At 53.6% G+C, this 69,838-nt stretch overlaps 1 protein-coding gene, 1 long non-coding RNA gene and 5 pseudogenes across 7 annotated transcripts; 1 reads left to right on the forward strand and 6 right to left on the reverse strand.

Annotated features, from left to right (window-relative positions):
- The first annotated feature begins 11,653 nt into the window (after positions 1-11,653).
- On the forward strand, positions 11,654-23,951 carry LOC311530011. The gene is made up of 4 exons (XR_014713892.1): positions 11,654-11,755; positions 12,427-12,510; positions 22,693-22,784; positions 23,737-23,951. It is a non-coding gene; the product is annotated as an uncharacterized lncRNA (long non-coding RNA).
- Positions 23,952-28,297: 4,346 nt separating this feature from the next.
- Positions 28,298-29,327, reverse strand: LOC311529707 (ribonuclease pseudogene; annotated as a pseudogene). The gene is made up of 2 exons: positions 29,253-29,327; positions 28,298-28,756 (listed from the first exon to the last, which is right to left on the reverse strand). The product of its transcript is annotated as a ribonuclease pseudogene (transcript).
- Positions 29,328-35,654: 6,327 nt separating this feature from the next.
- LOC311529898 (ribonuclease) lies at positions 35,655-36,163 on the reverse strand. Its single transcript, XM_084646206.1, has one exon. It carries the CDS (start codon positions 36,111-36,113, stop codon positions 35,682-35,684), a length of 432 nt encoding a protein of 143 aa, XP_084502332.1. The 5' UTR covers positions 36,114-36,163; the 3' UTR covers positions 35,655-35,681.
- A 3,618-nt stretch (positions 36,164-39,781) lies between these two features.
- Positions 39,782-41,978, reverse strand: LOC311529594 (ribonuclease pseudogene; annotated as a pseudogene). Its single transcript, XR_014714739.1, has 2 exons — positions 41,826-41,978; positions 39,782-41,244 (listed from the first exon to the last, which is right to left on the reverse strand). The product of XR_014714739.1 is annotated as a ribonuclease pseudogene (transcript).
- A 3,980-nt stretch (positions 41,979-45,958) lies between these two features.
- Positions 45,959-48,181, reverse strand: LOC311529355 (ribonuclease pancreatic pseudogene; annotated as a pseudogene). Its single transcript, XR_014714740.1, has 2 exons — positions 48,092-48,181; positions 45,959-47,274 (listed from the first exon to the last, which is right to left on the reverse strand). The product of XR_014714740.1 is annotated as a ribonuclease pancreatic pseudogene (transcript).
- Positions 48,182-52,659: 4,478 nt separating this feature from the next.
- LOC311529601 (ribonuclease pseudogene) lies at positions 52,660-53,091 on the reverse strand (annotated as a pseudogene). Its single transcript has one exon. The product of its transcript is annotated as a ribonuclease pseudogene (transcript).
- Positions 53,092-56,855: 3,764 nt separating this feature from the next.
- On the reverse strand, positions 56,856-58,666 carry LOC311529987 (ribonuclease pseudogene; annotated as a pseudogene). The gene is made up of 2 exons (XR_014714741.1): positions 58,615-58,666; positions 56,856-57,403 (listed from the first exon to the last, which is right to left on the reverse strand). The product of XR_014714741.1 is annotated as a ribonuclease pseudogene (transcript).
- Between the last annotated feature and the right edge of the window lie 11,172 nt (positions 58,667-69,838).

The raw sequence follows: 69,838 nt of genomic DNA on the forward strand, positions 1-69,838 counted from the left end.
CTCATTCTCAAAATGTTGCCTCAAAGCCTCCCAGATTCGAACTGTCCCCCATAATAGCCCTTAAAATCAGCAGCCAGGTAATCTGCCTCAGCACTCCACCCTGAGCTAACCTTTCACCCTTAGCCTCGCAAAGATTATGGAGAGTGCAGCAGTCAGCTATGACCATTGGAATGTTTTCCTCACTTAGATCTAACCTGCCATAAAGGCAGCGCCAGTGCCCTTTTAAACTGCCAAACACACATTCAACAAAAAGAAAAGGAGGACTTGTGGCACCTTGGAGACTAACACATTTATTTGAGCATGAGCTTTCGTGAGCTACAGCTCATTTCATCAGATGCATTCCACATTCAACAGTAATTCTGCACCTATTCAGCCTATTGTTGAAGCACTCCTTACTGCTGTCCAGGTGTCCCATGTAAGGCTTCATGAGCCATGGGAGTAAGGAGTGCACTGGGCCCCCAAGGATCACTGTGGGCATTTCAGCATCCCCCACTGGAATCTTCTGGTCTGGAAAGAAAGTCCCTGCCTGCAACTTTCTATACAGGCCAATGTTCCTGAAGACACATGTGTCATGCACCACCCCGCATTGATGTCAGTGTAATGACCTTGGTGATCCAAAAGCCACCTGCAACACCATAGAGCAGTACCCCTTTCTACTGATGTACTCCGTCACAAGATGCTCCAGGGCCAAAACTGGGATATGTGCCATCTATCGCCCCGCCGCAGTTAGGGAATCCCATTTCTGCAAAGCCATCCACTATTTCATGCACACTGCTAAGAGTCACAGTCCTTCGTAGCAGGATGCAATTAATGGCCCTACTCACTTGCATTAATGCTGCCCCAGTGGTCAACTACCCAACTCCAAACTAATTAACCACTGACTGGTAGCAGTCTGGAGTTGCCAGCTTCCACACTGTGATTGCAATGCACTTCTCCACGAAGAGGGCAGCTCTCATTTTGGTGTCCTTGCGCCACAATGCTGGGGCGAGGTCCGCACACAGTTCCAGGAAGGTGACTTTCTGCAGCCACTGCTTATCATCCCAGACCTGCATAATGATGTGATCCCACCACTCAGGGCTTCTTTCCAGAGCCCCAAAGTGACAGTTCACCGTGTGCAGCTGCTCTGTGAATGCCAAAAATAATCTATGGTTTTCTTTTCATGGCACACAGCAGGTCAGGCAACTCCGATTCCTGTTCCGATTGGGCGCTCATGATGTATTACATGACCATCTGCCCTGTGTTAATGACAGTGACCACAAGAGTAGAGAGCAGTGCAGGGTCCATCCTTTCACACAGATGTCAGGTGCACAGTAAACTGGGGCCGTTAAAAATGCCATGAAAAGCAGTCAGAAAACCATTGAGTGCTGGGGCAGAAAATAATGCATCATGGGACATCAAGCCTGCATCCACGATGCACTGTGATACACTCTGCCTTTCCACATGTCCTAGCTGCCGAAGGTGGCGAGTAGCACAGTGGGATAGCTACCCAGAGTGCACTGCTCTCTGTCGATGCGAGAGCACCAAGTTTGGACATGCTCTGCCGACAGAGGGCGCATAGTGTGAAGATGCAATAGCGATGTAATTATAGTGCTTTTTAATCATCAATATGAGTTTTGTCGAGAAAAATCTGTTGTGTAGACAAGGCCTAAGACGTGTTCCGAGTCTGGAGAACAGCCACAAACCAGTTTCTTTGAGACAAAAGGAAAGCTGAAGCCCCAGCCAAGTGCCAACAAAGTCAAATGGACCATCACCTTGTTAAGTGGCCATTCTTTGGCGGGAAAGAGGGTGTGGGGGGAAAAATCTACATCTTGACAAAGAAACAGCTCGGGGTTCCTGTCCACACAGACTTTCTGTCTCCTGAACCTCAGCTGCAGATGGTTCTCAAAGACAAGAATAAACCATAAGAAGGGAGAGCAGACACCCAGATTAGTTCTCCCTTGTTCTTTACCCACAGCATCGACAACACCTGAAGAACAAAGGAAGTAGCATTGGACTGGGGAGAGATCCTGACTGAAACAAATTGAAACAGTAAGACAGTGGTAATGTGTGGTGAGGGAGACCTTTGCTTTGAATTCACTTAGCTTGTGAAGTTAGGCATTAGTTGTGTTTCACTTTTATTTTCTTGTAACCAAGTCTGACTTTTATGCATCATTACTTGTAATCACCTTGAGAGGTCAGCTAGTCCAATCCCTGCCCCCATGGCAGGACTAAGTATTATCTAGACCAGTGGTTTTCAAACTTTTTTCCTTGTGACCCAGTTGAAGAAAACTGTTGATGTCCGTGATCCAACATAACTATATCTTTTGAGTAGAGTTTTCATAAATTCATAATATTTCAATGCATTCCAGGTTAACCCACTTTACATAATTAACACTAGACACTAGCCTTAGTAAGCCTATGGTAAGGAGTGTGGGAGGTGGCCCAGAGTAGGGCAGAGAGTGGGTTGTGAGGATGAGGGCTCTGTCTAGGGGTGAGGGCTCTAGGGTGGAGCTGCTGATGAGGGGTTCAGAGTGCAGGAGGGGGCTCAGGGCTGGAGCAGAGGGTTGGGATGTGGGGGGTGAGGGCTCTGGCTGGGGGTATGGGCTCTGGGGTGGGGCCAGGGATGAGGAGTTTGGGCTGCAGGCAAGCTGCCCCAGGGCTGGGGCCAGAGGACTCCCCCCAGCCCTCTCCCCGCCGGCAGCAGTTAGCTTCAGGCTCTCTCCCTCTGCATGGAGCTCCAGGGAAGGGTCCCTCTCTCCCTGCTGGCAGCAGCGAGATCCGGGTGCGGGGGAGAGGCCCGCAGCAGTCCTGCAAGCCCCAACTTGCTCCCATCCCCAGTTCCTGCCCACCCCCTACCTCTCTCCTCTCCAGGTCCCTGCAGCGGCCCTTTAGAGCTGCTGCGTGGCAATATTTGTTATATTTTGAATCAGCAAGGTGACCCAGTGCCTGACATTCCCGTACTTTGAAAAACACTGACCTAGACCATCCCTGACAGGTTTTTGTCCAACCTGCTCTTAAAAACCTCCAATGACGGAGATTCCACAGCCTCCCTAGGCAATTTATTCCAGTGCTTAACCACCCTGACAGTTAGTAAGTTTTTCCTAATGTCCAAACTAAACCTCCCTTGCTGCAATTTAAGCCCATTGCTTCTTGTCCTGTCCTCAGAGGTTAAGAAGAACAATTCTTCTTCCTCCTCCTTGTAACAACCTTTTATGTACTTGAAAATTATTATCATGTCCCCACTCAGTCCTCTCTTCTCCAGACTAAACAAACTCAATTATTTCAATCTTCCCTCATAGCTCACATTTTCTAGACCTTTAATAATTTTTGTTGCTCTTCTCTGGACTTTCTCCAATTTGTCCGCATCTTTCCTGAAATGTGCCATCTAGAACAGGACACAATACTCCAGTTGAGGCTTAATCAGCGCAGAGTAGAGCAAAAGAATTACATCTCATGTCTTGCTTACAGCACTCCTGCTAATACATCCCAGAATGATGTTTGCTTTTTTACAATAGCATTACACTGTTGACTCATATTTTGTTTGTGGTCCCCCAGATCCCTTTCCACAGTACTCCTTCCTAGTCAGGCATTCCCATTTTCTATGTGTGCAACTGATTGTTCCTTCCTAAGTGGAGTACTTTGCATTTGTCCTTATTGAATTTCATCCTATTTACTTCAGACAATTTCTCCAGTTTGTCCAGATCATTTTTAATTTAGTCCTGTCCTCCAAAGCACTTACAACCCCTCCCAGCTTGTGTCTTTTTAAGTGTACTCTCTATAACATTATCTAAATGATTGATGAAGATATTGAACATCATCGGACTCAGAACTGATCCCTGTGGGACCCCACTCGTTAGGCCCTTCCAGCTTGACTGTGAACCATTGATAACTACTCTCTGGGAATTGTTTTCCAACCAGTTATGCACCCACTTTATAGTAGCTCTATCTAGGTTGCATTTTCCTAGTTTGTTTATGAGACGGTCATGCAAGGCAGTACCAAAAGCCTTACTAAAATCAAGATATACCACATCTACCGCTTCCCCACTATCCACAAGGCTTGTTACCCTGTGAATGAAAGCTATTAGGTTGGTTTGACATGATTTGTTCTTGACAAATCCATGCTGACTGTTACTTATCACCTTATTATTCTCTTGATGTTTGCAAACTGATTGCTTAATTATTTGCTCCATTATCTTTCCAGGTACTGAAGTTAAGCTGACTGGTCTGTAATTCCCTGGGTTGTCCTTATTTCCTTTTTTATAGATTGGCACTATATTTGCCCTTTTCCAGTCCCCTGGAATCTCTCTTGTCTTCCATGACTTTTCAAAGATCATCGCTCTTTGAAGATAATGGCTCAGATATCTCCTTAGTCAGCTCCTTCAGTATTCAAGGATGCATTTCATCAGGCCCTGGTGACTTGAAGAAATCTAACGTGTCTAAGTAATTTTTAACTTGTTCTTTCCCTAAAAATCTTTTCCCACTTACAGTCTATATTTTTATTGATAATAAATTTGTGGGATTTTTGTTTTAACTAAACAGTGTGTTTGGATTGAAGTGTTTGGGGAGCTCCATTTGGAGTAACAGGATTTGTTTATATCATTTTCTATTAATAAAATGACAGACTTTCTATGAATTTGTATTGCCCAGGGGGAACTGGGCAGTACAAGACACATATTTCTGGGAGAAAGTCTGGGACTGGGAGTTTGCAGGTGTCACCCTGTTGTGTAACTCATGTGTGGCTGCCTATAGCATTCATACAGTATAGATGGGAGTGATTTAGATGGGAAGCTGTGTATAGTATATACAATATATAGTATGTATCATATAGAGGGGAGGCTGTGTGTGAACAGACCAGGAGTGGTTGCTCTCACAGTGAAGCAGTGTAAAAGGCACCCCACATTGGAGAATTGAGGGGACACCTCTGTCCATCAGTCCAGATTGTACCCTGGACAACATCACAGGGCTATGCTGAGTCGGGAGTTAGTTTGTGTCCTGAGGAATTACCCAGATGCCCCCTGCTCAGATCCTTGTTTCTTGCTACACCCCCAATCCCCGGCCCCTGCTGGTTAATTTCACTCCCTGATTTGTAGCCCTGCCCTGAATAAAACCCAAGGTACAAAAATCTAAAACATCCCCTTGCTGGGAATCGACCGATGGCTGCCCTCTGGCTGAGGCCACAGCAGGGTACTGCTCCCTTCTCTGCTCTAACATGCAGGTGAGAGGAGGAAGAGAGCAGCCTGGCCAGAGAGCTGGGTCTGTGATGACTCAGTGTTAGCTACACTCGCACCCACCCATGCTGATGAAGCGGGGATGGGGGGGAGTCCCTGCAAGCTCCACCCAGAGCACAGCTCTGCTGCAGGTGTGCTGGCTCAAAGGGAGCCACTCCCAGCTGTGCACAGCTGCAGAGGGGAGACCTTTCCCCACAGGGAGCTCGTCTTATGTATGTTAGTTGGAGGAGTTGGGGGAGGGGGTTGGTTTGAAGACACCAGATCCACTCACCACAGGTCCAGGACACCCAAGGGCCCCTGCTTGACACCAGCTCCCCACACTGCCCCCCAGTGAGGTCTATAAACACCCTGGAGCTGCGTCAGGAGCAACCTCCCTGTCCCTAGGCAGACGCTGCTGCTGCTCCCCATGGCAGTTCTCCGGCCTCTCGGGGCTCCTGCTGGTGAGTTGGGGGGCGGGGGGCATCAGTCCACCGGGGAGCAGTTTGAACGCACCGAGCCAGGCCGAGCAGCTCAGTCACACGTGAGGGGCCCTTCCTAAGGACAGGAGGCTCAGATAGGGCACCAGCAGCTCCCCAGACCCAGCTGGGTGCCCTGAAGTGGGGAGGTCTGAGAGCAGCTGGTCCCAGCAGAAATCCCCTGAGACAGAGGCGCAGTAACAGCAAGGGATGGTTCCCCCTTAGCCACAGGCCAGCGGGTCCCACCACAGCCGTCGCTGAGGATACTGAGGCCGCAGCCGGCATCACCAAAAGGGTAGCTAACCTTGCTGTCTGCTAGACCCCTAACCTCCCGCAAGCCTAACTCTCTCAGGCGGGGGGTGTCTGCCAGGGGAGACCATCGGGGGACGGGAAGCTCAGTCCCACACCAAGCCCTACATGACCCTTTCAGGGGCACAGAATGGAATGGATTGGGGGTGGAGGGGCTGATCCCAGAGGACTTTGTGCCACCAGCCACCCACTCTGACTCTGGGTAAGTCCCTGCCCGTGGAGCCCTGCAGAGGGGGAGGTGTGCGACCTGGGCAGGGTAAGGGAGCTTCCAGCCCACAAACGTCTTGGCCATAATTGCCAAACTAGTCAAACTGACACTTAGTGGCAGGCTGGGGTTGAGGCCAAGGCTCTCCATTGGGGATTAGGGGACCTGGGTTTTGTTCTGTCTCTTAGGATTGGATTTTCAACGCCCCTAGAAGAGTCTCGAGGTCAAACCCCGGTGTATTCCCATGGGACTCGAGCATCTCCGTGGGAATTGAATAGCTCAGTGTGAATCTCTGTGCCTCGGTTTCCCCATCTGTAACAAGGGGATAAGAAACCTTTCTCCTTCTGCTTTGCCCATGTCGAGTGTAAGTGTTCCCCTCTGGATATGTGCAGCGCCCGGCACAACCTGGGCTGTGATCACAGTGGGGGTGATTAGTGGAGCAGGGCTTTAGGGGTAGAATGGGCTGGGAGGGGGAAGGGTTCAGGCCCAGGAGGTTCCATGGAGGAGACAGATCCCCACCCCGCGCTGTCTCCATCCATCAGCCCCTATCCCCACGGCAGGTGGATCCAGAGACAGACACGGTCTTTGTCACGCCGGCCAGTTCCTTCGCTGAGTTCATGGAGAAGCACGTTGACAACCCCAAGACCACCAATACCTACAGCCAGACCTATTGCAACTACATGATGAAAGAGCGCAATATGATCTGCAAACAAAAAATCACCTTCATCCCGCCCACCCACCTGACGTCAAAGACATCTGCGGCCACAGAGGGACACGCTACCGAGACAACTACTGCGACAGCAAGCAGCGCTTTAGCCTCACTGAATGCCATCGGCAGCCTCCAAACGGCCACTGGCACTGTGGCTACACGGAAACAGACCGGATCTCCGAGATCCGCCTGGCCTGCGTCCAGCTGCCCCTGCACCACAACAAAACCCTGAACGCAGCACCTACGCCTCGGCGCAGGATCCAAACCCAGCTGGCCCGCACCGCGGCTGGGCTGCCCCCCACCCACCGGGACGGAAGGGGGGAGCGGCTCTGAAGCCTCAGCTGGGGCCAAAGAGCTCAGCACAAGGGGTGACACACGGCGTAATAAACCCACACAGCCCCCACCAGTGCAAGTGACCTACCCCAACAGGGAACCCCTGCTGCCCGTAGTGCCCATTATACAATATAGTCACCCCTCCCCCCGCCCTCCGCTTCCCCTAGTGCCCGTTATACAGTATAGCCGCCCCTTCCCCGCCCCCACCCTCTGCTGCCCCCTAGTGCTCGTTATACAGTATAGCCGCCCGTTTCCCACCCCCACCCTCTGCTGCCCCCTAGTGCCCATTTTGCAGTATAGCCGCCCCTTCCCCACCCCCACCCTCTGCTGCCCCTAGTGCCCATTATACAGTATAGCCGCCCCTTCCCCATCCCCACCCTCTGCTGCCCCTAGTGCCCGTTATACAGTATAGCCGCTCCTTCCCCACCCCCACACTCTGCTGCCCCCTAGTGCCCATGATACAGTATAGCCGCCCCTTTCCCGCCCCCACCCTCTGCTGCCCCCTAGTGCCCATGATACAGCATAGCCGCCCCTTCCCCATCCCCACCCTCTGCTACCCCCACCCTCTGCTGCCCCCTAGTGCCCATGATACAGTATAGCCGCCCCTTCCCACCCCCACCCTCTGCTGCCCCCTAGTATCCATTATACAGCATAGCCGCCCCTTCCCCACCCCCACCCTCTGTTGCCCCCTAGTGTCCATTATACAGTATAGCCGCCCCTTCCCGCCCCCGCCCTCTGCTGAAGCTAGACAAATTCAGACTGGAAATAAGATGTAAACTTTTAACAGAGAGAGTAATTATCCATTTGAGCAAGTTATCAAGTGTCGGGGTGGATTGTCCGTCACAGGCAATTTTAAAATTGAGATTGGATGCTTTTCTGAAAGATCTGCTCTGGGTAGGGTGACTAGATTTCCTTAAGTAAAAACAGGACAGCTCAGGGCTCACCAGAGGCCCTCCCCGCCCCCACTCAGGGCCCACCAGAGTCACTGCCCAGGGCTGAGTGCCCAAGCCCCATGCCTTGGAATCTATCAGTCCGTAGATGCTGCAGGTAGGAGGACAGATGTTGGCCGTTGTCCTTTGGGGAAGGTATGCCAGCATTTCTGGAGCAGGCCCCACTGCATTATGGGCAATTCTCATGCCATAGTGCGATGCCAGGGAGGAGAAGGGGTTTCAAAGACCCTTAAGGTCCCTGGGATGTTCCCAAGATCTGGCGCCTTGTTCTAACTAAACTCAACTCTCCTTTGACAGGAGGAATCAGCGACAGGAAATCCAAGTATTTTCTTAGTGGAACTTGCTAATTTACATGGGACACCCCAGACCTGAAGCAGAGGGGACACGACAGCAGGCAGGACCACCCCCCACCTCTGGCTGGAAAGCCCAGCTCCGCCGTAAGCACTGACTCTGGTTAAAGAGATACAGGCAGACAGCAAACTCCCAGGTAGGGTGGGTCAAAACTTCTCCATCCCATCTTTCTTCAGGGCATTGAAAAAAAGTTTCAACTCATCAAAATTGAGGGGACGTGTCTGTATTTCCTCCAATAAATTCACTTTTCATCAGAAAATAGAAAGTTTCTGGCCGGACCCACTGAGCTATTTGGGGGGGGGATGGAAGGGGTATTTGGGGGGGATGGAAGGGGTTCAGTCTCTCCTGTTGACGCTGCTCCATTATGTAAAAATAATTACACAGTCACTGGGCCTAAACGAGCGAGAATTACTCTGCTGCCCAGTAGTTAGTGCACCCACCTGGGAGGGGGAAACTCAGGGTCCAGCCCCCTGCTCCACTAACCAGTTTCCTGTTTGAAGCCATTCCACTGTGGATAAGGTGAGATTCAGTGAGACCCCCACAGGCTGTCCCCTAGCTCCATGATGGGGGTGGGAGAGCCCTGCTCTGAATAACCGGGGACTGGCAGTCTCCCAAACACACCCCAGGGGAGAAACGTGCAGTCAGGTCCCTTAAAGCCTGGCCAGAAGGCGTCAGCCACCACGGGGATGTGCACAGCGTAAGAAGAGAATAGGGTATAGTGTGATGCCAAAAGACAGAGAGAGGATGGGCATGGAGCGGATGGAAAAGTGGGTGAAAGGCGGGGGCGAGACACCAATTCGCAGAGGCAATTGGCCATGCCCAGAGCATCCTGTAACTCAGTGGCTTTCAACCTTTCCCGAATACTGTACCCCTTTCAGGAGTCTGATTTGTCTTGCGTACTCCCAGGTTTCACCTCACTTCAAAACTGCTTGCTTACAAAATCAGACATAAAAATACAAAAGTGTCACAGCCCTCTATTATGGAAAAATTGCTGCCTTTCTCCTTTTACCATTCTATGTAAAGAACGACTATCTATCTGATGAAGTGGGTTTTAGCCCACGAAAGTTTATGCCCAAATAAATGTGCCACAAGGACTCCTTGTCATTTTACCATATAATTATAAAACAAATCAATTGGAATATGAATATGGTACTTGCATTTCAGTGTCTACTCTATACAGAAGTATAAACAAGTCATTGTCCATTTGAAATTTTAGTTTGTACTGACTCTGCTAGTGCTTTTTATGTAGCCTGTGATAAAACTGGGCAAATATCTAAATGAGTTGATATACCCCCTGCAAGACCTATGCGCAGGGGTCAAAGTAACATAAAAATCTTACTGGTACAGGGGCCTGGCGCTGGGCCCCAGAAGGGGCAGAGCCTCAGGTGGAAGGGGCGGGGCCTCGGGATCAAGGGGCGGGGCTGGGGGTCAGCTTCCCCCAGCCAGCCCTTCCATGCTGCCTGGCCCACGTGGCCCGGGGTTTGGCGGTGATTTAAAAGTCCCAGGGCTCTGCCCGCTGCTGCAGTGGTGCCAGCTGGGAGCCCTGGGCCCTTTCAAATTGCCAGGCCCCGGGGAAGCTGCCCCTTTTGCCCCCACTCTCAGCAGCTGAGGGTGGGGGAAGGGGCAGCGACGTTAAACCGCTGCCGCGGCAGCACTTTAACATCGGCTGTGTGCAGGCCCGTACTGGCAGCCATTTCTTACTGGTATGCCGTACCAGCCCTTACCAGCCCACTTTCACCTCTGCCTCTGCGTACCCCCAGAGGTATGTGTACCCTTGTGAGAACCACTGTTGTAGCTGAGCGTACGCCTGCCTGGATCAGCGCAGAGCCCCGGGGCGAGAATGGGACTGTGACAGGTTTCACTCACTGCAAGAGCGCCTCCTCCTGGCCAGGCTCAGAACTGCAGCTTTCTCTCATATGGTGCCCCCTCCCATCACTGCGGTGGTCTCTCTTCCCAGGTCAGCCCACCGGCTACGTCCCCCCTTCCACATGGTACCTCCAACCGTTCAGTGCTACATCCTGCCCACCCTCCATCCACACTGGGATCCAGCCCAGGGACCCTATAACCAGCAGCCAAGGTCTGCCCAGGCCTGCTCCTTGCTGCTGTTACCCTGGGCTTCTTCCTATCCTGCTTTCTCAGGCTTTCGTCCCATGCAACACCTCTGCGCTTGACCCTTCTCCCACAGCTCAAGCTCCTGCTCCCAGAGGGTCTGAGAACTTCCTCTCTTTATAATCCTGTCCCAGCTCCTCCCCCAGCAGGGCTTCACCAGCAATTAATGTTTATCAGTCCCTGGGACCCGCATCAGCAGCAGCTCTGCAGGTTAATTGTCCTCTTCTGGGCCCATCTTCACCCCTAAGTTCAGGGCTAGTGTGGGGCAAACACGCCCTCATGGGGAAGGGGGGCAGATGGGGGATGGGTAGCAGGGTGGGGAGAGGGCCTGGAATGGGGGGCTGTGCTCCCCTCCCACATGGCACCCCTACGAGTCTCTGCCCGGCATTCTCGGTTCCCGCAAGGCCGACCGGCAGGAATGGAGCTGCCCACAGATCCAAGGGCGTTGGGGGAGTCGCCATCCAGCCTGCACCCCTGAGCCACACGCCAATGACCTCCTGCTGCTGAAGGTAAGGGGTGTAGGGGGGACGCTGCATTGACAGCAGATGGGAATCGGAACCGGCCCCGATTCCATTGCAGTCAGGTGTGACTCTGGATTGGCCTTGAGGGAGCTGAGACCAGAATCCAGCCTGGATACCACTTTGCTCAGGTGTGACTCTGGATTGATCCTGTCCCTTAGCCTCCACCATTTCCTCCAGACCCATCCATGCTCCCCACCTGCCCCCTGTCCCCCCCACCTCACTCCTCCCTGCCCCCATTAACCCCATCTCTCCCCTGCCCCCTTCACTCTCCCTGTTCCAGCCCCAAACCCTGCCCACCAAACCCCCGGGCCCCACCCCCTGTCCCCCATCTCCCCACCCCAGCTCCCTCCCATCCCTGCCCCCCGAGCCCGTCCTCTGCACGGGCCCTGGGGCTCTGAGACTGGCCACTGGCCGCGAAGGGGTTAACCAGGGGCTTTGTCAATGTCCCGGGAATGGGGCGCGGGCCCTTTAAATCCCAGCCCCTCTCCTTTCCCCGCTTCCTTCCCGGCCTTGAAAACTGCGCATGCGTGTCTGGGCCTGGAGGGGTGCGGGCCGGAGAGTCCCACGTGTGTACGCGCCCATCCCTGGCCACGCGCGCGCTAGCGGGTGAGCGGAGCGCGCTGCAGGGGCCGAGTGCGGGGTGGCTGGGTGGCAGGGGACAGCAATTAAGCGAGGCGTTAACTGCAGGGCTAATGGGGCTGCGCGTGTTCCCCAGCGCCTGGGCTTGGATGTGCGTCCGGTTTGGGAGCTGAGCTCCGCCAGCCGCGGGGAGATGGGGCTGTGCCTTTCCCCTCCCATCTCCCGCGCACACACACACTGCGATGCAGAATCCAGGGCAGGAAAATACCTTGTTCTCCTCCGGCTGTGAAGACGGGGACGGGTGTTACCTTGGCCATCACCCCAGGGATCTCCACAGGTAAAAGGAGCTCGCTCCAGTTTGAGCCTAAGAGTCAGGCTCGCTCGCTGGGGCGGGGGCTGACTCTCGCCCCCTGTGCATTGGTGTAATGCACACTTCCCCAGTGGCCCCCACAAGCCTTCTGTGGCCACGGAGAGCCATTGATCTCTGGCCTCTTTATATGGCCAGTCATACCTTTGCAGTCTGCTCCCAAGTCCCCCATCAATCTTCCCTCCTCAAGAGGAAACCTGCTCAGTTTCTGTAACCTTTCCTTGCAGGTCAGGTTTTCTAAACCTTCCTCTCCTCTGGGCTCTCTCCTCTCCCGTCTTTCTGTCTGTCCCAATCTCCTTCCCCGCCCCCATCTCTGCCTTTCTCTCTCCAGAGCTCTCCACCACAGGACTGGCAAATGGATTCTGAAAAGGGCCGGGGGTATCTCACCGTCTCAGTTGGAAGGGCTGTCTCTGGGGTGAGACCAAATAGCCATTTTCCTTGTTCATCCCATACTACCTCACCTTGGCCTTCTCACCTCTGCTGCTCAACGCCCCTCCCTGAAGACTCAAACCACCCCATGGGGACTAGGTCCCCAGGCAGAGGTTCCTGAAGCTGTCTAGGGGATTTGGATGCCATTGGGTTATTTGCTCTTTACACAGTGACAACATGGAGAAGGCACATGGAGCCAGCTGGGTCCCAAACAACCGTCTTAACTAACTGCACACCAACATGCCAGGTTGGGGCACACACACACGTGCACACGCACAGACACACACATGCACACGGCTGCTCTGGTTGGGTTCTGACAGCTTCTCCAACACAGAACGCGGTGAGCGCCACTAAAGGGCTCACCGTCCATTTAAAGGGTCACCACCCGATTCCTGTACACTCCACACACCCTTTCCCAAGGGGAATTGGGCACCCAAATCGCTTTGGAAATCTCAGTCCGAGGCTCCAGCTGACCTGAGTCCTCGCACGTCCGCTGCTAGCGTCAGGGATGGATCCGGCTCTCTGCCCCGGGGACGGAGCATTTATAAGCGCTCAGCTAGGCAGCTCCGCGTGGGGCAGAAAGTGAAAGGGAAACTCCGGCCAGCTCTAGCTCCAACTGGTCCCTTCTGGCCTTGCACTCTGGCTCTGAGAGCTCTGCCCCGGTGAGGGCCCATTAGGAACCTGGGCTGGGATCCCCAAAAGGGTGTACTAGGGCACTCTGGATCCACCTCCCAGAGACCTGGGCACCTAATGCCCATAAGAACCTTTGGAAACAATCTACTACAGAGATTGTGTCCCTAGTCTATGCTTGCCAGAAGCTGGGAGTGGGCGATGAGATGAATCACTTGATTACCTGTTCTGTTCATTCCCTCTGGGGCACCTAGCATTGGACACTGTCGGAAGACAGGACAGGGGAGATGGACCTTTTGTCTGACCCAGTATGGCTGTGTGTTGAGTGAAGAAATACTTCCTTTTGTTTATTTTTAAACCCGTTGCCTATTAGTTTCATTTGGTGACCCCTAGTTCTTGTGTCATGAGAAGGAGTAAATAACACTTCCCTATTCACTTTCCCCTCACCATTCGTGACTGTAGAGACCTCTATCATATCGCCCCATAGTCTCCTCTTTTCTAAGCTGAACAGTCCCAGATTTTTAAATCATTGTTCTCCTGGAGTTAGCCAGGCCCCCTTGTCAGGGGTTCCTAAAATGATGGCAGGCTAGAGTCTCATTAGAAAACTCTCAGCCTAGCCTAGCTGGCACGTAGCCTCCCAGACCACACTCTTTTCATACATGTAAATACACTGTCCAGTTACTTCCAAAGTGCAGGATAAAATAGGATCTTTGGTCCTTCTACTTCCAAGTTCAGTGTCCGTACTCCGAGTCAGAATAACCCCCATGGCTTGTCTTCCTGGAGCTGCAGTGGCATCACCCCAACATGAGAACTCCCGTCACCATGGAGAAGTATATGGCCATCACCGTCTGGAAGCTCGCCAGCCCTGCTTGCTAGCGAGTCAGTAGTGAACTAGCTTGGTGTTGGTAGATCAGTGATCAGGGATGTTGTCTTGGAGGTTTGCATAGATTCGAAGGCCTGAAGGGACAATTGTGATTATCCAGTCTGACCTTCTGTATAACACAGGACAGAGAACTTCCCCAAAATAAATCATAGAGAAGATCTGTTAGAAAAACATCCAATCTTGATTTAATATTTGTCAGGGATGGAGAATCCACCACGACCTAGGTAAGTTGTTCCAATGATTAATTACTCTCACTGTTTAAAATGTATGCCTGATTTCCAGTCTGAGTTTGTCTCAGTTCAACTTCCAGCCATTGGATCGGGTTAGACGTTCCTCTGCTAGATTGAAGAGCCCATTATTAAATATTTGCTCCCCATGTAAGATACTTACAGACTGTGATCAAGACACCCCCCTTAAAAGATTGAGCTCCTTGAATCTCTCACTATCAGGCAATTTTCTAATTCTCTAATCATTCTTATGGCTCTTCTCTGACCCCTCTCCAATTTATCAGCAACCCTCTTGAATGGTGAGCACCAGAACTGGACACAGGATTCCAGCAGCCGTCGCACCAGTGCCAAATACGGAGGCCAAATAACCTCTCTACTCCTACTTGAGATTCCCCTGTTTATGTATCCCAAGGTTACATTAGCTCTTTGTGCAACGCTGTGGCCAAGGGATCTCATGTTCAGCTGATTCTCCACCACAACCCCCAAATGTTTTTCAGAGTCGCTGCTTCCCAGGAGAGAGTTCCCCATCCTGTAAGTACAGCCAACGATCTTTGGTCCCAGATGTATACATTTACATTTAGCCGTATTAAAGCACATATTGTTCACCTGCTCCCAGTTTACCCGATGATTGAGGTCACTCTGTATCAGTGACCGTCCTCGTCTTATTTACCCGTCCTCCTATTTTTGGGTCATCTGCCAACTTCACCAGGTCAAGAAGGTGCTGTTCCCCCATGTCCTAAAGCTTGCCAACATTCAGGAAGTTATTGATGTATTTGCCCATTTGGGGTTTGCAATTTATTTTGGGGCTACTGATGGGACACACATGCCCCCCACAGGCCTCAGACTTTATCAACAGGAAGGGGAATTTCCCCCTGGGGCTGGCAGACCTGGATGGTCTCCATGGAAGGTTCACCAGTATTAACGTGGGGTTGTCAGGAAAGAAACTTGGCCTGGTTTCTGAACCAGAAAGCACCCCTGTATTCACACCCAACATGCTAGTGCAGGAGGGCTTTGGATCCGGTCCACGGCATTGCCAGCTCTGTGGGGCTAAGGCAGGCTCCCTGCCTGCCCCGGCCCTGTGCTGTGACCCGCATCATGTCCCTGCGGCCCCTGGGGTTCCCCCTTCCCGGCCAATGGGAGCTGCGGGAGAGGTACCTGCAGGCGAGGGCAGCACATGGAGTCCTCTGCCCCCCTCCCCCAGGGGCCACAGGGACGTGGTGCCAGCCACTTCCCCGAGCGGCGCAGGGCCAGGGTAGGCAGGAAACCTGCCTTAGCCCCGCTGCACACTGCTGCCACCCCAGAGCCACTCGAGGTAAATGACACCGGGCCAGAGCCCGCACTCAACACCTCTCCTGCACCCCAACCCCCTGCCCTGATCCCCCCCACACTCCTCACCCCAACCCCCTACCTTAGCCCTACATTCATGCTCTGCATGCAATTTCCCCATCCAGATGTGGCCCTCGGGCCAAAAAGTTTGCCCACCCTTGCGCTAGAGTAACAATCTGTGTATAGAACGTGCCCTGGGAGGTATCATAGGAAAGCTAAGAACTCACTGGTCAATAATATCATGATGGACTGGATGTAGCAACATTACATGTAAAGTTATGAATTCTTCCTGTACAATGTTTAAAGAATCCTTATTGAGGTTACAGGGACAAACCATCCCAATGTGTAGAAAGAATAGTAAATATGGCAGGCGACCAGCTTGGCTTAACAGTGAAATCCTTGCTGCTCTTAAATACAAAAAAGAAGCTTACAAGAAGTGGAAGACTGGACAAATGACCAGGGATGAGTATAAAAATATTGCTCGGGCTTGCAGGAGTGAAATCGGGGAGGCCAAGTCACACCTGGAGTTGCAGCTAGCAAGAGATGTTAAGAGTAACAAGAAGAGTTTCTTCAGGTATGTTAATAACAAGAAGAAAGTCAAGGAAAGTGTGGGCCCCTTACTGAATGAGGGAGGCAACCTAGTGACAGAGGATGTGGAAAAAGCTAATGTACTCAATGGTTTTTTTTTGCCTCTGTCTTCACGAACAAGGTCAGGTCCCAGACTACTGCACTGGGCAGCACAGCATGGGGAGTAGGTGACCAGCCCTCTGTGGAGAAAGAAGTGGTTCCGGACTATTTAGAAAAGCTGGACGTGCACAAGTCCATGAGACCGGATGCGTTGCATCCGAGAGTGCTAAAGGAGTTGGTGGATGTGACTGCAGAGCCATTGGCTATTATCTTTGAAAACTTATGGCGATTGGGGGAGGTCCCACATGACTGGAAAAGGCTAATGTAGTGCCCATCTTGAAAAAAGGGACAAAGGAGTATCCTGGGAACTACCGGCCAGTCAGCCTCACCTCAGTCCCTGGAAAAATCATGGAGCAGGTCCTCAAGGAATCAATTCTGAAGCACTTAGAGGAGAGGAAAGTGATCAGGAACAGTCAGCATGCATTCACCAAGGGCAAGTCATGCCTGACTAATCTAATTGCCTTCTATGACGAGATAACTGGCTCTGTGGATAAAGGGAAAGCAGTGGACGTGTTGTTCCTTGACTTTAGCAAAGCTTTTGACACTGTCTCCCACAGTATTCTTGCCAGCAAGTTAACAAAGTATGGGCTGGATGAATGGACTATAAGGTGGATAGAAAGCTGGCTAGATTGTCAGGCTCAACGGGTAGTGATCAATGGCTCCATGTCTAGTTGGCAGCCGGTATCAAGTGGAGTGCCCCAAGGGTCGGTCCTGCTGCCGGTTTTGTTCAATATCTTCCTTAATGATCTGGAGGATGGTGTGGATTGCACCCTCAGCAAGTTTGCAGATGACACTAAACTGGGAGGAGTGGTAGATACGCTGGAGGGTAGGGATAGGATACAGAGGGACCTAGACAAATTGGAGGATTGGGCCAAAAGAAATCTGATGAGGTTCAACAAGGACAAGTGCAGAGTCCTGCACTTAGGACGGAAGAATACCGTGCACCGCTACAGACTAAGGACCGAATGGCTAGGCAGCAGTTCTGCAGAAAAGGACCTAGGGGTTACAGTGGACGAGAATTTGGATATGAGTCAACAGTGTGCCCTTGTTGCCAAGAAGGCCAGTGGCATTTTGGGATGTATAAGTAGGGGCATTGCCAGCAGATCGAGGGACGTGATCGTTCCCCTCTATTCAACATTGGTGAGGTCTCATCTGGAGTACTGTGTCCAGTTTTGGGCCCCACACTACAAGAAGGATGTGGAAAAATTGGAAAGAGTCCAGCGGAGGGCAACAAAAATGATTAGGGGACTGGAACACATGACTTATGAGGAGAGGCTGAGGGAACTGGGGATGTTTAGTCTATGGAAGAGAAGAATGAGGGGGGATTTGATAGCTGCTTTCAACTACCTGAAAGGGGGTTCCAAAGAGGATGTCTCTAGACTGTTCTCAGTGGTAGCAGATGACAGAACAAGGAGTAATGGTCTCAAGTTGCAGTGGGGGAGATTTAGGTTGCATATTAGGAAAAACTTTTTTACTATGAGGGTGGTGAAACACTGCAATTTGTTACCTAGGGAGGTGGTGGAATCTCCTTCCCTAGAAGTTTTCAAGGTCAGGCTTGACAAAGCCCTGGCTGGGATGATTTAATTGGGGATCGGTCCTGCTTTGAGCAGGGGGTTGGACTAGATGACCTCCTGAGGTCCCTTCCAAGCCTGATGTTCTATGATTCTATGAATGTTATTAGCCCATGGTCAAAACCAGACAGCCCCACCTAGGCAAGGTCTGTCCTAAACACAGGAATGTGGGTTTACCTTGATTTGCACATAAGTAGTTCATAAGGTCCTCAAAACAGCAGGGGAGGAGGTGGCAGGAAACAGAACAATTTGCATTTTAGCAAACACAAATGGAGGAAGAAAGAGCCCGGAGCCACCTTCACCAGCAGACTCCACATTGTCTTCCTCACTGTTTGGATGAACTTTGCTTGAAGGGGTAACCTTCCAAAGAATCCACTTCAAGGGTTGACTGGACTATAAAAGGAAAGGGCAGGGAACCCCACCTCTCTCTCTCTCTCTCTTTCCCCTCAGAAGACCAACGCCGGCACCTCTGGTAGATCCTGGGGGAGATCCTGACCGAGAAACGCATCAGTCACCATCTTGCTGGAAAACTTCCTTCCTTAGAAGTTTTTTCCTTCCTTAGAAGTTTTTAAGGTCAGGCTTGACAAAGCCCTGGCTGGGATGATTTAATTGGGGATGGGTCCTGCTTTTGAGCAGGGGGTTGGACTAGATGACCTCCTGAGGTCCCTTCCAACCCTGATATTCTATGATTCTATGGTGGGTGAGAGAGGCCATTTTGAACAATGCCTACAACCAAAACTTGCTAGATCACATTTTAGACGTTTAGCCTCATGTTTTCTCTTTGATTTGCTCCCAACCATTTCTAACTTTATCTCTTGTACCTGAATTCACTTAACATCCCATCTTCTTTTGTTAATAACTTGCTTTATTTTTAATCTAAAACAACTGCGCTGTGTGTAAACAGCTATTTGGTAACTCGAGTTAAAGTAACAAACTGTTGAATGTCAACTTCTTACAGGGGCATCGAACCTCAGCATCTGAACTGTCCAGGAGAGGGCTGGGCTGTGCACAACATGTGTTTTGGGGAACATTTGGGACTGGGAGTCTTTGGGGCCACCCTACAAGTAGTAACCAAGCCTGGGGGAAGCCAGAGTGGGGCTGCAGATAGGCTCCTGGGGTCAGCGTGGCTGAGCCAGGGCTGTCTAATGCATAGATGCTTAGGGTGTGATCTGCATGTTGGTGGCTGGTTGTGCGTGGCCCAGGTTGAGAGCTGCAACAGTAAAACTTTGTGAGACACCCAAGGTTACAGGCCAGGCGGTGACACAACCCCTCACTGGTGTGGATTGCACCCCAGAGTGTGACGGGGAAATCAGCAGCAGAGCTGTAAACCTCACTCACTAAATATTTGGAGTAGGAGAAGGGGAAGGAGGAGGGAGATGACCTAGGGTTGGGAAACCCGACAGACCTTACTTCCCCACTGGAGATGGCTGCGCAGGTAAAGCTGCCTAGATTGCGGCTCCGCAGAAACAAGGAGGCACCCGAGCACCGCCATGCAGATGGCAGAGCTCAGACTGCAAGAGAAGAAAACCTCTGGCCTGCGTGATCCCCAAAACGTCACAATCTGGTACCCAGTTAACCACATTTCTTTTCTTTGTTATCTCAGCCCCAACCTTAAAAATTAGTGATCTCTGGTATTTCAAGAAGCACTACACGTTTAACACAGAACACCTCTTCTTTCTCATGAAGGCCAAGACTATAACCGGATTCAAAAAAGAGCTAGATACATTCATGGAAGATAGGTTCACCAATGGCTGTTAGCCAGGATGGGCAGGTATGGAGTCCCTAGCCTCTGTTTGCCAGAAGCTGGGAATGGTCGACAAGGAATGGATCACTTGATGATTACTTGTTCTGTTCATTCATTCTAGGGCACCTGGCATTGGCCACTGTCGGAAGACAGGATACTGGGTTAGATGGACCCCTGCTCTGACCCAGTCGGGCAGTTCTTATGTTCTTATGATCTTTTTCAGTCACATGCTTTGGGCCTATCCTGCACGATAAGCTCCAAACTCAATTTCAAACCCAAAGCTCACCCAGGTCTACTGTAGCCCTCCTCCATACCCCCTGGGCCAATGCTGGTCGGGAAGTGGGGAGCAGTTAGTAAGTCCATGGGAATCTCTGCAGGCTGTCCCTATGTTGGAGGATGTCACCCTGAGGAGAGCCCTTCCCCCAAAAGCACAGGAGCATCTTGTTCGAAAAGACAACGGGCAAACAGGAAAGCTAGGCTGCTCTGCTATTTACCAGGAGGGTGGAGGAGTGGTCAGCAATCACGGTCTGTGTGGGCAGCGCCAGGAAGCGGCACTGCCTTGCACCGTGTGTGCCTAAAGAAGAGTCCTTTCCGTGCCTTACAGTTTCTTGTACAAGCCCTGCAGAGTGGCACAAAGTGTGCTGCCAAATAAACAGGCTTTTGCAGTAAATGGGCTGTACCAAGGGCTAATCACCTGGGCCGCTGTGGATCAAATATAGTTTGAAGAATTCATGTAAAAATGCAAAGGCAGCTGAAAGCTCAAGGGCATGGATCAAACAAGGAGCCAAAGAACTTGTTCTATTGCTTTGCCCCTCTCTGGAGCTGCCCTTACAATAAACACACCTGCCAGGGTGAGGCATTTGATTTTTTTCAACCCCTGGGGTGCTGCCATCTTGAAGGACGGAGTGGGGGGGTCCCCTCAATTGACCAGGAGTCAGACGGAACAATGAACAGGGCGGGGGCTGGGACAGGGGAGACGCATGTTTAGTTGATGGATGGGGGAGTTTATATTTCAGAGAAATAAATACTTTAGAGCTCAAATTCTCCAGCCCAGGTGCTGTTATGAGCACAATGGAAAGTGGTGATTATAGCCGAGCAGCTGGAGAGAAAGGGCCGTGATCCACTGCACAGGGCAGCACCCTGCTGGTCCCTGGAATAAAGTTGTTTCAATCCCCCTGTAAAGTTATATGGCAATTTACTGACAAAAAACTTCATCAACACTGAGTTAAGGTTGCCCGGGGGTATCTCCTGCCCTTCCATAATAGTGAGTTCAGCAAATCTGAAACCTCTGAAAAGCAGGAAATACTGAGTTAAGGCGAACTTCCACACAACCTTAACTCTGCCCTCCCTGGAGTTGACAATAGCCCCTGGGAATTAGGTGCATGCACTCTCAGTGCATTCCCTGGGTTTGGCATAGTGGTATTGAAAGGTGGAGAGATTACCTAGAGCTGCTTGGCAGAGCTGTGACTGTGCCATGATTTGGAGGGGTGTGATCAAAGGAGCGAGGTGCATGTGTCCCTTTAGAAATCCACTTTTGTCCAATGCATCATTGCCTTCTGTGGAAGTGTCCGTGTTCACTTAGATTTGCCTTTACTGTCCTAGTACCTCAGGACTTCCCCCTCCTCCCACCGTGCTGGGAAATCTACCTGACACTGCCCATCCCTGACTGCCAGGAAATCTTGGGCTCTGCCCCGACCCTGACAACTTCTGCCCCACTGCCAGGAAATCTCCTTAGATTCTGCCCCACCCTGTGCCTCCCATTGTGCCTGGTACTGCACAGACCCTGACTGAGATTGGGGATGTCAAATGTGATGGTGGGGATCAGGGCCCAGGTGTCTCAAGTTTAGCACCCCAAATTCTGGGATGCCCATTGCCCTTGGTGACTGACCTTTCTGGGGCGGCACCAGCTTCTTCCCGGTGAGGGGGCTTAACTGGGCTAGTCAGAAAAATGGAGAGGCATTTCCACCCTTACTTCTCTGCTGCTCTTGTTGGAGGTGCCTTCAGAGCTGAGTGGATGGACAGCAGCGGCTGCTGGCTGGGCACCCAGCTCTAAAGGCAATGACAGCACCAGCAGCAGCTCAGAAGTGAGGGTGACAATGCCATACCATGCTACCCTTGCGTCTGCATAACATTTGACATTTGTGCCAGGAGGGGAGGATACAGGGAGGGGCTGATGCAAATTTTAGATGCCTATAGCCCTCGCAAACTCCCCACAGTGCTGCCCCTGAACCTTCGCCAGGTAGATCATCCAGGGTGTAGCAGACATGCCCAGTGGGGGCTGCCTGGGCACCTAGCTGACTGATGCAGTGACTGAGCCCAGCCCTTGTAAAGTGCTCCTTGTAAATCAGCTGCTAGCTCAATCCGGGCACCTGGTTCCTTTTGCTTCCAGAGGCCCAGATGCTTACAGCTGACTCCTGCAAACAACAGTGGGCTCTGCGCCCATCACACAGCCAGGGCTAAGCTATATACAACCGATTACTGTCTGTCTCTATCCATCCAGTGTCATCCCACCCTCCATGCATCCATCCGTCCCTGCACGCACACACCTACCGATCTCTGCAGCAGATTGTTTCCAAAGGTTCCCAAGTGAGTTAGGTGCCCAGGTCTCTGGGAGTTGGGCCCATAACCCCCTAGTACGCCCCTTTGGGGATCCCAGCCCAGGTTCCTGCTGGTCCCTCACTGGGGAAGAGGTCACAGAGCCAGAGTGCAAGGCCAGAAGGGACCACTGTGATTGGCTAGTCTGACGTCCTGCTTAGCACGGGCCGGAGAACGCCCCCAAAATAATCCCAGTTGGACCTAGAGCTGGCTGGTTAGGGTCAGGGCCGGCCCCCAACATCCCACCTGGCCTCTGACTGTGAGTGCCTCTGTTTCCACATTGCCCAAGTCAAGACGCCTGGGCCTGATTTACAGTGGCATTGAGCATCACCTCACATGTAACCCCCGTCCCCCACCACCACCACACACACCAGTTTCCCAGAACATGCTCAACCCCTGTGACCCACAGTTATTAATGACACTTAGAATGTCTCCCTGGGATGAAGTTGCCCTGCCCAACCCATGTCCAGGCTTTCAGTTCCCTTTCGCTTTCCACCCCACCCAGAGCTGCGCAGCTAAGTGCTGAGAAATGCTCCCTCCCCGGGGCAGAAAGCCGGATCCATCTCTGATGGCAGCAGCAGACGCGCAAGGACTCAGGTGAGCTGGAGCCTTGGGCTGAGATTTCCAAAGGAATTGGGGTTCCCAGTTCCCCTGGTGAAAGGGGCGTGTGCAGTGTACAGGAATCGGGTGGTAGCCCTTTAAATGGCCAGCAAGCCCTCTAGGGGCGCTCTCCGCATCCTGTATTGGAGAAGCTGCAGAACCCAGCCAGAGCAGCCGTTTGTGTATGTGTGTGTGTGTGTGTGCACATGCGTGTGTGTGCCCCAACCGGGCGTATTTGTGTGCAGTTAGTTAAGACGGCTGTTTGGGACCCAGCTGGCCCCGTGTGTGTTCTCCATGTTGTTGCTGTGTAAAAAGCAAATGACCCAATGGTGTCCAAATCCCCTAGGCAACTTCAGGAACCTCGCCCGGGGGGCTAGTCTTTGTGGGGTGGTTTGAATCTTCAGGGAGTGGGTTTGAGCAGCTGGGAAAGCGGAGAAGATGAGTCCAGGGTGAGGTTAATAAGGGGAACAGCTAGGGTTAGAGGGAGCTATTATCTGTCCCTCGCTGGCTATTTGGTCCTATCCCTGAGCCTTGCATTGGGGCAGTTAGGTACCCCTGCCCTTAGAGTCCATTTGCCAGCAATGTGCTGGAGAGGTCCTGAGAGAGGGAGGGAGATGGGAAGAGACTAGGAGAGGCAGATGGATAGAAGGGGAGGGTGGAGAGAAGGGAGAAGGGGAAAAACAGGAGATGAAAGATAATTAAGAGTGGAGAGTGGAAGGGAGCTCAGGGAAGGGAAGGAAAGGAGGGGGAAGTGGAGGGGAGACAGAGAACTAAAGAGAGAGGAGGGGGACCCAGAGGCTATAACCCATGGGCCAGGTTCTTGAAGGGCTGGGGTGCAAGTGTCTGGGGTCCCTCCTGGAGAATCACCAAACTGGTCCAAGCCCCCTCCAGAATTCTGGGGAGGTGGGCAGGGAAAGACACAACCCTGTTTTTCTCTTCCCTCTTACAGGTTGGTTTCCCAACTTGTCCGTTGGGCCCCAGGGACCAGCTGAGCTGCTGGGAACATGAACACACATTGCATCCACCCCCAGACTGTGCCGAAAGGAACGTCAGGGCCTGATTTCATCTCCTCCTTAGCACCTTTGAAAGGCCCAGTCTGTAGTTGATCTGCATGGTGGTGTAGGATCATAAAGAAAGCTAGCTTCTGGAGCTGGCTAGGAAACATTTTGTTGTTGTTGTTTTTTCCTCCTATGGAAAATGTTGACCTTTCACCATAAAACATGAAACAGATCAAAATTTTGGCCAAAATAATCCCAAAAAAACCCAGAAATAATTTTCAGCTGAAACCAGAAAAAAACCTTTGGTTGAAAACAACAAAACCCAAAACAAAACAGTTGGCCCAAAAATGATAGCTATTGTCCATAAACAGTGAGAAACCAAAACGTATTCCGGTAGGGGCTACAATTTTTCAGTTTTGGGGACTGTCAGTGTCTCAACAAGAAGCTGGAAATGTTCTTGGGAAGCAGAAACTTGTGTGCTAATCATTTCAACAGCAGTGTAACCTGTCTGATGGTCCCGATGCAGGTGCTTCTTCTGGCCCTCGGGGGGGGACCTAGCCACTGGGGCTGTGAAGGCAGCGCTTGGACTGTACCCAGAGCCACTGCCCGGAGTCGGAGATGTTGCAGAAGAATGCCAGGAGAGGCTGGCCAGAATCAAACCAGATGGTGAGAGGTCCCCCGCAGCAGGCCCGGATCATCGAGTGCAGCCAGTCTGTGCATCTAAACAGCCAGGCCAGCCTATGAGATATTCAGAGGTTATTAAATAAGACAAACCTCAACGTTAAAAATAGTGATTTCCTGAATCAGGTGTTTGTGGGGGGAGGGGTGGACAGTGATGCTCAACATCATCCTGGTTATAACAGACAAGCAAGGGCCAAATCACCAGCTGGTGTCAAGAGCCGTCCACACCAACTCAGGGCTGGATCCACTGACATTCATGGAACCACTGTACATCTCCACCGACTGGGGACCTGACCCCTATCGTCTGTAGCGGCCATTCACCTGCTAGCTTTCTATGCAGGGCCGGATTTACATATCACTGGGCCCTAGGTGGCACTGCTCAGCTTTGGTCCGGCCGCCCCTCCATCATAACAGGGGCAACTGGGCCAAAGTTTAGTGAATGGCATCGCCCAGGGTTACCAGGTCTACCCAAGCGTTCCTGTGCGTTGATCTGTCCCCGTCCCCATGTGTGGATAATCTGCCTCGGTTCTTCAGTATCTCCTATTCCCCTGCACACCCTGAAGGCTGCTCAGTGAAAGTCATTAGATTTAATCCAAGAGTGTAGGGGCCACAGCCACCATATTTAGAGGAAATACAGCCCACTGTGTTTGCTTCGCCATTTAAATACTTGTTGCTCTCTAGACATGGGATGAATTATGTGGCGAGAGAAGAAATATGGAGAGGTATGAACAGTGACTAGGACACAGGATTGGAACTCAGGACCCCAAATTCTATTCCTGGCTTTTCCACTGTCCTGCTGGGTGACTTGAATCAGTCACATTCCCGCTCTGTGCCTCAGTTTCCTGACCTGTAACTTGTTACTGACTTCCTTTGGAAAGCGCTTTGTGCTCTATTGATGTGAAGCGCTAGAGAAGAGCTGGGGATTGTTATTCTATTAACATGATTAGTTTTGAAATGTTAAAAGAAATTGCTTGAAAGGGGGAAACCTATCAACAGTCCCAGCTAATCCAGAAGCAACTACAACTGAAATGAATAACGCATTAATAATCCCACTAGGCAAACGATCAAATGCAACATGGCTTTCACCGTCGCCATCTCTCGGCTATCGGTGGAAGTAGCTGGTAAGCAGAGGAAGCAGGTATCTCAGAGTCCATCGGCAAGTGTCCAGTAGGGTGTAGATCCCCGTTTGCTGTCCAAGAAGCTGCAGAACTGGCAAAGTGCTGCTGGGCCCTCAGACAAGCCTCTTCCTCCCCAGGCCTTCGAAGAAGTGGGGAGGCTTCATAGCGGAGTGTGCATGTCTCTTTTGTTTGATTTGATCTGAGTGGTCCCTTGCTGAGTCTGCAGGCTTCCTAGGGAGACCTGGAGGGACCGGACCGAGTGATGCTGGGTGCGAGTTTCTCCTCCGTCAGCCCAAGCACACTGGTCTGAGAGAACCTCAGCAAATGACTTGTAAGCAATTTCTTCTGATGCTTTAAACCAGTGGCTTTCAAAGCAAACACTAGCAATAACAGGGGCTGCCTTGTGAGAGGCCCTCAGACACAGCACAGGATCACTACTTAGGGAGCGGCCTGGCCCGTGAGAATGGGGTTAGGGATACAGGACTGGTGACCAATGATTATAATAAATGGAATGAGAAATCATGGGGATCTGTTGCTCTGGGGTATAGCCACTTGATGTTAATTGCTGGCCATTGCTGTGCCTGGTTCATGCCTACAAACTTTGGTGCCCACAAACTAGATCTGCAAATCTCTTGATTCTCAAACTTTGTGACTCTTGATGAATGAATAAACCTTATGGATCAGATCAGAATCACTCTGTGTCTGGGCTCAAGCTGTGGTGAAAGGGCCCAGTCCAACTGACCCCCAACACCGTGCAGGCCTGGGCTCTCTCCTGCACCTCCAAACCCATCTCCTGAGCTCTCTACTGAACCAGGAGCACTCTCCAAATTCCCCCCTCCCACGACGCCTCCTTCTTCTCTCATGCAACCTCACCATCTCCCATCACCCTTTCTTGCATCCCCCCTTTCTCTGGCACCATCCAACTGGCCTCCTGCACCCCCAGGTGTGTTCCCAACTCCCCTGGGAGACAGGAGAGGTGACTAAGTGTGGGGGGAGCCTGTGGGGGGGGTTTACGTTGCTGAAGTTGATTTAGGACAAACTGATGAGAGATTTACCTGCAAATTCCCACAGTCTGATTTTTTTTTGTCCACCCAACCTGCCTTCTACAAAGTACATTTTACCCACTCCCACTATGATGGCAACAGGTCCTGTGGGACGCACGGGATCCCAGTCCCACTGCAGGGCTCTCCACTGGGCTCCCACCTCCAGCTTTCAAGGCCCCAGCTCCCCTGAGTTAGGCTATTATAGGGGGCTTAGGAGCCTGCAGGGATTGAAAGGGGCTGGCTGGTGCTTGCAGGGGGGCTGGGCTAGGGGGAAATGCAGGAGAGGGGAGCCAGCAGGCATTGAGATGGTGGGGGGATTGTGGGCACAGCAGAGGATAGAGACAAAGAACAGGGGAGACTGACAGTCCCCCAGACTGTGTGGGGAGGGGGTTGAGGGAGTCTGGATCTCAGCTGTAGGCTCCCCAGTCTGAAAAACAAGGGATTGCCCCAGTCACCCCTAGAGAAATGAAGCCAGCAGCGAGGCAGGCAGGGAAGTAGCCCCTGCTTCATCGGATTGGCAGTGAACTGGTCCCTGGCGGAGCACTCAGAGGTGGTGATTGGCTAGCTCAGCAGCTGACCCACTGGCCTGACACGCCATTGAGAGCTGGAAGCTCACTAAAATCTTGTGATTTTTAACAGTGGGGAGAAAGCCAGCTAATTCTTCTGCACACCACCTCCCCAAACACAGGGGCCAGGCTGCATGGGCAGGAAGTGATTTATTGCGAGAAACAGCAAGAGAATGTGAGCCCAGTAACAGCACCCAGGGCTAAGCCTGAGACACACTTCTCCCAACATCAACCCCACCACCGCATGGGTAAGGGATGGGGAGGGGCGGCTATACTGTATACTGGGCACTAGGGGGCAGCAGAGGGTGGGGGTGGGGAAGGGGCGGCTATACTGTACACTGGGCACTAGGGGGCAGCAGAGTGTGGGGGTGGGGAAGGGGCGGCTATACTGTATAATGGGCACTAGGGGGCAGCAGAGGGTGGGGGCGGGGAAGGGGCGGCTATACTGTATAATGCGCACCGGGTGGCTGCAGAGGGTGGGGGTGGGGAAGGGGCGGCTATACTGTATCATGGGCACTAGGGGGCAGCAGAGGGTGGGGGCGGGGAAGGGGCGGCTATAGTGTATAATGGGCATGAGGGGCAGCAGAGGGCGGAGGTGGGGAAGGGGCGGCTATACTGTATCATGGGCACTAGGGGGCAGCAGAGGGTGGGGGTGGGGAAGGGGCAGCTATACTGTATAATGGGTACTGGGGGGCAGCAGAGGGCGGGGGTGGGGAAGGGGCGGTTGTTCTATAATGGGCACAAGGGGCGGCAGAGGGTGGGGTGATTACCCTGAGTAGCTGCAGAAGGATCAATGGGGATTACAGTTGATCCTGGGGCACTAGACATCCAGGAGGTTTTTTTTTGCACTGGGGACTCAGTGGAAGTCGTGCTAGCCGAGCGCTCGCCATGGTAGGTCACTCTGCTGTCAGGGTCCTCACCGTGGACTCGGACGCCTGGCTTGAGCCCCCCCCGGTTCCTGGATCTCATGCTGGGTGCCTTGTGCGGAGGGCGGATCCAGGAGGGGGCAGGGACAGAGCCGGGGAGCCCCAGCTATGGAAGTGTTCGTGGAGAGTGAAAGCAGCAGGACGCCCTGGCTCCCGCCCCAGGCCTGGCCACCCCGCTCTAGAGGGTCCTGTCGTAGTGCACGGGCAGCCTCCTGACACAAGCCACACGGATCCGACGGGTGCTGCTGCCCCCTCGGTAGTTGCAGGGCGGGCGGGTTGACCCCCTAGCCAGTCGGCAGGTGGTGATGCGATAGCGGTTGTTGCTGTTGTGCAGGTTGCGGCCGGCGTGCCGACCCGCCCGGCCACAGATGCCTTGGAGCTGTCTGGCGGGGGCATGGACGAAGGTGTTGGTGCGTTTGCAGGGGCTGGCCATGCCCCGGCGCCGCATCATCATGTTGCAGTAGGTCCGGTCATCCCGAGCCCTGGTCTTGGGGTTGTCAACGTGCTGCCTCAGGAACTGCGGGTAGCTGGCTCCTTGGCCGAGCCGGGCCAGCCAGCCAGCCAGCAGCACCAGGGTCAGCAGCAGCACTGGGTGGGGTCCCTTCACAGCCATCGCTGCACCTGGCCCGGCGTCTACCTGCAGAGGAGAGGGAGGGGGACATAGGCAGGTGGGACTCGAAAGGACAGCCGGGGTCTCTGTCGCAGGCTACCCACTGTACCATCCTCGTCGTAATGGATCAAGTGCCCTCTCCAAACCAGTTAGGTCATTCGCCCCCGGGCTGTCCCTTAACCCCCTCCCCTGCTGCTTAGAACCCGTCTCACTTCCAGCCAATGGTGCTTCATGGCCAGTTTCTACCCATTTGCTCTCGTGCCAGCATTGTCCTTTAGCTGCAATAGCTCCTCTCCCTGCCTGGTATTCTCTGCCCCCTGCCCCCAATGTATTCTAGTTTCCTCTCAGAAGATTGGCCCTCTGCTCTGCTGAGCATCCTAGCAGCCCCTGCTCTTGCTACAGTCTGAAGTCTTCTCTCTTGAACAAGGGTGACCAGAATTGTCAGTGGGATTCCAGACGAGGTCTCACTGGTGCCATGTACAATGGCATTAATACTTCCCTACCTTTCCTGGAAATGCCTCACCGGATACGTCCTGGGATCGCGTTTGCCTTGCTCGCAGCTGCATCACACTGGTGGCTCATAGTCCTGTTGTGATCAACCTGTGCACCCGGGACTTTCTCCTCCTCTCTCATTTCCAAGTGATGAGCCCCCCGCTTACGGCAGAAATTCTTGTTAGTCCCTACATGCATGACCGTGCACTTTGTACCATTGAACTTCATCCCCTTTCCGTCACTCCATTCCTCCAGGTCATCCAGGTCTTCCATTAGGATATTCCAGTCTTCTCTTCGCTGACTTTGTGTCATCAGCCAATTTCAGTAGCACACCCCGGCTTTTTGTGCCAATGAAAATATTAACTAAGATTGGTCCCAAGGCCAATCCTTGAGGCGCTCCTCCAACCTAATCTTTCCCCTTTCAGCACAGCCCTTGTCATCTCCCCTTCAGCCTGTTCCTTACCCACCCTACAGTTTTGAACTGAGCCCCAACTTTGCTAGTTTAGTTAATAATTTCCCAGGTGACACCATGTCAAATGCTTTACTGATGTCCAGACAGATTGGATCTGCCGCATTTCCCTGGTCTAGTGAATCAGTTTTCTTCTCAAAGAAAGACATCAAGCTAGTCTGGACCGAGCTACATTTGATAAACCCATGTTGTGTTACGTCCCCTTTTCCTTTCACCTCCGTGTCTTTAATGATTGTTTCCTTCAAAATTTGTTCTAAAGCCTTCCATGCTCCTGAGGTCAGACTAATGGGCTGGGAGCTGCCTGGATCACTTTTCTCCCTTTCTTAAATACGGGTGGCACATTTACTGATCTCCAGTCATACAGCATCACCCCAGATTTGGTAGATTTATTAAAATCTTTGCTACTGGACTTGTAATCTCACGTACCAGTGTTCTGGGATGGAAATTACCCAGTCCCCCCAACCTGAGTGTCTTAAACTCTATGAGTTTTGCTTCCACAGGAGATACACTCATACACTCATTCCCATTAGCCATCCTGGCTGCGTCCGCATCATCATCCTTACTGAAAACTGAGGCAAAGTATTCCTTTGGTTTGGGGCCATCCCTGGACTGTTCCTAACCTTGACATCCTCATCTTCGTCCACCCTCCCTGCAGAGCAGTCCCACATCTTCTCTTCTCGTTCTCTTTTTATGGATGTGGCTGAAGAACCGGCCACTAGCTGTTTTCATTGCGAGTGTAACTCATCCAGCCTTTTGGCAATTCTCTCTATCCCTGCATCCCCTTAAATACCAGTGTTCCAGCTATTCCGCCGTGGTTCTGTTACTCCTCGAGTGTCCGGTCTCATCTCCTGCACCATTTGGTCCAGTGCTTCCCCCCAGGCCCCTCCCATTCACATTGCGGCTGTTTCTCTCTGCCCTTGCCCGGGGTTCTAGCCAGATTGGGCACTGTCCCTCGGTTGCCTGTGTTCCTGCCCTCTGGGGTTCTTTACTAGAGCCTCATCTGCCTGATTTTCCTCTCCCTGTGTAATAAAACCGGGAGACGTGTCTCTATGTCCTAGTTTAACACTCGCTATCGATCAAGACGAGAGGACATGGAGACAACGTGAGCTGGGAACCTGCTTCCACCATTCATGGTACCAAAGCTGCTCCAATTCCCATCACCCCGTCATGCACCCCTGTGCCCCTCTTTGGCCCCATCCCCCGTCCACTCCACATGGCTCCAACCCCATCCCCCTGTCACTCTGACCTTCTCATCAACTCTGCTCTCCCGGTGTCTTCACCCCCAGCTGGGGAGATGAACCCAGCCGCTGATGGAGCAGAGAGTCCCCTGAATCTCCTGCTGCTCCTGGCTCCATTATATTGGCCCCAGCAGGGCAGGGCAGAGTGGGGTGGAGTAGGGGCAGCTGACTGGGCAGCACATGCGTCTACATGGCAGCAAGGAGCTATCAGGAGGGGTGTTAAACAATCCCCTGCCTTCACTGACTGGTCTTATTGTCCTGGCCCAGGAGCCAGAACAGGCTGCAAGTACTCCAAGGTCTTGTAACCTGCCCCGAACACCTGGGTTCTCTCCACGCAGCTTGGCAGCTCCAGGTGGGACTGGAGCCAGCTTGATCTGTGTTGTCTGGCCAGGGAACAGCGGCTCAGGGTTTATGGGCAGCAGGACTGGGTGAATTGCACTGAGCAGGGAAGGCCTGGCTGGGTCAGAAGGGCCTTTGATGGGGGAACATGAAAGCGACGGGGCTGGGGCATTTATGGGGGCAGAGAGGAATAGGCTGTTGGCTGAGCACCTGATAGGTGTGGGGGCATCTTGGACACTTGAAATCCAGCTCCTGAGGATGAGCCATCCAGCCTCCCACCGACAGGGAACGTTCACAGTGTGGCTAATGTTAGCCCAGCTACAGTCAGTCTTGAAAGAGAGACCATTGCCTAACAGTGAGGGGAGTTCAATGCTGGTACAGCGTCCCCGGGGACACACCAGCTGGGGGAGTCTTTATGACACAAGATGATATCTTTCGAACAGATCCAGCTGCTGGAAGAAATTTGCCAGGGGTCAGGCTGGGTGATTGTGGGGTCCCGTCTGGCTCTGAAATCTGAGAACCTCAGTCTCTCTGTTCAGCCCCTTCTGTTATGGGCCATGGGGAGAACAGCACCTCTGCATTGCCCACAACATCCTCACTCACAGCACAGCATCCTCACTCACAGCACATAACATTCACAGCACTGCTGTAGGATCACGACTATCATCCAATCTCAGACTTCAGGGCTTCAGCTTGCAGGGGTCAGGAAGGCTTGGTGTATTCTGGGGATTTGAGTGCGTGTGTTGGGGGGGATGGGGAGGGCGGCCCATCTTCTTCTGAAGCATCAGGGATTGGCCATAGCTGGAGAAAGGACCTCGGACGGTGTGGTCCAGAGACTTCTGACTGGCTGGTGGGTTTTGCTCCCATGCACAGGGTCCGACTGATGGCCAGCTTTGGGTTAGGGAAGGAATCTCCCCCCTGTGGGGGATGACATCTGGGCATGTCTCAGTTAATCAATTCCCTGCCACGCGGGGTCCCCTTGGTCTCCTCCTGGTTCACAACACTTCAGTCTCCCAAGGACGAGAATGTTTTCCTCTCATTAAAGTCTTTAGCTTCAATGCAAGGGCACCTGGCTGGCGTTTAACAGCCTGTGCTGTACAGGAGGTCAGACGAGGTGATCTAATGGCCTCCCCTGGATTTAAACCCTGCAGAACTGTGAATCTCTGCCAGTCTAACTCTCCATGTGGGCAATCTTATTCCCAAATGAGTCTGCCTTTTTCTGGCTTCTCAGGCCCCATCTGGGCTTGGACGAGCACAGAGGTGGAAGCGTACAGGGGCTTAAAGCAAAACAGCATGATACCGGGCGCAAGCTACCAACATGTGCTTTAGTTAGGCTTGAGAAAACACTATATTTATTTGTCTGTAATGTTGACAGATAATCTCAATGTTTATTTGTTAGCAAATTTTCTATATTTATTTAAATTTTCACAGTTGCTTAAAATTATGGATTTTATTTTTATCCATTTCCATTTCTCCAGTTGTGGGAAATTAGATGGGGTCAGACATTCAGTTTGGGGGTGGGGGTGGGGGTCAGACAATAATTGTTTAATGCCAGAAGTCACTGCGATTCAAAAAGCTCAAATTTATCACCATTAAAACACAAATTGGCAGAATCACATGTGAAAATGTACAGAGTAAATCTCCTTAAATCAAACACCCAATAAGGTCTCAAGCTGCATTTTTCTTACTTTTACCTGTTTGTACATTTTGATTGTTGTTGATGGCTGGAAGTTGGAGCTAGACAAATTCAGCCTGGAAATAAGGGGTACATTTTTAGCGGGGTGGGGGGGGGGAATTAATCAATGGAACGATTTACCCAGGGTCCTGGTGGATTCTCCATTGCTGACGATTTTTCAATCAAGATGGGATGTTTTTCTCAAAGCTCTGCTGTAGGGATTATTGTGAGGCAGTTCTCTGGGTCACAGTGGTCCCTTCCGGCCTTGGGATCAACACCTGCCCCCAGTCTTCTGGTGTGTCTCTCTTCCATGGGGAAACAGCCACTTTGCTCCTTGAGACATTCTGTCTCCAGTCTGTAGGGGTGGGATTAGACACCCCCCCAACCCTAGAGAGACGGGTATGTTAAGCTCCTGCCTTAGCCCACTCCGCCAGCTGCAGCAGGTTCTCAGGGCTACCTCCTGGTGGTCTCTCCTTCCCCAGCCCCTCTCCCTGGCACATCCAGCTGCAGCACCGACCCCAGAGGAGTTTGCTACTGGGGGAGCCCAGTTCCTGCTCTCCATTTCAATGGGCATGCCCCCCCCCACAGCAGGGGATCCCTGAGACACCACGGGGTGGGAGTGCAAAGAGGGCTCAGCCGAAACACAGGCGGCTGTGGTTGTAAGGGGGACAGCAGGAGATAAGGGCGGTGCTTGCGACTCCTCCCAGTTTCCAGTACCGGGTTTACAATGCCAAGGGGGCCGTGGCACCAGGCCCACACTCAAAAGGGGCCCCGCCACCCAGACTGGGGCCCACCCTCCTGCTCCACCCCAAAGCCCTGTTTCTGCTCGGCTTCTTCCCCCAAGACCACACCCACTGCTTGGTCCTCTCTGCCCCTTCCCCCCCCTCACCCCCTGCACACTCCTCTCCATCCCCTCCCTTCATGCAGGGCCTCAGGGGAAGAAGCCGAGTGGGGGCAGGGCCTTGGGGCAGATGACGGGCAGGGCCTCGGGGGGAAGAGGCCAAGTGGGGGAAGGGCCTCGGGGCAGATGACGGGCAGGGCCTCAGGGGGAAGAGGCCAAGGAAGGGTGGAGTCGTGGGGCGTAGTGTGGGGCAGGGCCATGCCAGCTTGGCATCATCCATAAATGTTATCAGCACACTCTCCGCTCCATTACCCCAGTCATTAATGAAAATATTGCCTAGCACCGGACCCAGGACTGAGCCCTGCTGGATATGCCCTCCCAATTGGACAGTGACCCATTGATAACTGCCCTTTCAGCCAGGTCTTCCCACCAGATGTGCACTCACTTTATAGGAATTAAATCTAGACCCAATTTCCCTTGTTTGCTTGGGAAAACGTCATGTGCGACTGTGTCCCAAGCCTGACTTAAATACTTATTAAAAGCAGGTGTGGGGGGTCCCTTCTAGCCCTATGGAGACTTGAAGTGGAAGCAGAGGTGCCATAAATCTCAGACAATCTCATTCCCAGAGCGCCTTCCCTGACACATACCCCTGGAACCAGCTTAGCTGGGACCAGATGACACTTGGCGTTCCAGAGCCAGAAGGAACTGAACCCTTTCCCCCAACCCCACTGGTGCCCTCTAAGGGGAAAAGGCCCCCTAACTCATTCTTTGGCCCCCTGAACCACACGTCCAACAGAGAAGGGGTTGGACCGGAACCAGAGCCCAATAGAGAGCCAAACACCTGTATCTGATGCCCCAACACCTCCTAGCCCTGCTGTCTGCAGAACTTGGAGGAGACTAGACAGGTGAGGATGGAGGAAGAGACACAGAGAGCGAGACAGAGGGCAGACTAATTACGCTGCATCACCTTCCAAGCCAGGCTGCGTTTGCTGTGCTTTATTGCAGGAAATAGCAAGAAAATCCAGGTTGTAACAGCACCCAGGGGACATCTGGAAGCAATCATCTCCCCACAGCATGTTCACAGGACAAAGACTGAAAAAGCACTGTAATGCACTATGCCTGAGAGTGGGGGCAGGTTATGGGCAGCTATACTGTATAATGGGCAGTAGGGGGCAGCAGAGGGTGGGGGTGGGGAAGGGGCAGCTATACTGTATAATGGGCACTAGGGGGCAGCAGAGGGTGGGGGTAGGGAAGGGGCGGCTATACTGTATAATGGGCACTAGGGGGCAGCAGAGGGTGGGGATGGGGAAGGGGCAGCTATACTGTATCATGGGCACTAGGGGGCAGCAGAGGGTGGGGATGGGGAAGGGGCAGCTATACTGTATCATGGGCACTAGGGGGCAGCAGAGGGTGGAGGTGGGGAAGGGGGGCTATACTGTATAATGGACACTAGGGGGCAGCAGAGGGCGGGGGCGGGAAGGGGCGGCTATACAGTATCATGGGCACTAGGGGGCAGCACAGGGCAGGGGCGGGAAGGGGCGGCTATACTGTATGATGGGCACTAGGGGCAGCAGAGGGCGGGGGCAGGAAGGGGCGGCTATACTGTATCATGGGCACTAGGGGCAGCAGAGGGCGGGGGCGGGAAGGGGCGGCTATGCTGTATCATGGGCACTAGGGGGCAGCAGAGGGTGGGGGCGGGAAGGGGCGGCTATGCTGTATCATGGGCACTAGGGGACAGCAGAGGGCAGGGGCGGGAAGGGGCGGCTATACTGTATAATGGACACTAGGGGGCAGCAGAGGGTGGGGGCGGGAAGGGGCGGCTATACTGTATAATGGGCACCAGGGCAGCAGCGGAACAGGGTCTGGGGGGACTGACAGTGCTGTGCAATGGGCCCGAGCTATATCGCTCTGTCGTAGTGCACAGGGAGCCCCCCATCACAGGCGATGCGGATGCGTTGGGTGCTGGTGCCCCCGTTGTAGTTGCAGGGCGGTCTCTGTGATCCCCCCTGCAGCCGGCAGGTGGTGAGGGCAAAGGAGGCTTTGCTGTCTCGCAGGTTCCCACCTGCCGGGGTCCCCCCAGAGCCGCAGATGGTGGTGATGCTGGCAGCGCTGTCATGGATGAAGGTGTTGGTGAACTTGCAGACTGGCGAGGTCATGCCCCTGCGCTGCATCATCTGGTTGCAGTAGGTCCTGGTGTCCGGGGCGGCAGTCTTTGGGTAATCGACGTGCTGCCTCAAGAACTTGTCATAGCGCGTCTCCCCCCTGGCCAGAGCCAGGCACGCGGCCAGCAAGACCAGCAGCAGTGTTGGGTGGGGTCCCCTCTGGGCCATGATACCTCTGCTGCTGGCTCGCCCTGCAGTAGGGAGGAAATGGAGGAATGGACAAGGGGGAGGGGACCTGTTTGCACCATGGGACCTGCACCCACTCATCCCCTCCAGGCCCCCCGCACCGCCGGGGAGCTCCTTGCAGATTGCAGGCTAAGGCTGCCAGGCAGGCAGTCGCTTCGTGCCAAACTCCAGAACTTTATTTGCAGAGCATTAAAGTTACCCAGAATTGCCTCAGCCTCTGCCAGAACGTCAAATGCTCCTGAAACCACTAATTAAAGAATTAAGTGGAGCACAGCAGCTCCGCCCCACAACCATCACTCAAAGAGGGCAGAGTTAAGGGTACAGGGCTGGGCTGCATTTACTAGGTTCCAGAAATTTGAGGGCTTTCTTTCTTTCTTTCTTTCTTTCTTTCTTTCTTTCTTTCTTTCTTTCTTTCTTTCTTTCTTTCTTTCTTTCTTTCTTTTCCCATATCTATCTATCTATATATCTATCTAGCTGAAGACACCCTTCCCAGCAGCCTGGTTCTGTGATACTGCCCTTCTCCATGGATTAAGGCAGCTCTCTCTTTTTGCCACGTGGATTCTGATTGGCTAGTGGCCAGTGGAGAATAAGAGAAGAGGGATTCCCACATTAGACCAGCTTGAGGGTCCAGCTAGCTCAGTATCTCCTCTCAACCTGTGGCCAATACCACCTGCTTCAGAGGAAGACCTCTGCCCTCTCCTCTCTCTTCTCCCCCACCTCTCATAGACTTTACAGCCAGAAGGGACCATCATGATCTCTGCACATTGCAGTCTGACCTGCAGGCCACAGAACCTCACCCACCCACCCCTGTGATAGACCCCAAATTTCCAACTGAGTTACTGACGTCCTCAAATCATGGTTTAAAAACTTCAGATTCTAGAGAATCCTCCATTTACACTAGTTTAACCCCTCAAGTGACCCATGCCCCATCCCCCTGCGGTTCTGACCTTGTCACAGACTCTCTGACCTTCTCAGCTCCCAGTGCCTTCGCCCGAGCCTGAGAGATGGACCCAGTCGCTCACAGAGCTGAGAGTTCCCTGAGCCTGCAGCTATCCAGGTTCTGTTATACAGCTGCGGCCAGGTGGGGTTGGAGGAGCAGCACCTCTGGCTACGTGGCGGCACGGACCCAAGGCATCCGGGAGCAACAGGAAGAACCAGCTGGGTTGCAAACAATCTCATTCTTCCTGGCTTGGTCTCCGTGCCCTGACCCATGAGCTGGAACAAGTTGGAACTTCTCCAAGGTCCATGTGTGGATAAGGTCGTGGTCACACTGGACTCCCAGCTCCTCTGATCAACCCATGACACCTGGGTTCGTTCCATACAGCCTGGCAGCACCAGGTGTGCTTGGAGCTAGCTCAAGCCTTGCTATTCAGGGAGGAATGATTTGAGTATAAAAATATTTATCTTAAACAGGGAAATAATTAAGTTATCTGGCAGCTTTCAAGCCACTTCCTTAACAAATTCAGAAAGCCAGGAGTGACCTCTCCAAAGATTGTTGAGAAAACTCCATATGTTTACAGCCTGTCCAAGTATCATTTAAGTTTTAAAAGTCTTTAAAAAAAAAAAGCTGAAATACTTTTAAATGGAAAAGAGGAAACTGAGTTTCAACTCCTGGTAAAAATGGCAGGGTAGCTCAGGTGATGAAATGAATACAAGACAGAGTTACAACTTTCACTTGAAAGAAGTTCTGAACATTTCCTGCTCCAGAGACAAAAGCCACATAGCCGTCAAGTTGGAGAAGATGGACTGTTGCTAACATATTAGCAGGTTTAATAGATTCATAGATTCCCATGCCAGAAGGGACCATTGTGATCATCTAGTCTGTGACAGGGTGTGCATACCCCGCACTAGGCAGGAGAGGGTTAATCCCACACTTTGGGCAGACGAAGTCCCACCCCTCTGACCATGCTGGGCATGCTCCAACAGCTGTGCTAGTATAAAGGAGAGCAGCCCAGCTCAGTCTGGACTGACTGCTGAGGAGGAAGGATGCTTGGTGGAGGCTCTAGCCCAGGAGCCATTACAGCTCTTACATGCGCGAGCTGGAGATCATGAGATTTAGACGGGAGACCTGTTGCCTACAGATGATTGGCAGGTGTTGGAATCCCAGGGAGTAACCTGCATCAAGGAACACTGACACCACATGGATGAGAGCTACAGGAAGCATAGCAGGAAGTAGTCCAGGGAAGTGGAGTGAGTAGTATTTCCTGCCCATGGAAGGTCAGCGTGTTGCAGTTGAATTCCCCACTGATCCAGTGGTGGACCACTCTGCCACTATTAGGGCCCTAGGTCAAGAAGTGGTGGAGTCAGGTGGGCCCAGGTCCTGCTATCCTGCCTGCCACACCCATTCTGGTAGAAGCCCCCCAGATCTGGCCACTAGGCCATGCTGCCCTGCACTCGAGGGCTGCTGTGTTGACTCTGGCCCCTAGGCCACGCTGCCCTGTACTCGAGGGCTGCTGTATTGTCTCTGGACATTGGGCCGCACTGTTGTGAGGCCCAGAACAGTCTGATAGACTGTAACCATGGTGTCACCACACCCACGATACACCCCACAGGGGGACGGGGTGTGCAAACACAGCCATGTAGTCTGCCCTCTTGTAGAACATATGCCAGAGGACTTCCCCAAATAGTTCGTAGAGCAGATCTTATACAAAAACATCCAGGCTTGATTTAACAATTGTCAGTAATGGAGAATCCACCACGACCCTCGGTGAATTGTTCCAATGACTAAATACACCTCCTTTGCCTCTGCATCACCATCTCAGAACTGCCCCTGGAACCCCTGGAGATTCACAGGTCTGTAGGGAAAACCCAAAGTTTGGCACTTGGACCCCCATCCCTGAAGAGAGTGGAACCTAAATCCACACTCCCCGCTGCTGCAAAGTCTCTTTGAATCATAGAATCATAGAATATCAGGGTTGGAAGGGACCTCAGGAGGTCATCTAGTTCAACCCTCCGCTCAAAAGCGGGACCAATCCCCAATTAAATCATCCCAGCCAGGGCTTTGTCAAGCCTGACCTTAAAAACTTCTAAGGAAGGAGATTCCACCACCTCCCTAGGCAACGTATTCCAGTGTTTCACCACCCTCCTAGTGAAAAAGTTTTTCCTAATATCCAACCTAAACCTCCCCCACTGCAACCTGAGACCATTACTCCTTGTCCTGTCCTCTTCTACCACTGAGAATAGTCTAGATTCTAGTCTAGAATCCCGGCTGCTCAGCCCTTTCCCCTCCCAGACGCCAGCGGAATTCTCCACTGGCTCAACCAACCTGGCTCACTGTCCAGTTTTTTATCCCATGTGGAAGGATCTGGGTGCAACAGGGTGTGGGAGCATGTCCAGGACTGTGGGGGAGAGCTGAGCTGGGAGTCCCAGCTCCCTGAGTCAATGAGTACCCCAAGGGCTTACTCTCCACTGATTCCCGAGTAGACCAAATGGATCCTGCTGGTCTTGGCACAGACAATATTTCCCCACATGCCAGGAGATGATAGCAAACAGCTGCTCCTGTAGCTTGGAGACTAGATTGCTAAACAAAGGGCTGTGGGTTGAAATCTCACTGCAGGATTTCCCCAAGGCATTTCATGCTGAGTGCTCTTGTTACACTTCCTGACTTTCCCCTAGGACACACAGATCCCCATAAACACAGACCACAGCCCTTTCTAGCAAAGTGCTTTATTGGAGGAAGCAGCAAGAGACTGAAACTCAGGAAAGGAAATTCCAGGATTCAGATCGATACATCTCTCTGATTATTTATTAATTGTAGTGGGTTAGTTCCTAGACGACCTGGTCACTGACCATGGCCCAAGTTCTGAACAAGCACAGAACAAAAAAGATGCGCCCACCCCCAAATAACTGATACGATTTGAATGACAGTACCACTTAGAGACCTCAACTGAAACAGAGGCATGTTTGTGTTCTAGTTATGGTACAGACACAAGATGAGAGCCAATCCGTGCCACAAGGAGCTTCCATGCTAAAGAGACTTGATGGACAACATATGGGGAAACTGAGGCACAGAGACTTCAAGTGATTTGTGCAGGGTCACAGAATTGGGTCAGAGGAAGAATAAAAAATAAGACTCAGGTATCCTGAGTCCCAGGTTTGTCCTTGAGCCACTGTACCAGCAGCACATAAAGGATGGGGAAGGGGCGGCTATACTGTATAATGAGCACTAGGGGGCAGCAGAGCGTGGGGGTGGGGAAGGGGTGGCTATACTGTATAATGAGCACTAGGGGGCAGCAGAGCGTTGGGGTGGGGAATGGGTGGCTATACTGTATAATGAGCACTAGGGGGCAGCAGAGTGTGGGGGTGGGGAAGGGGTGGCTATACTGTATAATGGGCACTGGGGGCAGCAGAGCGTGGGGGTGGGGAAGGGGTGGCTATACTGTATAATGGGCACTAGGGGGCAGCAGAGCGTTGGGGTGGGGAAGGGGTGGCTATACTGTATAATGAGCACTAGGGGGCAGCAGAGCGTTGGGGTGGGGAAGGGGTGGCTATAGTGTCGAGTGGGCAGTGGGGCAGAAGAGGGTGCGGGTGGGGTAGGGATCTAAGGGATTTAAGCTGCTGAACTCCCAGTCGCACCAGCGAGGGACCTGGCCCCATTGGGTCCTAATTTCTTTAAACTCAGATGAAATTGCCAACCTCACTGTCCCTCCCCCCTCTCGCCTCCTTGCCCCTAGAGCTGTGTTTTATAGTGCACGGGCAGCCCTCCCACGCATGCCACGCGGATCCGCTGGGTGCTGGTTCTCCCGCGGTAGTTGCAGGGGGGTCTCTGAGCGCCCCCTGCCACCCGGCAGGTGGTGATCTCAAAGGGCGCGTTGCTGTCATAGTAATTCTCGGTGCTGGGGGTGCCCCCTGAGCTACAGACGCCGTCCACCTCGGCTGGCCCCGCGTGGATGAAGGTGTTGGTGGGTTTGCAGGCATCAGCTGTCAGGTTCCTCCGCGGCATCAGGAGGTTGCAGTAGCGCCGGGCGTCCGGGGCGCTGGTCTTCGGGAAGTCCACGTGCTGCCGGTGGAATTTCTCGTGGCGCGTCTCCCTCCGGCCCAGAGCCAGCCAGGCGGGCAGCAAAACCAGCAGCAGCAGCAATGCTGGGCGGGGTTCCTTCAGAGCCATGGCTGTCTGGGGGGGGAAGCATGGGCAGAGGTGGAGGTCTAGTGGATGAGAGCAGGGCGGGCTGGGAGCCAGGACTCCTGGGTTCTCTCCCCAGCTCTGCGAGGAGAGTGGGGGCTGGTGGGTTAGATCGGAGGGACTCCGGGGTTGTATGCCTGCCTTGGGGAGGAGAGGGGTCTACTGGTTAGAGCAGGGGGAGCTGGGAGCCAGGACTCCTGGGTTCTCTCCCTAGCTTTGGGAAGGGAGTGAGTTCTAGTCAGATTGCAGGGCAAGGCGGGGAGTTAGGAGCCCTGGATCTGGGGCGACTGCTCTCTTTCACCCCTAGTTTCCTCAGGTGTACAATGGAGCTAAACCCATTGACCCCAGCTGGGGATCTGCCCCCACCAATTTTAAACTTCAACTCATGGAGCTGTTTCTTCTCCACACAGTGAATATTACGTGACAGGCCTTTTGGATCCGTGTTTCACTCTTTAGACCTGTTCCATATTACTCTATTTAGCACACTTCCTACGGATCATCTACAATACGAGGTTCCCTGAGCCTTCTTGCCTAAATACACTGGTCAGCTTAGGCCCCGATCTTCAACTCACCCCAGTCCTGATGCCTCGGTTTCCCTTGGAGTATGGATCAGCTGCCTGCAAAGTGTCTGGGGCTCCGTACTTTCTGGGTGGGTGTTATATACCGAGCCCGGCTGGAGAGAAAGACACTGCGGGGGCAGCTGCACTCAGAGAAATATCCTGCTGGCCAGCGTTGCACAATCCGTGACCCTGGGAAACACTGAGGCACCAGCCCAGGGGGAAGCTGAATAAACAATGCTGCTAATGAGGGTCAAATTCTTCTGTCTGTTACATGGGAATCTGGCTTTGGCGCTGTGTAATGGTCTCCTACTGCAGCCACCTCTGGGGTGGAGCCTGGAAAATGGGGAACAGCTGCTCAGGTCAGGGCTGGAGGTGAAGATATCCTCTTGACAACACGGCAGGAATTTGGGGAGGGGTAATGTTCTGCCCTGAGCTGGGAGCTAGCCAGGACACTGGGCTTTGTCTAGGGGATTTGGGAGCCCCAATCTCATTCATTTTAATAGGAATTGGGGCTCCAAATCCCTGTAGCAGCTTTGGAAATAGCCTGAATCACCGTTCTTCAGTTTCCCCACTGGCCAAATCCCATGGCAAGGATACTCTCAGCTTGAATGGCCACAAACAGAGATGAAGGCCTACCGGAAATGCAGCATAGCACCTCTCCGGGGCATTGAGGTCAGTGCTGATTGTGCAGGGAGAGCTCCCCCTACTGAGTCACTTGCACCATACAGTCCAATATTTGGTTGTCCCATCATGACACGGATCCAGACTGCACCTGGCCTGTCGTAAAAACCAACTCAGCAGAGGAGAGATCATCAGCCCGCTCTGAACCCCTGGGAAAAGTTCACAGGGAAGAAATGTTGCTATTTGCGAGGCCCTCTGGCAACATGGGCTCGTCCCCCGGCCAAGTGAGGCCCCACCGGGAAATCAGTGTTTTGAGAAAGCAGAGATAATTAATTCCAAACTTCCCAGAGCTGGGACTTGCTTTCTGCGGAGAATCCTGGGAAACGGAAGGAACACAGTCCAGCCGCCAGTGGGGCGATTAATGGTGGGGTCATAGCAGGACTCTGAGTCCCTCCTAAGACACTAGATCTGGGGGGGTTGGTCTGTGTGGGGAGTGTGGGTCCCACTTGGGAGGTGAAGGGATCCGGGGTGGGCCGGCCCGGTGACATAGAACAGCTGTGCCTAGAGAATGGAGGGGGACAACGGGTCTCTAGCAGCTGAGACATAGCTGGCCATGCGGCAGAGCTGTGTCCAACTGGGGCTTTGTCTGGTTGCTTATAACAGGGCTACCCATTCCCCTGAGTCCCCGAGCCAGTCACGGGCAGAGGATTGGCGAAGGGGGGAGTGGGTGCCAGAGGGGAAGGGCAGGGGTTCACTCCAGTGCCATGAGGCTGTATTGTCACAGTGAGGTGCTGTGTAGTTAATGCTGCTCAGGGGTCTGTCCGACATGGGTACGGGGCCCCAAGGGAGGGATCAGGGCAGTACCAGGGTGGCGGGACAGCTCCTGAAAAAAAGGGCCAGGCCGGTGGTCCAGAGTGTCCTGGCACCACATGAGCACTGGTAGGGATACATGCTGTGTATGGGGGCTCTAATCAGTAGGGGGCAGTCTCCTCTGGCAGTCAGTGCTGACCCCCATGCCCCAGCATGGCATTAGTGGGTGCTGTGCTGCAGGGAGCGGGGAGGGAGATCATTAGAAGGCGCTCTCCCCTGGCGGTCAGTCCTGGCCCAAATGCAGGGTTAGGGGGCACTGTGCTGCAGGGATTAGGGCAGGGGGCTCAGTAGGGGGTGCTGTCCCCTGGCAGTCAGTGCTGGCCCCAGTGCAGTGTTAGGGGCCTGTGCTGCAGGGAGTGGGCAGGGGGGATCAGTGGGGGGTGCTGTCCCCTGGCAGTCACTGCTGGCCCCAATGCCCCAGCATGGCACTAGGGGGAGCTGTGCTGCAGGGATTAGGGCAGGGGGCTCAGTAGGGGGTGCTGTCCCCTGGCAGTCAGTGCTGGCCCCAGTGCAGTGTTAGGGGCCTGTGCTGCAGGGAGTGGGCAGGGGGGATCAGTAGGGGGTGCTGTCCCCTGACAGTCAGATCTGGCCCCAATGCCCCAGCATGGCACTAGGGGGAGCTGTGCTGCAGGGAGTGGGCAGGGGGATCAGTGGGGGGTGCTGTCCCCTGGCAGTCAGATCTGGCCCCAATGCCCCAGCATGGCACTAGGGGGAGCTGTGCTGCAGGGAGTGGGCAGGGGGGATCAGTGGGGGGTGCTGTCCCCTGGCAGTCACTGCTGGCCCCAGTGCAGTGTTAGGGGCCTGTGCTGCAGGGAGTGGGCAGGGGGGATCAGTGGGAGGTGCTGTCCCCTGGCAGGCAGATCTGGCCCCAGTGCCCCAGCATGGCACTAAGGGGTGCTTGTGCTACAGGCAGTGGGGCAGGGCCTCAGTAGGGAGCGTTCTCCTGTGGCAATCAGTGCTGGCCCCAATGCACTAGGGGGTGCTATGTTGCAGGGAGCGGGGTTGGGGGCTCAGTAGGGGGAGCTCCCCACTCACATTCACTGCTGGCATTACTGACCAGGTCCACTTGCCATCCCCCTCCACTCTAACCAGGTGGCATATCCCTCCGTGGCACATGCCAACTCCCAGGGGTGGGCACAATCCCCCCCCCCCCCGGTGCCTTATATAATTCCTCATCCTTTGTCTCCCACTTCGCTGTGACTTGGCTATAGCGGGCGGGTTCTCCTCTGCCTGGCTCCTTGGGCTGGGGTACCAGCCACATGTGTGTCCGCGATGCAGAATTGCTTTAGGGTGTGATGGCACCCAGCATGGGGGGTGCTGTGGGGGCAGTGGGTGCAGAAGGGGAGTCGCAGGAGCAGGAGGGGCTGAAATGGGGGGAATGTGGCAGAGAACCACAGGAGAAGGGCTTGGGGGGGGGGGTGTGAGGGACTCCAGGGTGGGGGGAATGTGGATAAATGGAGGATGTGGATAAATTGGAGAGAGTCCAGCGAAGGGCAACAAAAATGATTAGGGGACTGGAACACATGAGTTATGAGGAGAGGCTGAGGGAGCTGGGATTGTTTAGCCTGCAGAAGAGAAGAATGAGGGGGGATTTGATAGCTGCTTTCAACTACCTGAAAGGGGATTCCAAAGAGGATGGCTCTAGACTGTTCTCAATGGTAGCAGATGACAGAACGAGGAGTAATGGTCTCAAGTTGCAGTGGGGGAGGTTTAGATTGGATATTAGGAAAAACTTTTTCACTAAGAGGGTGGTGAAACACTGGAATGCGTTACCTAGGGAGGTGGTAGAATCTCCTTCCTTAGAGGTTTTTAAGGTCAGGCTTGACAAAGCCCTGGCTGGGATGATTTAACTGGGAATTGGTCCTGCTTTGAGCAGGGGGTTGGACTAGATGACCTTCTGGGGTCCCTTCCAACCCTGATATTCTATGATTCTATGAACTGAGTCTGATGTCTCAGCACGTTGGTATCTTCAATGAAATCCGTGAAATCTCCAAGAGTTTCCTCTGCCCATGGCCCAGAGTCGAGTGTGCATGGTGGGGCAGTACCCGGCTGGGGAGGGGTGAATGACCCTAGGAGCCGTGGCTCTGTGCTCATGGGTTAACAGCCAGGGCTGCTAAGCCAGGGGTTGGAAATTCAACTCTCCAAGGAGCCCTGTGTCGCCCTTCAGTGAATTTGTCTAGTCCATGTTGCCCTCCACCCAGAACTGGCAACAATCCCAGCCATGCCCGTGCCCTTGGCACCATGCTTTGCAGATACAGAGCATGTGACATTGCAGATCACGCTTCCAGGGTCTCCCTCTGTAAGTGGCCTCCCCACTGGGAGAGGGAAATATAGGCTGAGCTGGGGTGGGGGTGGAAATAGCTCCCCAGCCTTCAAAGGGTGATCTCAAGCCAATCCCCCGCTGTGGGGCTGGATTGTAGCTGGTGCCCCCTGAGCCAGCCAGTGCCCCCTGATCTGGGGCTGGATTGGAGCCAGCGCCCCCTAGAAAGGAAAGACCCTGTGTCCCATTCCCTGCCAGCCAGTCCCCTGTCCTGTGGCCAGATCAGAGGTTGGGCCCCCTAAATAACCCCACGACAATCCAGCCGTGCTCTCTGAAGGTCATTGGGGCAGCTGTTCACCCCGTGCCAAGTGCCCCACAAACAGGCGCCAGGCCGTTCTGCATTGGCAGCATTGTATTGCTAGTGGCAGCCAGAGAATCGAACTCCCCAACAGCATCACCCAATGCCACCGCAGAAATAACCTCCCCTTCCGCTTTCCCCTTCAGCTCAGGTCACAGCCTCATCTTATACCCACATGAGAGATGTCAGAGCCAGGGACGAGACCCCAAGCGCCTCCCAGTTCTGCCCTTGCTCCGGCCTAGCAAATCTCATTGCCTGGGGAGCTCTGGGGGGAAGGGGGGACGACGGAACAGGTGTTAACCTCTCCCACAGTGCCCCCCATTTCTACCCGGACCAGCAGCCCCCTTCCCATCTTAGTCTTGTGGTGTCTGGCCACACAAGGCTCAGCTGGTTCCACATCCCCCAGTGACAGGGCCAGATCCAGTCATGCAGATTTAGACAAATCCAAGGGGGTTGTGGGAATTTTGATCAGATTTGGGGGGCTAAAACTGGCCTCTCAATGAAATGGGTCTGAGGTTTCAGAGCTGCTCGGCCTCTTCCACTCCTGGTGGGTTCGCGGCAGCTCCAGCCCAAGTCCAGGCCAGTTGTGTTTGGATCCTGCCCAGTGAGGTGGGTCCTGGGCTCAGACTGAGGGTCTCTGTGCCAGCTGAGGGGGCTGGCACCCGGATCTTCATTTGTGTGGATGGAGACTGGGCACCCAGCGTGGGAAATCCCCCCCGCAGGCCCCAAGCTGAGGCACTGAATGTCCCTGTGGAGACCCACGGCGGGCATTGCCCAGGAGGGGCAGGTAAGGGCAGGTATGGGGACAGGAAGCCCCCAGCAACAGAGGGCTGCTCAGGATCAAAGCGGGGGTGGGGGGAAGAAGGGGGATCCCTGCTCCCCGCTCATGGCAGGTACGTTGGCTGTAAGTGCACAGGCAGCCCCTTGGCACAGGCCACGCGGATCTTGGTGTTGCCGATTGCAGCCCTGTATCTACAGTGCCCCGGACGGGAGCGGGGCAGCGCCCGGCACGTGGTGACGTTGAAGGACTCCAGGCTGTCGTAGAGGTTTAGGCGAACGTGTGTCCCTCCCTGGGCACAGATGGCCTGGAGCTGGCCAGCGGGGGCATGGATGAAGGTGTTGCGGCGTTTACAGAAGACGCGGGTCAGGCCCCGGCTCTGCATCATGCGATTGCAGTAGAGCCGGTCGTTGGCAGCCCTGGTCTTGGGGCTGTCGAAGTGTCGGATCACGAACTGCCGGTAGCTGGCACCTTTGCTGAGCTGGGCAAGGCTGGCAGCCAGCAGGACCAGGGTCAGGAAGAGCAAGGGGCGGGGTCCCTTCAGGGCCATGGCCGTGTCTGTCACTGGATCGACCTGCAGTAGGTAGTGGAGGGAGATAGATGGAGAGAGCGCTGGGTGGGGATCTGCCTCCTCCATGGAACCACCTGGGCCGAAACCTCACCCCCTGCCAGTCCATTCTACCCTTAAAGCCTCATTAACCTGACCAAGATCAGGGCCCACATTGTGCCAAGCACTGCACATATCCAGAGAAAAACTCTTACAGTCTAAATGGGCAAAGCACACCGAGAAAGGGTTGTTCTTCCCATGTTACAGATGGGGAAACCGAGGCACAGAATGGTTAAGGCTCAGCTTTGCAGCTCTAATTTGGTGGCTTGGGTCCCAGGGGTGTACATGAGGGTTTGGCCTCAAGACTCCTTTAAGGGGTTTGAAAATCCCATCCTAAGACACAGAGAATGAAACCCAGGTCCCCTAAACCCCAGTGGGGAGCCTTGGCCACAACCCCAGCCTGCCACTAACTCTCTGCTTTACCTGTTTGTCCACAGTGCATCCTTCGTCCGCACTCCCAGCTCTCCCACTTCTGCGACCCCAGATCCTACTCCTCTCCCAGAGTGGGAGAGAGAACCCAGGAGTCCTGGCTCCCAGCCTCCCACTTCTAACCACTAGACCCCACTGCCCCAGGAGAGATCCCAGGAGTGCTGACTCTGGATCTCACCTCCTCATTCTTTTACCGTCTTGCCAAGATTGTGATCTCAGCTGCCTGGGGGTCAATCCAGAGTCACCCCTGCGTACAGTGAGATCAAGGCCGGATTCTGTGCCCAGCCCCTCTGGGGTCAATCTGCAATGACCCTCCCTCTGCATTTCCCCCCGGCTGGGTCTGTTCTCAGCTCACCCAATTCCTGGGGCTCCCGTCAGAGATGGATCCAGCTGCCAGCAGAGCTGAGAGTCTCTGAGTCTCCTTCCCCTTCGGGTGTCATTATATAGAGCACGGCCAGGCAGCTGTGGGTGGGATGGGGCAGCTCCTCCCACCCAGGGCCCCAGAGATTCTGGGTGTGGCAGGGAGTTAGGGGAGAAGTGGGCACAGGGCAGGGTCCTGAGACACTGTGAACCCCACAGCCACAGTGCCTGGTGCATCTCCCCCTGTTATCCTCAGCCCAACTCCAAGCTGTGGAGAGAACCCAGGAGTCCTGACTCCCAAACCCCCTGTTCTAACCCACTAGCTGCCACTTCCCTCCCCGAGCCAAGTTAGAACCCAGGATTCCTGGCTCCCAGCCTCTCTAACCACACAGTCCTGGTGCCCTGTTACAGGTTTTGCCCCTAATTGGGTGCCCTGGATACCCCATAACCACAACCCCCAGCCCTGGCCAGTCCCTGGGAGCTGCAGAGCCAGCACTTGGGTGCCCTCGATACCCCCTAACCAAAACCCCCAGCCCTGGCCAGGTCCCTGGATAGGGTTCCCAACTTTCTAATTGCACAAAACCGAACACCCTGCCCAACCCCCTGCCCCAGCACTTCCCTGAGGCCCTGCCCGCCTTCTACAAGGCCCCACCGCCAACTCGTACCTTTCCCCCTCCCTCCATCGCTGACTCTCCCCCACCCTCACTCACTTTCACCAGGCTGGGGCAGAGGGTTGGGGTACAGGGGGAGCATGAGGGCTCTGGCTGTGGGTGCGGACTCTGGGTGGGGCCAGAAATGAAGGGTTCAGGGTGTGGGAGAGGGCTCTGGGCTGGGGCAGAGGGTTGGGATGCGGGGGGCGGGGGTGATGGCTCTGGCTGGGGGTGCTGGCTCTGGGGTGGGGCTGGAGATGAGGGACTTGGGGTGCAGGACGGGGCTCCGGGCTGGGGCAGGGGGTTGGCATGCAGGGGGGGCGAGGGCTCCAGCTGGGGGTGAGGGCTCCGGGGTGGAGCTGGGGTTGGGGAGTGGAGGGTCCGGGGTGCAGGCTCTGGGAGGGAGTTTGAGTACAGGTGGAGACTCCGGGCAGGGGGATGGGGTCCGGGGTCCGGCGGCACTTACCACAGCTCCCAGGAAGCACCCACCAGGTCTCTGTGGCCCCTAGGCGCAGGGAGGCTCCGTCCATGCGCTGTCCTCACACCTGCAGGCGCTGCCCCCGCAGCTCCCACTGGTCACAGTTCCTGGCCAATGGGAGCTGCAGAGCCGGCACTCAGGGTGGGGGCAGCGCGCGGAGCCTCCCTGCACCTAGGGGCTGCAGGGACCTGGCGGCTGCTTCCTGGAACCATGTGGAGCCAGGGCATGCAGGGAGCCTGGCACCCGCCTTAGGCCCGGGCCCCTGCTGTGCCACTGACCGCACTTTTAACGGCCCAGTCCACCAGGGTCCCTTTTCGACCGGGTGTTCCAGTCGAAAACAGGACGACTGGCAGTCCTAGCCCTGGGCATCGCAAGGGGCAGCGACCCAGCCAGGGGAGGGACAGGCCTGGCTGCTGGAAATGCCCGTGCCCAGCAGAGCCAGTGGGAGCCGCGGCCTGGCCCCCCCAGGGAGGAATGGTGAGAGCTGGACAGGACATGTAGGGGGCAGGGCCTGGCAGCCGGCACCAGTCTGGCCTTGGGGATTGGAGTCGTCTCTCCTGAGTCTGGGGCCTGCCCACTGCTGGTGAGGGCTGGGAGCCAGGACTCCTGGGGTCTATCCCAGCTCTGGGTGGGCAATGGGGTCTCATGTGTGTTTGGTAGGTTACGAGACAATGTCCCTTTGGGGTCACCTGCTCATCGCCCTCTGTGCTGTCACAGCGGCTGCCAGCCCTGCTACAGCAAAGGTTAAGACCAGCTCCCCGTTCAAACCTTAGCTCTCCTAAGTGCTCTAAAATCCACACAGGTACTTGGCTTGCCAAGAAATTTGGTGTGGGCCCCTGGGGACGGGGGGAAGCTGGGGTGACTGACCCAAACTTAGGGTCATTTGAGGAAGGGGTTCCTCATCCCTGAACGAAACAGCCTGGCTTAAAGTGCCTGGATTGCCCAACTTGGTGCGGAGCTGGGGCTCAAACCCAGACCATGACCATAACCCTAGGGTCTCGGGGCCTCCCACCCCACACAGGGCAGGCCGCATACTAGCCCTTTGTGGGGACAAAACTGAGAATGGTACGAGACAGAGAGTTTGAATCTCATGACAGGCAACGAACACACCTAACGCTCATGCCCCAGATGGATCACACGGAACGTGCAGAGAGGTCTGAGCTAGCCAGCCCTGCCATGCGCTGGCTGATCCCAGGAGCAGGCTGGGCTGGACTGGCCTGGGCTGGCTGGGCCCAGGGGGATCAGGGCCCAGGAGGGATCTGTCTCCACTGGCACAAGCTATGGGGGTCCTGCCAGGCCCCTCTGTGCCAGATCCTGTCCCATTCACCCTGCAGTGTCTCAAGGTGCTCATGGGCTCGGGGCTTTGACACCCCCCAGTCCCCGGGCCAGCTCAGATCTGGCCCAACAGGGCTGACCACGACCCTGTCAGCTTGGACCGGCCCCCTCCCAATCTGCACTGCCCAGCCCGCTGGCATGCTGGGTGTCGATTGATGGTTTGGCCGTTGCTGGATCCCTCCCTGTGGTCTGGGGCAGGCTGCTCTCCCTGAGACTCGGGGGAGGGGGGCAAAACCCTGCACGTACAGAGGAAGTTTCAAAACCTGGGATGGGGCAACGGGCTAATGGGTGGTGACTCCATAGGCCGGTGGGATGTGCCAACGGCTGCTCGTTCCCCGCTGTTAACGGCAGAGCCCTGCTCCCACGTGGAGTGTCGTTGTGGTGTCGGAAGTGGGGCAGAGGAGGGAATGATGCCAGGTTAACAATGTGATGCAGTGGCAGGAAAGGCTGGTGTCCTCCTGAGGTGGATTACCAGAAGTGTCATTTGGAAGACACGGGAAGGAATTTTCCTGCTCTACTCGGAATTAGTGAGGTCCCACTTGGGGTCCTGTGCCCAGTTCTGGGCACCAAACTTTAGGAAAGGTGTGGACAAACTGAAGATAGTCCAGAGGAGAGCAACACAAATGATCAAAGGGTTAGAAAACCTGACCTGTGAGGAAAGGTTAAAAACTGGGCAGGTTTAGTCCTGAGAAAAGAAGACTGAGCGGGAGCTGAGAACAGCTTTCAAATCTGTGCAGGGCTGTTCAGGAGGGGACAGAGATCCACCATTCTCTGTGTCCAGTGGGGACGGGACAAGAAGTAATGGCCTGAGTCTGAAGCCAGGGAGATGTAGGTTGGATATTAGGAAAAAGTTTCTTATGCTCAGAGTGGTGAAGCTCTGGACCAGGCTCCCAAAGGGGGTGGGGGGTTGGTATCACTGGATAACCCCCTGTCAGGGCTGGTCTAGGGTTACTTGGTCCTATCTCTGCACAGGGGTCTGGGCTTGATGCTCTCTCAAGGTCACTTCCAGCCCCACATTTCTGTGCTTCTATGGCTGCTCTGCTTGCCCTGCTGTTCGGGGGAGCTGCAGGGCAGTGGGTGAAGGGGGCAGGGGTAGGAGATGCCAGCTGTGCCTCCGTGCTGTAAACCCCTTGGGGACAGAGCCTTGTAGATGGTCATGAGTCCCAAGGAAACATCGAGCCCCATACAGACTTTGGCTACAACTAGATGAGCCATTCACTGGAAAACCTCAGATGAAACCTCTTTGCTCCCGGATCCCCCTCCCTGACACACACCCACAGCTAGCCAGACCCTGCAGAGCTGGGCCCAGACTGTACCTGGTGCTCCAGAAATAAACATTTCCTGTGCCCCATTCCCCAGCGGCCACTGAGCAGCCCAAGCTGGGGCCACACTGGAGCCTGTAACCCATGGGGACTGGTCCCCCCTTGTGGGGAATGGCCCTGTACTGCATTCCCCGTCCCATTCCCTCACCTGCATCTGGACTGGAGCCAGATTCCCCTAAAGAGGAGAGGCCCTAGAATCCAGTCCCCATACCCCTGAGTGAGCCAGGACCCCTGATCTGGGATTTGATCATGGTCACTGCACAGCAATGGGGCATGTCTGCTCCTTCACTCATCCCTTTAAATAACTTAGCCATGTTCCCAAAATAGCCCGAGGGTTTGAGATCTCCAGATGCAATGACTCTGCCCCAGCCCCCCAAACACACCGACTCGTTCTGCATTGGCAGGAAAGTGTTTTATTGCAAGAAGCAGCAAGGAAACAAAACTCAGGGACAGCTTCCAGGGCCCCTCCTGGGACAATCTTCTCCCCACAACCTGTCCCCAATACTTAGTAGATGTGGGATGGGAGTGGGGTGGCTGTACAGTATAATGGGCAGTAGGGCAGCAGAGGGTCGGGGTGGGGAAGGGGCGGCTGTACTTTATCATGTGCACTGGGGCAGCAGAGGGTGGGGGTGGGGAAGGGGTGGCTATACTGTATCATGGACACTAGGGGGCAGCAGAGGGTGGGGGTGGGAAGGGGCGGCTATGCTGTATCATGGGCACTGGGGCAGCAGCGGAACAGGGTCTGGGGGGACTGACAGTGCTGTGCAATGGGCCCGAGCTATATCGCTCTGTCGTAGTGCACAGGGAGCCCCCCAGCACAGGCGATGCGGATGCGTTGGGTGCTGGTGCCCCCGTTGTAGTTGCAGGGCGGTCTCTGTGATCCCCCCTGCAGCCGGCAGGTGGTGAGGGCGAAGGAGGCTTTGCTGTCTCGCTGGTTCCCACCTGCCGGGGTCCCCCCAGAGCCGCAGATGGTGGTGATGCTGGCAGCGCTGTCATGGATGAAGGTGTTGGTGAATTTACAGACTGGCGAGGTCATGCCCCTGCGCTGCATCATCTGGTTGCAGTAGGTCCTGGCGTCCGGGGCGGCAGTCTTTGGGTAATCGATGTGCTGCCTCAAGAACTTGTCATAGTGCGTCTCCCCCCTGGCCAGAGCCAGGCACGTGGCCAGCAAGACCAGCAGCAGTGTTGGGTGGGGTCCCCTCTGGGCCATGATACCTCTGCTGCTGGCTCGCCCTGCAGTGGGGAGGAAATGGAGGAATGGATAAGGGGGAGGGGACCTGTTTGCACCATGTGACCTGCACCTACTCATCCCCTGCACAGCAATGGGGCATATAAGTGGCAAACAGCAGAGAGGCTAACAGAGGGAGTTTTCCTTAGAGCTGGCCCGGGGAGTGCCCACAGAGGCTTACATCTTGCCGGCTTCTCTGAGTAGTTACTACAACTCCTAAGGAAGCTCGTAGAAGGAAGGTAATATGGATGGGGAACGTTCAGCTGTTGTGACCTGCACTGGATGTGCCATGTTTGTCTTTCTTCCACAGGACAGAAGCGACTTTATCTGTACAAAGTGCAAGCTGGTCTCCATACTGGAAGTGAAGGTTTGAGGTCTGGAGAAACAAGTGTCGACCCTGTGTTGCAAAAGAGAAACAAGGTTTCCTGGACGGACGTCAGGATATGCTTCTATGGGCACAATGTTCTGAAGATTCAGAGCAGGCTGTGCAGTGGGGAGAGGATAATGGTGAAGAAATTTGGCAGCATGTGACCTCCAGAAGAAGAAAGGGGAGTGTCCATGTACCAGCAGATACAGGTAAACAACCATTTTCATGTTCTCTCTACAGGTACTAATGCGGAGAATGGACTAGATGATACATCTGAGGGAAGGGAACAGAAGGAGACTCTGCCAATTGGAAGGCATTCACCAAGGACAAGTCATGCCTGACTAATCTAATTGCCTTCTAGGACGAGATAACTGGCTCTGTGGATGAGGGGAAAGCTGTGGACATGTTGTTCCTTGACTTTAGCAAAGCTTTTGACACGGTCTCCCACAGTATTCTTGCCAGTAAGTTAAAGAAGTATGGGTTGGATGAATGGACTATAAAGTGGATAGAAAGTTGGCTAGATTGTTGGGCTCAACGGTAGTGATCAATGGCTCCATGTCTAGTTGGCAGCCGGTATCAAGTGGAGTGCCCCAAGGGTCGGTCCTGGGGCTGGTTTTGTTCAATATCTTCATTAATGATCTGGAGGATGGTGTGGATTGCACCCTCAGCAGGTTTGCAGATGACACTAAACTGGGAGGAGAGGTAGATACGCTGGAGGGTAGGGATAGGATACAGAGGGCCCTAGACAAATTAGAGGAATGGGCCAAGAGGAATCTGATGAGGTTCAACAAGGAGAAGTGCAGAGTCCTGTAATTAGGACAGAAGAATCCCATGCACAGATTAGGGACCGAATGGCTAGGCAACAGTTCTGCGGAAAAGGACCTAGGGGTTACAGTGGACGAGAAGCTGGATATGGGTCAACAGTGTGCCGTTGTTGCCAAGAAGGCCAATAGCATTTTGGGATTGTGACGAAGCGGGACTGTTCTTAATGTTTCCTCTGAATATTGTGGGGTTGCCTCAGTTTCCCCTAGGCAGTTCTTAAGTATCTAGGTGGTGGGATAAGGGTGTATGATCATTGCAGAGCCCTAGAGGGCAGGTGTGTGCATGGGTCTGGACACAGATGGCCGACACCCTGTTTCCTGGCAACTGATGGCCTTGGCCCTTCCCCCCTGCAAGATAAGAGCTAAAGGGTTGGAGAACAAAAGACTCAGGTGACCTCCTGGCCTGGGAAAGGGACAAAGCCCGGGGGAGGGGCAGGGGTGGGGGCTGGAGAGAGTTTCAGTTTGGGGCTGGCTGGGGAGGAGGAGTGAAGTGCAGACGTGATTCTCTGGCTCACAGCCACCCAAAATGGACCCAGCTGAGGGGTCCTGTTCTCTGCACCTACAAGCTCTGTGTTAGGCCATCTTCCTGTCATCTAATAAACCTCTGTTTTACTGGCTGTCTGAGAGTCACGTCTGACTGCGGAGTTGGGACCCTCTGGCTTCCCCAAGACCCTGCCTGGGCGGACTCGCTGTGGGAATAGCACGAAGGGGCAGAGGATGCTGAATGCTCTGAGGTCAGACCCAGGAAGGTGGAAGCTGTGTGAGCTGTATGTCCTGCAGACAGGCTGCTCACAGAAAGGAGACTTCCCCAGAGTCCTGACTGGCTTCATGGGGAGCAGTTCCAGAGCATCACCCGGGGACTCCGTGACAGGGATGTATAACTAGGGGCATTGCCAACAGATCGAGGGACGTGATCATTCCCCTCTATTCAACATTGGGGAGGACTCATCTGGAGTACTGTGTCCAGTTTTGGGCCCCACACTACAAGAAGGATGTGGAAAAACTGGAAAACATCCAGCGGAAGGCAACAAAAATTATTAGGGGACTGGAACAGATGACTTATGAGGAGAGGTGAGGGAACTGGGATTGTTTAGTCTGCAGAAGAGAAGAATGAGGGGGCATTTGATAGCTGCTTTCAACTACCTGAAAGGGGGTTCCCCTAGATTGTTCTCGAGTGGTAGCGGATGACAAAACGAGGAGTAATGGTCTCAACTTGCAGTGGGGAAGTTTAGGTTGGATATTAGGAAAAACTTTTTCACTAGGAGGGTGGTGAAACACTGGAATGCATTTTTAAGGTCAGGCTTGACAAAGCCCTGGCTGGGATGATTTAGTTGGGGATTGGTCCTGCTTTGAGCAGGGGGTTGGTCTAGATGACCTCCTGAGGTCCCTTCCAACCCTGATATTCCATGATTCTATGTCTGCTCCTTCACTCATCCCTTTAAATAACTTAGCCAAGTTCCCAAATAGGCCGAGAGTTTGAGATCTCCAGATACAGTGACTCTGCCCCAGCCCCCCAAACACACCGACTCGTTCTGCATTGGCAGGAAAGTGTTTTATTGCAAGAAGCAGCAAGGAAACAAAACTCAGGGACAGCTTCCAGGGCCCCGCCTGGGACAATCTTCTCCCCACAACCTGCCCCCAATACTTAGTAGATGCGGGATGGGAGGGGGGTGGCTGTACTGTATAATCGGCACTAGGGGCAGCAGAGGCTGGGGGAGGGGAAGGGGCGGCTATACTGTATAATGGGCACTAGGGGCAGCAGAGGGCGGGGGTGGGGAAGGGGCAGCTATACTGTATAATGGGCACTAGGGGGCAGCAGAGGGTGGGGGTGGGGAAGGGGTGGCTGTACTGTATCATGGGCACTAGGGGGCAGCAGAGGGCGGGGGTGGGGAAGGGGCGGTTATACTGTATCATGGGCACTAGGGGGCAGCAGAGGGCGGGGGTGGGGAAGGGGCGGTTATACTGTATCATGGGCACTAGGGGGCAGCAGAGGGCGGGGGCGGGAAGGGGCGGCTATACCGTATAATGGACACTAGGGGGCAGCAGAGGGTGGGGTAGGGAAGGGGCGGCTATACTGTATCATGGGCACTAGGGGGCAGCAGAGGGCGTGGGCGGGAAGGGGCGGCTATACCGTATAATGGACACTAGGGGGCAGCAGAGGGTGGGGTAGGGAAGGGGCGGCTATACTGTATCATGGGCACTAGGGGGCAGCAGAGGGCGTGGGCGGGAAGGGGCGGCTATACTGTATAATGGACACTAGGGGGCAGCAGAGAGCGGGGGCGGGAAGGGGCGGCTATACTGTATAATGGACACTAGGGGGCAGCAGAGGGCGGGGGGCGGGAAGGGGCGGCTATACTGTATAATGGACACTAGGGGGCAGCAGAGGGCGGGGCGGGAAGGGGCGGCTATACTGTATAAGGGACACTAGGGGGCAGCAGAGGGCGGGGGCGGGAAGGGGCGGCTATACTGTATAATGGACACTAGGGGGCAGCAGAGGGTGGGGGCGGGAAGGGGCGGCTATGCTGTATCATGGGCACTAGGGGGCAGCAGAGGGCGGGGGCGGGAAGGGGCGGCTGTACTGTATAATGGGCACCAGGGCAGCAGCGGAACAGGGTCTGGGGGGACTGACAGTGCTGTGCAATGGGCCCGAGCTATATCGCTCCGTCGTAGTGCACAGGGAGCCCCCCAGCACAGGCGATGCGGATGCGTTGGGTGCTGGTGCCCCCGTTGTAGTTGCAGGGCGGTCTCTGTGATCCCCCCTGCAGCCGGCAGGTGGTGAGGTCGAAGTAGGCGTTGCTGACTCGCAGGTTCCCACCTGCCGGGGTCCCCCCAGAGCCGCAGATGGTGGTGATGCTGGCAGCGCTGTCATGGATGAAGGTGTTGGTGAACTTGCAGACTGGCGAGGTCATGCCCCTGCGCTGCATCATCTGGTTGCAGTAGGTCCTGGTGTCCGGGGCGGCAGTCTTTGGGTAATCGACGTGCTGCCTCAAGAACTTGTAATAGCGCGTCTGCCCCCTGGCCAGAGCCAGGCACGCGGCCAGCAAGACCAGCAGCAGTGTTGGGTGGGGTCCCCTCTGGGCCATGATACCTCTGCTGCTGGCTCGCCCTGCAGTAGGGAGGAAATGGAGGAATGGACAAGGGGGAGGGGACCTGTTTGCACCATGGGACCTGCATCCACTCATCCCCTCCAGGCCCCCCGCCCCGCCGGGAGCTCCTTGCAGATTGCAGGCTAAGGCTGCCAGGCAGGCAGTCGCTTCTTGCCAAACTCCATAATGTCATTTAAAGTTACCCGGAATTGCCTCAGCCTCTGCCAGAACGTCAAATGCTCCTGAAACCACTAATTAAAGAATTAAGTGGAGCACACCAGCTCCGCCCCACAACCATCACTCAAAGAGGGCAGAGTTAAAGGAACAGGTCTGGGCTGCATTGACTAGGTTCCAGAGATTTGAGGGCTTTTCTTTCTTTCTCTCTTTCTTTCCCCATATCTATCTATCTCTCTGCCTAGCTGAAGATACCCTTCCCAGCAGCCCAGGTGTGTGATATTGCCCTTCTCCATGGATTAAGCCAGCTCTCTCTTTTTGTCACGTGGATTCTGGTTGGCTAGTGGCCAGTGAGAAACTCTTACAGTCTAATTGGGCAGCGCACACCGAGAAAGGGTTGTTCTTCCCTTGTTACAGATGGGGAAACAGAGGCACAGAATGGTTAAGGCTCAGCTTTTCAGCTCCCATTTGGTGACTTGGGTCCCACGGGGGTACATGAGGACCCCTTTAGGGGGTTTGAAAAATCCCATCCTAAGACAAAGAGAATGAAACCCAGGTTTCCTAAACCCCAGTGGGGAGCCTTGGCCACAACCCCAGCGTGCCACTAACTCTCTGCTTTAGCTGTTTGTCCACAGCGCGTCCTTCGTCCGCATTCCCAGCTCTCCCCCTTCTGCGACCCTAGCTCCTGCTCCTCTCCCAGAGTGGGGGAGAGAACTCAGAAGTCCTGGCTCCCAGCCCCCCTTGCTCCAATCCACTAGACCCCACTACCCCTGCAGAGCCAGTAGAAAACCCAGGAGTCCTGGCTCCCAGCCTCCTGTTTCGAACCACTAGACCCCACTGCCCCAGGAGAGATCTTAGGAGTGCTGACTCTGGATCTCACCTCCTCTTTCTTTTACCCTCTTGCCAAGATTGTGATCTCAGCTGCCTGGGGGTCAATCCTGAGTCACCCCTGAGTGCAGTGGGATCAGGGCCGGATTCTGTGCCCAGCCCCTCTGGGGTCAATCCGCAGTGACCCTCCCTCTGCATTTTCCCCTGGCTGTGTCTGTTCTCAGCTCACCCAACTCCTGGGGCTTCCGTCAGAGATGGATTCAGCTGCCAGCAGAGCTGAGAGTCTCTAAGTCTCCTTCCCCTTCGGGTATCATTATATAGAGCACGGCCAGGCAGCTGTGGGTGGGATGGGGCAGCTCCTCCCACCCAGGACCTCAGAGATTCTGGGTGTGGCAGGGAGTTAGGGGAGAAGTGGGCACAGGGCAGGGTCCTGAGACACTGTGAACCCCACAGCCACAGTGCCTGGTGCATCTCTCCCTGTTATCCTCAGCCCAACTCTATCCCCAAGCTGTGGAGAGAACTCAGGAGTCCTGACTCCCAAACCCCCTGTTCTAACCCACTAGCCGCCACTCCCCTCCCCGAGCCAAGTTAGAACCCAGGATTCCTGGCTCCCAGCCTCTCTAACCACACAATCCTAGTGCCCTGTTACAGGTTTTGCCCCTAATTGGGTGCCCTGGATACCCCATAACCACAACCCCCAGACCTGGCAAGTCCCTCTGTGCGTTGCCTGCCCAGGTCCCAGGGTAGGGTTGCCAACTTTCTAACTGCACAAAACCGAACACCCTGCCACACCCCTCACCCCCTGCTCCAGCCCTTCTCTGAGGTCCTGCCCCCCTTCTACAAGGCCCCACTCCCGACTCGTACCTTTCCCCCCTCCCTCCATCGCTGACTCTCCCCCACCCTCACTCACTTTCACCAGGCTGGGGCAGAGGGTTGGGGTACAGGGGGAGCATGAGGGCTCTGGCTGTGGGTGCGGACTCTGGATGGGGCCAGAAATGAAGGGTTCAGGGTGTGGGAGAGGGCTCTGGGCTGGGACAGGGGGTTGGGATGCGGGGGTGGGGGGTGAAGGCTCTGGCTGAGGGTGCTGGCTCTGGGGTGGGGCTGGAGATGAGGGACTTGGGGTGCAGGACGGGGCTCCGGGCTGGGGCAGGGGGTTGGCATGCAGGGGGGGCGAGGGCTCCAGCTGGGGTGAGGGCTCCGGGGTGGAGCCGTGGTTGGGGAGTGGAGGGTCCGGGGTGCAGGCTCAGGGAGGGAGTTTGAGTACAGGTGGGGACTCCGGGCAGGGGGATGGGGTACGGGGTCCGGCGGCACTTATCACAGCTCCCAGGAAGCACCCACCAGGTCTCTGTGGCCCCTAGGCGCAGGGAGGCTCCGTCCAGGAGCTGCCCTCGTACCTGCAGGCGCTGCTCCCACAGCTCCCACTGGTCACAGTTCCTGGCCAATGGGAGCTGCAGAGCCGGCACTCGGGGTGGGGGCAGCGCGCGGAGCCTCCCTGCACCTAGGGGCTGCAGGGACCTGGCGGCTGCTTCCTGGAACCATGTGGAGCCAGGGTATGCAGGGAGCCTGGCACCCGCCTTAGGCCCGGGCCACTGCTGTGCCAGTGACCGCACTTTTAACGGCCCAGTCCACCAGGGTCCCTTTTCGATTGGATGTTCCAGTCGAAAACAGGACGACTGGCAGTCCTAGCCCTGGGCATCGCAAGGGGCAGCGACCCAGCCAGGGGAGGGACAGGCCTGGCTGCTGGAAATGCCCGTGCCCAGCAGAGCCAGTGGGAGCCGCGGCCTGGCCCCCCCAGGGAGGAATGGTGAGAGCTGGACAGGACATGTAGGGGGCAGGGCCTGGCAGCCGGCACCAGTCTGGCCTTGGGGATTGGAGTCGTCTCTCCTGAGTCTGGGGCCTGCCCACTGCTGGTGAGGGCTGGGAGCCAGGACTCCTGGGGTCTATCCCAGCTCTGGGTGGGCAGTGGGGTCTCGTGTGTGTTTGGGAGGTTATGAGACAATGTCCCTTTGGGGGCACCTGCTCATCGCCCTCTGTGCTGTCACAGTGGCTGCCAGCCCTGCTACACCGAAGGTTAAGACCAGCTCCCCGTTCAAACCTCAGCTCTCCTAAGTGCTCTAAAATCCACACAGGTACTTGGCTTGTGTCAAGGTTCCTTCCCCACTTTGAACTCTAGGGTACAAATGTGGGGACCTGCATGAAAACCTCCTAAGCTTACTTTTACCAGCTTAGGTTAAAACTTCCCCAAGGTACAAACTATTTTACCCTTTGCCCTTGGTTTTCCACTGCCACCACCTAACGTTAATCTGGGTTCCTGAGAAAGCGTTGTTTGGAAAAGTCTTTCCCTCCAACCCTTGCACCCTACTTCTTGGGGACGGTTTGGTAAAAATCCTCACCAATTTGTATAGGTGACCACATACTCAAGCCCTTGGATCTTAGATCAATGAAAAAAAGCATTCAGTTCTTGAACAGAAACATCTTAATAGAAGAAACAGTAAAAAGAAAAGGATCACCTCTGTAAGATCAGGATGGTAAATACCTTACAGGGTAATTACATTCAAAACATAGAGAATCCCTCTAGGCAAAACCTTAAGTTACAAAAAGACACACAGACAAGAATATTCATTCTATTCAGCACAACTTATTTTCTCAGCCATTTAAACGAACAGAATCTAACGCATATCTAGCTAGATTACTTACTAAGTTCTAAGACTCCATTCCTGTTCTGTCCCCGGCAAAAGCTTCACCCAGACAGACACAGATCCTTTGATGTTCTCCCTCTTCCCAGCTTTTGAAAGTATCTTGTCTCCTCATTGGCATTTTGGTCAGGTGCCAGTGAGGTTATCCTAGCTTCTTAACCCTTTACAGGTGAAAGGGTTTTTTCCTCTGGCCAGGAGGGATTTAAAGGTGGTTAGCCTTCCCTTTATATTATGACAGCTTGCCAAGAAATTTGCTGTGGGCCCCTAGGGAGCGGGGGAAGCTGGGGTGACTGACCCAAACTTAGGGTCATTTGAGGAAGGGGTTCCCCATCCCTGAACAAAACAGCCTGGCTGAAAGTGCCTGGATTGCCCAACTTGGTGCGGAGCTGGGTCTCAAATCCAGACCATGACCATCACCCCAGGGTCTTGGGGCCCCCCAAACCCACAGGGCAGGCCGCAAACTAGCCCTTTGTGGGAACAAAACTGAGAATGGTAAGAGACAGAGAGTTTGGCTCTCATGACAGGTAACGAACACACCTAACACTCATGCCCCAGACAGATCACACGGAACGTGCAGAGAGGTCTGAGCTAGCCAGCCCTGCCATGTGCTGGCTGGTCCCAGGAGCAGGCTGGGTTGGGCTGGCCTGGGCTGGCCTGAGCTGGCTGGGCCCAGGGGGATCCGGTGCAGGCTAGGCTGGGCTGGCTGGGCCCAGGGGGATCTGAGCCCAGGAGGGATCTGTCTCCACTGGCACAAGCTATGGGGGTCCTGCCAGGCCCCTCTGTGCCAGATCCTGTCCCATTCACCCTGCAGTGTCTCACGGTGCTCATGGGCTCAGGGCTTTGACACCCTCCAATCCCCTGGCCAGCCCAGATCTGGCCCAACAGGGCTGCCCACGACCCAGTCAGCCTGGACCGGCCCCCACCCAATCTGCACTGCCCAGCCCCGCTGGCATGCTGGGTGTCCGTTGGTGGTTTGGCCGTTGCTGGATCCCTCCCTGTGGTCTGGGGCAGGCTGCTCTCCCTGGGACTGGGGGGAGGGTGGCAAAACCCTGCATGTACAGAGGAAGTTTCAAAACCTGGGATGGGGCAACGGGCTAACGGGTGGTGACTCCATAGGCCGGTGGGATGTGCCAACGGCTGCTCGTTTCCCGCTGTTAACGGCAGAGCCCTGCTCCCACGTGGAGTGTCGTTGTGGTATTGGGAGCGGGGCAGAGGAGGGAATGATGCCAGGTTAACAATGTGATGCAGTGGCAGGAAAGGCTGGTGTCCTCCTGGGGTGGATTACCAGAAGTGTTATATGCAAGACACGGGAAGGAATTTTCCTGCTCTACTCGGAATTAGTGAGGTCCCACTTGGGGTCCTGTGCCCAGTTCTGGGCACCAAACTTTAGGAAAGGTGTGGACAAACTGAAGATAGTCCAGAGGAGAGCAACACAAATGATCAAAGGGTTAGAAAACCTGACCTGTGAGGAAAGGTTAAAAACTGGGCAGGTTTAGTCCTGAGAAAAGAAGACTGAGGGGGAGCTGAGAACAGCTTTCAAATCTGTGCAGGGCTGTTCAGGAGGGGACAGAGATCCACCATTCTCTGTGTCCACTGAGGACAGGACAAGAAGTAATGGCCTGAGTCTGCAGCCAGGGAGATGTAGGTTGGATATTAGGGAAAAGTTTCTAATGCTCAGAGTGGTGAGCATTAGTCGTTCTGCGGGGCCCTTCAGCCCTTTCTTCCTCTTTTAATCAACTACAGCCCATTCCGTTCCTCACCTCAGAGATGGAACCCAGGAGTCCTGACTCCCAGCCCGCAACTCTCTTCCCAGAGCTGGGCTAGAACCTAGGAGTCTTGACTCCATCTCCATCTCCCGCAATCAGAAACAGAATCCAGGAGTAGAGCTGGGTGAGTAATGAATTTTTTGGTTCCGAGCAATTGAAAACAATAGTAGAACCTCAGCGTTACGAATGCCAGAGTTACAAACTGACTGGTCAACCACACACCTCGTTTGGAACAGAAAGTATGCAATCAGCCAGCCTCAGAGACAAAAAACAAAAACAAATCCAGTGCTGTGCTAAATGTAAATGACTTAAAAAAAAGGGAAAGTTTTAAAATTAGTATTTGACAAGGGTAAGAAATTATTTCTTTTAAATTAAGAGGGTTAAAAGCAATTAAGTTAATTTTAAATTGTTTCATTTAAATTAAGAGGGTTAAAAGCAACATTTTTCTTCTGCATAGTAAAGTTTCAAAGCTGTATTATGTCAACATTCAGTGATAAACTTTTGAAAGAACCACCAAACACTTTGTTCAGAGTTACGAACATTGCAGAATTATGAACAACCGCTATTCCCGAAGGGTTTGTAACTCTGAGGCCCTACTGTGGTTTTGTCTTGGGTTGAACCAAACCCCATATTATTTCAAATTTTTGGCGAAATAAAAAGTCAAAAAATTCCACGTCACCTGGACAGAAAAGATTTCTGTTTGACCTGACTGGAAATGGTTTTTTTTCAGTTTGGGGCATTTAGACAAAAGCAGAGGCCTAAAGCCACAAAATGGCCGGTGGGGACGGGTTCCCTTGTAACTTTCAGCCCAGCAGTTAGAGCACTCACCCAGGGCTGTGGGAAAACCCAGTTCAAATCCCCCCTCTGCCTGCCAAGGGGAAGGGATTAGACCAGAGATCTGCCTCCTCTCAGCTGGGGACTCTTCACTCGCTGCACTTGGAGCTGCCCTGCTCCACTTTGGCTGGATCGCTGTTGGAGCAGGGCCTGGAAACTGGGTCACCCACATCTGAGGTGCAGGCGTTAACCAGAGTCATTCTCAAGGGCGGTCCCAGGCACAATGGCTACTCAGCGTCACCATGCTTGACAATTGGGGTGAATAAATTCATACAAATTTTGCCCTGTTCTACCCAGGAGTCCTGGCTCCCTGGTCTAACCCACTAGACCTTCTAGCCACCCCAGGATAGGGCTAGAACCCACAAATCCTGGCTCCCATCCCTCCCTGCTCTAGCCCACTAGACCCCCCCAGAGGAAGGCTAGAACTCCAGACTCCTGGCTTCTAATCCTCCTGCCCCGACCTCACCACTTGAAACCAGGTAAATACCAGCTGACTCTGAAATTGCAATCTCCTGCTTGAATGGTGGCTTTTATACTCTAGGGTCTCTGCTGCCGGGATTGTCCCTGGCGCTGTGTTTGTCCAGCACCGAGCACATGGGACCCAGTCATGACGGGCGATGCTGGGACTACAGCACAGCAATGAAATCTCTCCCCCCTCGGACAAGGAGCCACCTGCGATACCCTGTTAATCTCCCAGTAATTGCTTATGGGTGCCCTTTCCCGGGCCAGGAGGTCACCTGATTCCTTTGTTCTCCAACCCTTTAGCTATCACCTTGCAGGGGGGAAGGGCCCAGGCCATCAGTTGCCAGGAGACAGAGTGTCGGCCATTTACGTACATGGGCCCTTTGCTCTGCAACAATTACACCCTCCTCCCTGATCAATGGCCATAAAAAGTAGACACCACTTTCAGTAAATATTTGCTGTCAGATATCTGGGATCTGCCTATTTGCTGTCAGATATCTGGGATCTGCCTTTGATCTGCAGTAAAAACATTTTATTGCAGCCAGAGCAGCAGATTTCCCTCTGAACCAAATCCTAGCGGGAATATCCAGCAGAAGGAGGCGGGTAAACCTCAGTACTGACATAAAAAGGGTTATCTATTTTTTTAGAATGTTACCTCAGTACAAACTTGCCTGTGCCTTCACTGAACTAAAGAGACACTCACAATTATTTTTATCTAGCATATTTGGAGAATGTAACAACTGGCATGCCTAGATTTTAATTGCTCAGGGTAAATAAAGAAATTCAAGGAGGATTTTTCTTTCTGTCTGTTACATTCATGGCACACACACAGAGAAATTAGATAAAATCATACAATACTCTTGCTGGAAGGTAGCAACTTTATTTCTTAGAATCCAGAACCGCAAGACATAAGAATCCAAAAACACAGAGAGAGAAACAACAGGCTGCTCCCCAAGGAACAATTCACCCCACCTTACTCCAGGCAGGCTCTCTGCAGACTGATGGTGCTGAAGACCCAGATCAAATGCTCCCCTCCAGAGCCCCCTAGCCTGTCAGCAGGATCAGGGAACCCCTTGCACTTGAAGTGACAGCTCTCTACCACACCACACTGTCACCCAGGGATAAGCCACGCGTGAGGAAGACAGCATGTCTCTAGTCATAAAACCATCTTTATGACACTCAAGTGTGTTTACACAGGCTCTAAAACATAACTTGTATCTTCCTTTGGCGGTTTAGACTATCTTCTTTTCTGCTGTTTTGCAAAGGTTGATAAGCATTGTTTGTTGTCTGCAATAATTACTTGAAGTCTTTAGTGGCAAGTTGTAAATACACTGTGAATGGCAGATGTTAAAGCCACTTGGGTCAAAAGGCAAACAAACCACTTGGACCTTATCAAAGACCAGGACAGCAGTCTGGTAGAGGGATGAGATTATCTCGAGAACAAACCCAGCAGGATGTTTGTGGTTTAAAGAGAGTCCTGACTTGAAAGGAATGTCTCTTTATTCAGCATCGGGAAGGATCCTTATCAGAAGCCATAAAAAGAAGCTGTAAAAGTGGGACAAAAGTTTTACAAAAGGTAGATCCTGCCATACCAACCTGATCTCCTTCTTTGAGAAAGTAACAGATTTTTTAGACAAAGGAAACACAGTGGATCTAATTTACCTAGATTTCAGTAAGGCGTTTGATACCATGCCACAGGGGGAATTATTAGTTAAATTGGAAAAGATGGGGATCAATATGAAAATTGAAAGGTGGATAAGGAATTGGTTAACAGGGAGACTACAGCGGGTCATATTGAAAGGTGAACTGTCAGGCTGGAGGGAGGTTACCAGTGGAGTTCCTCAGGGATCAGTTTTGGGACCAATCTTATTTAATCTTTTTCTTGCTGACCTCGGCACAAAAAGTGGGAGTGTGCTAATAAAGTCTGCGGATGATACAAAGCTGGGAGGTATTGCCAATTTAGAGAGAGACCGGGATATCATACAGGAAGATCTGGATGACCTTGTAAACTGGAGTAATAGTAATAGGATGAAATTTAATCGTGAGAAGTGGAAGGTCATGCATTTAGGGATTAATAACAAGAATTTTAGTTATAAGCTGGGGACGCAACAATTAGAAGTAACGGAGGAGGAGAAGGACCTTGGAGTATTGGTTGATCACAGGATGACTATGAGCCGCCAATGTGATATGGCCGTGAGAAAAGCTAGTGTGGTCTTGGGATTCATCTGGCGAGGTGTTTCCAGTAAAGATAAGGAGTACCGTTATATAAGGCACTGGTGAGACCTCATCTGAAATACTGTGTGCAGTTCTGGTCTACCATATTTAAGAAGGATGAATTCAAACTAGAACGGATACAGAGAAGGGCTACTAGGATGATCCAAGGAATGGAAAACCTGTCTTTTGAAAGGAGACTCAAGGAGCTTGGCTTGTTTAGCCTAATGAAAAGAAGGTTAAGGGGAGATATGATTGCTCTCTATAAATATATCAGAGGGATAAATACCGGAGAGGGAGAGGAATTATTTAAGCTCAGTACCAATGTGGACACAAGAACAAATGGATATAAACTGGTCATCGGGAAGTTTAGACTTGAAATTAGACGAAGGTTTCTAACCATCAGAGGAGTGAAGCTTTGGAATAGCCTTCCAAGAGAAGCAGAGGGGGCAAAAGACCGATCTGCCTTTAAGATTAAACTCGATAAGTTTATGGAGGAGATGGTATGATGGGATAACATGATTTTGGTAATTAATTGATCTTTTAACTATTCATGGTAAATAGGCCCAATGGCCTGTGATGGGATGTTAGATGGGGTGGGATCTGAGTTACTACAGAGAATTCTTTCCTGGGTATCTGTCTGGTGAATCTTACCCAATTGCTCAGGGTTCAGCTGATCGCCATATTTGGGGTCAGGAAGGAATTTTCCTCCAGGACAGATTAGAAGAGGCCCAGGAGCTCACTGGCCAGTTTGGGGGAGGAACCTTGACATGGTGGCACAACGGTGGGATTAACCTGAAATCATTTTGAGATCCAGTTGAGATTTTTTGAACTAGAAATACAGATTTTAAAAAGGAATTTTTAGGAAGTCCAGAAAGCAGCTTTGAAACTGAAAGCAGCTTGGTTTCTCTCTGCTTTGTGGCCAAGCAGAGACAAAAGGGGATTATCTTGTGAATTGCAGGTTTTCTTTGCCTGGAGGCAGGGTACTTAACTCCTGCAGGGAAATTCACAGTCTTCCAACCCAGAGGTTTTTTTTTCTTTTCTTCCTAAAAGTAAATAGGGGGTGTGTGCTCTACCCATTTGCCTGGAGACAAAAGTGGCAGGGTTTTTTTTTTAGGATTTTGATTTTTTTTTGTTTTACAAGGAGCACAGGTTTGAAAAGAAATTTTTTTTTCTTTGGTCTGGGTAAGCAGGTTTCCAAGTAGTTGGAGGTTTTTTGCTTTAATTTGGGCCCAGAGCAGAGACAAGGGAATTGTCTTTTTCTGTAGGCTGACAATCACTATCAGAGAATAGGTATTCTATTCCAGCACAGCAAAATTTTACAGCCAAGTTTTGTTTGTTTATTTCTAAACCTCGGGTGTAAAGTTAGTTAAAAACAGAGAGGTTAGAATGACCAAATCCTCAGCTCGACTACAGCTGGAATTAGCCAAATTTCAGGCTGAGGAAAGACAAAGGGAACATGAAAGACAGATAGAACTCATGCAGCTGAAGAAGGAACAAGAAAGGGAGGCAGAACAACACCAAGCGGCTGCTCACAGGAGAGCTATGGAAGCGAGGGACAAAGAACTGGAGGAGAAGGAAAAAGAGAGGAAGTATGTGGAGGAGATGGATAAGATAAAGGCTCAGCAGAATATCCCAACAAACCCTAGTAATCCTTCTCCAAGTACCACTTCCCATCCCAGAAAGTTCCCCACCTACAAGGCAGGCGATGATACTGAGGCCTTCCTAGAAAACTTTGAAAGGGCCTGCCTTGGGTACAACATCTCTACTGACCAATACATGGTAGAGCTGAGGCCGCAGCTCAGTGGACCCTTAGCTGAGGTGGCAGCTGAAATGCCTAAAGAACACATGAACAAGTATGAACTGTTTAAATCCAAGGCGAGAGTCAGAATGGGGATAACACCCAAGCAGTCTCGTCGGAGGTTCAGAGCCCTAAGGTGGAAACCAGACATGTCATTTACCCGACATGCCTACCACATTGTGAAACATTGGGATGCCTGGATATCAGGAGCAAGTGTTGAATCTCCAGTAAATTTGCCCTTCCTAATGCAAATGGAACAATTCTTAGAGGGTGTTCCTGAGGAAATAGAAAGATACATCCTAGATGGGAAACCCAAAACTGTAATTGAGGCAGGAGAGATTGGAGCCAGATGGGTGGAGGTGGCAGAGAAGAAGAAAACTGGTCGCAGTTGGAGCGGAGACCAGAACGGACCACCCCAGACCATACCCTATTACCGGGGGCCGCCCAAAGCCCCACCTACCTCCCAAAGAACCCTCCAGACCCCTTATCATCCCACCACCCCGTTCTCCAGCAACCCTCCTCGCCCCAGTGACCCGTCAGCTGGACGATGTTTTAAGTGTAACGAACTGGGGCATGTAAAGGCCAACTGCCCCAAGAACCCCAACAGATTACAGTTCATTGCACCAGAATCACACCAGAGGTCCACAGGCCCAGATACCTCCCAGATACCCTTGGAGCGGAGGGAAACTGTGAGTGTGGGCGGGAAAAAGGTCACCGCGTGGAGGGACACCGGAGCACAAGTGTCAGCTATCCATGCTTCCTTAGTGGACCCCAATTTAATCAACCCAGAGATCCAAGTGACGATTCAACCCTTCAAGTCCAACTCTTTCAATTTGCCTACAGCCAAGTTGCCTGTCCAGCACAAGGGCTGGTCAGGAATGTGGACTTTTGCAGTCTATGATGATTATCCCATCCCCATGCTGTTGGGGGAAGACTTGGCCAATCATGTGAAGCAGGCCAAGAGGGTGGGAATGGTCACCCGCAGCCAGGCTAAACAAACCGTGAGGCCTAGCTCTGTTCCGGAAACTTCTATCAGGACCCAGTCAGAGGTGATGGACCCGGACCCCAGGCCAATGTCTACAACAGCAGTAGTGGATCCAGTCCCAGAGACCCAGACGGAACCAGTCCCAGAACCGGAACCAGCCAAACAACCAACACCAGACCCCGTGCCAGCACTGAATCCAGTACTTGCAACCTCAACACCAGAGGGCCCCACTGAACCTGAACTGGCAGCAGCCGATAACCCTACACAAGAGGCTCAGCCGGAGCCTGAATCCCAACATAGTGCACCAGCGGAGAGCGGTTCACAGTCAACAGAAACAGCTCCATCCCCTATATCGCTTCCAGAGGGACCAAGCCTAGGTCCACAATCCAATGAGGAACTGATGTCTCCAGCATCAAGGGAACAGTTCCAGACCGAACAGGAAGCAGATGCAAGCCTCCAGAGAGCTTGGACGGCGGCACGGAGCAACCCACCGCCTCTCAGCTCTTCTAATCGATCCAGGTTTGTTGTAGAAAGAGGACTTTTATACAAGAAAACTCTTTCTGGGGGACACCAGGAAGACTGGCATCCTCAGAGACAGTTGGTAGTTCCAACTAAATACCGGGCCAAGCTCTTGAGCTTAGCCCATGATCACCCTAGTGGTCATGCTGGGGTGAACAGGACCAAAGACCGTTTGGGGG

The sequence above is a fragment of the Lepidochelys olivacea genome, assembly GCF_965140295.1.
Source record: "Lepidochelys olivacea isolate rLepOli2 genome assembly, chromosome: 13".
Taxonomy (NCBI): Eukaryota; Metazoa; Chordata; order Testudines; family Cheloniidae; genus Lepidochelys; species Lepidochelys olivacea.

Excerpts from the sequence above, each read along its gene's own strand:
- LOC311529898 (XM_084646206.1), bottom strand. The coding sequence starts at position 36,113 with ATGGCCCAGAGGGGACCCCACCCAACACTGCTGCTGGTCTTGCTGGCC.